At 41.8% G+C, this 72,089-nt stretch overlaps 1 protein-coding gene and 1 pseudogene across 1 annotated transcript; one reads left to right on the top strand and one right to left on the bottom strand.

Annotated features, from left to right (window-relative positions):
- The first annotated feature begins 34,442 nt into the window (after positions 1–34,442).
- Positions 34,443–43,783, top strand: LOC125339378 (annotated as a pseudogene).
- A 324-nt stretch (positions 43,784–44,107) lies between these two features.
- On the bottom strand, positions 44,108–70,565 carry Cenpu (centromere protein U). Its single transcript, XM_048330403.1, has 13 exons — positions 70,514–70,565; positions 68,910–68,958; positions 67,500–67,599; positions 63,228–63,309; positions 61,049–61,109; positions 60,356–60,634; positions 57,161–57,230; positions 55,789–55,897; positions 52,984–53,062; positions 52,721–52,768; positions 52,087–52,148; positions 49,025–49,181; positions 44,108–44,533 (listed from the first exon to the last, which is right to left on the bottom strand). Exons 1-13 carry the CDS (start codon positions 70,552–70,554, stop codon positions 44,405–44,407), a joined length of 1,266 nt encoding a protein of 421 aa, XP_048186360.1. The 5' UTR covers positions 70,555–70,565; the 3' UTR covers positions 44,108–44,404.
- Positions 70,566–72,089: the final 1,524 nt, after the last annotated feature.

The raw sequence follows: 72,089 nt of genomic DNA, 5'->3' as shown, positions 1-72,089 counted from the left end.
TAAGTCAGTTTGTCAGAGGCAGATTGAGCTAGTTATAATTATACCTCATAGGGATCAGAGAATAAATGGATAAAGAAGATTTTTAGTTAAGGGCTCAATGAAAATGGATGCTAGCATTATTCCAAAACCCCAAGAAGCCAGGATCCAAGGATATTCACAGCCTTGTGAATATACTGAAAATCCTTAATTTGTATAGTTTCTAAAAGGGTGAGTTTTATGATATATGTTATAGTCCAATAAAAAGAAATCTAACAAAACTTGGACCCTACAAAGTATAAGTAAAAAGAAAACATCACTGCATGAGACTCAAGAAATAAAAAGCTATCCTAGCATGTTTGCATCTCATGCTGGTGAGAATGCTGCTGACATACACACATGTCCAAAGCAACTAGTAAAAAGCTGGGCTAAAGGTATGGTTCAAGTGGTACAACACTAGCCATAGGGTTGGCTTCTTGGCCAACTGAAAGCAACACCAAATTCATATCCTAAAATATTTCCCTTATGGACTGAAAGCATTCTAGAATACAACTACTTGTTTAAGTGGTTTTTCTTTCTTCAGCTACTTTCTTGCAGCAGAAAAAATTGTAGACCTTGATGATAAATTGATAATTACACACTGAACCTCAGTGAGCCCCTCACATTTTTTGTGTATCCATAAAATATGAAAAAATCTATTTTATACCTGGGCCAGAAACTTCTAAATACCAAAAATCATGAATTGCACTGTCACGAGAAAATAGAACCTATGCAATTTCAAATTATTATAATCCAATTTTAAACACTCTGATTCATAATTACCTAGTCAAACAACAAATCAAATACCCAGAGGTAAACTCATAACCTTAAATAGTTCCAAGAACACGTGTTATTGAAAAACTTTACAAAACATTCAAGTGTAATTATAGATTTAGTCAGTGCTGGTTCTTGGGTTGAGAATGAGTGACAGAAAGACTTCCGCTAACCTTGTTTATTACTGCAGGTAGTAGATGAGTGGGTTCATGATGGGATTTGAGTCAGGAGACCAGGCCATTAACGTTCATTTGGCATTGAACAAACGGTGTCTCTCCTGCTCTCTCACTTTAAGCTTACCATCTTTAAGCAAAAGTAAAACGGAAAGAAAAGGGGACAGCAGAAAGGGCCTAGTTACATAGATGGCTAGGAAAAAGGAACACTTGTTACTGCCTTGATTCCTAGTGCACCAGTGTGTCTGAGGTCCTGCATGACAAGAGGCTAGTGCAACTAAGCAAGGAACCTCTTAGCATGGACCCCTTCCCCAAGGATGATGGAGATGGGTGTTCATGGGCAGTTCTGTCTTAAGCAGGGGATCCAGCCATGTCACCTAGGCCTTTTGTCTAGGGAGTCTTATTCAGAGCACTGTCTTCAGTCAAACGCCTCTTTGGATTTCATTCTAAGCACGGATATACTCTCACTTAGGGAATTTCCCTCTTCCCCAAACACTGGCAACACATAGTAAAGAATAATGGAAGCTAGGAGCCATGGTTCATATCTGTAATCTCTTCAGGAGACAAACCAGGAAGATCTCAGTTTGAGGCCAACCTAGGAATAAGGACCCTATCTCTACCAATAGTTGCCTGCAGTGTCATACACTTGTCATCTCAGCTATCTGGAAATCTGAGATCAAAGCCAGCTAGCTTCAAGCCAGCCTGGGCTTGTGTATGGTATGGTAGTCACCGGCCATCAACCTAGAGCAGGAAACAAAAAATGGGATGGTAATCCAAACCAATATATTCAAAAAGAACCCCCATTTCCCCTCCCCCACCATAATCTCAAATAAACTGAGCAAAAAGAACCAGAGACAGAGCTCAGAGTTCCCACCTGGCAAGCACAAAGCTTTGAGTTTAAACCCCACTTTAAGCCCTGAGTTTAAACAAAAAAAAAAAGAATTTTTTGAGTACATGTTCAGTTAACAATTTGATCCTGCATCTAATGGTGACCACAAGTAGTTTTCTCTCACATTAGCATTTGCTTCTCTTTACTTGATTTACAATGGAAAAAATAACAATAGCAGTAATGACTTCCTAAGTAAGTTAGATGCTTGACATAACTCACCATTAAATGTGATTGATTTTTTAAGCCGCTGGAAGAATCACTGTATCAAATTCTCAAAGTTCCCTTTCATTCTTAGCCTGACAAAATTTATAATTAAATGCTTGCAAATGCTTTTTATGGTAAGAGATAATGTGAGTCTTTGTCTTACACATGTTAATGTAATGAGTTATTGATGGATGGCCAAAACCCAACTACTGATCAGTTCTTGCACTTCTAGAGACAAATCATACTCTGTCCCTATACTAGATGCCTTTGACACTTTGCTGTATTTGATTTTTCCCAATATTTTTAGACTCCTGGCATCTGCTAACTAATGACATTGACATAGCTTGATCTTTTCTCTCATATCAAGACTCTGCTACTTGCATAAAATAGGATGTGTTTGCTTTCATTTGGGCATTTTCTTTACACATTATATCTTTTGATCAGTCAGAATCCAAATCAGGAGAACAAAGTACTTCAGCTATAAAGGGAAATGGATTCTGGGTGACCAGCTATTCTAAGGAGGGGGATTCTGGGAGTCCAGCAGGGTGTCGACATAAACTGAGAAAGGTCACCTGTGACCTCTGGTACAGTGTTAGGAAGTGCAGAAGTGGAAACCGAGGAAGTACAGATGTGGAGACTGAGGGAGCCAGTCTATTCAAATTACTGACAGGACAAAGAATTCCCTGGCCTCTCCCATCTTACTTCCCAACCACCCTACCATCAGGCCTTTCATTGACCAAACCCAGGAGGACCAGTTGAAGCAAGAGGAGTCTGGAAGAGACAGGCCTGCAAGTATGAGGGTCAGCAGCATGGAAACCTTAAGAATAGACAGGTGAAGGGGAAAACAAGGAGCAGATGCCTACATCTGTGTGCTCCCAGGATTTCAAGTTACACATACTTGACTGTGTCAAGAATGTGGCACTTGTACTTGGTTATTCATGATGAACATCCAGGTATTTGCTGAACAAGGGGACCTACGGCTGACTAGAAACTACCCAGCCACGTTATCAGACATGTGTGCAATATACACTCCCACCAGTGGTGTCTGAAACCTCTTACAGCCCATCCTTCCTGAAGGATCTTCTGTTTACATCTGCAGACATTCTTCCTTTCTTCCATTTTGTTTGTTACCCTGCAGCTGACATGGGCTCTGGTTTGTTCTGATCTATGTGGGATGCTAGCAAGAGATGAGAGATCCGAAGGAGCGTAGTTAGGCTATTCTTCTCTAGTCTCTATAGTACATACCACAGTTTCTCACTCTGGATCACTGCACTGTCCGATGTGTTTTTCCTTCACATGGCCAACATTGTGAGGGAGCTCTTTCCACATTAGCCTTTTCTATAGAGACTTAGACCAACAGAGTCAACCAATCTGTGGCTTTTAAATTAAGATGCTTTCCATGACTCACCATTAAATGTGATTGATTTGATCACACAAGAGATAACCTTAAGTTCCATACCTAGATCATTAGTTCTTGTTCACTGGTTGCCTGTATAAAAGTCTACTTATAACTTGCCTATTAGTTATTTCTTAGAGTGGTTCAGTATGTAGTCTGAATAAGTGTACTAATACAGTGCAGAGATGGGGATGTAGCTCAGCGGCAGTGTTCCCACTCAGCAGGCACAAAACTCTGAGCTCTATACCTCAAAAAGATTTTTTTGCCCCTTTTATTCTGATAAAAATAAGGAATTTTACAGACAAGTGCAAAGAGTAAATCCACTTTTGCAACCCAGAACTCACTGCTGAGCATGAGATTTTGGTACATGTTATTTCTACAACAGTTGGCAATGTGGGGTTTCTTACTCATACATGTTGGCTCTATGAAAAAGGTGATATAAAATTAAAAAAAATTAAGAATTTATCTAATGGTGTGCTCCTCTACACACCAAAGGATTGTTTTCTATCTCACCCTAAACATTTTAACTTCACAGAACAGGAGCTACTTTATTCTCATTCCCGTGTCTTGAATGTGGAATTGACACCACTTATATGAAGTAGTATCTGTATTGGAATCCCCTTCTGTATATGAATAATCTGTTAGTGATTCATATACCATCGCTCAGCAGAGCAGGGCAGGAGCAGGGACGTGTGTAAGATCAGACTTATTTGAATGTCTTCAGGGTTCTTCTGTGCCATTTCATCCACCATTTTGATGGTACATGCATTGCTTGATTTCAGCTGATCTTAATCCTTTTTATCCCATATAACTTCTAGAACAAATTGAATTACTAGGGGACACAAAGCCTCGGGAGACTGGGATTGTGTTGATTCTCTACGACCCTGTGCTTGACATTCTGCATGTGTTCTTGGAGGTTTGAAAATCGGTAGCTTTCATTTTTTTGAAAGTCCTCAGCCTTCCTATTGCCTTCTTTTAATATAGTCCCTGACTTAAAACAGCTGACTTTTTTTCTATTTTTATCATGGTGTGCAAGTGATAACCACAGTTTTCTACTATATGTCAAGTTTTGGTCTTTTCCAAGACTGATAGGTAGCACTGTATTCTCCTGTTTCTGGAGGGATGCTGAGCTATATCTCCCAGACATTTGATTGATGGTTTCCTCTTTACACTAGGTTATCCTGTCTGTTAACTTCTGAGCACCAGCTCCTAGGAGCAATAAAGACTGAGAAGCATTACTTACCCTCAGAAAACATTACCTGTGGGAAGTGAGCCATTGAGGCAGAGCTGAATTGGGTCTTGAGTTTTGTTGGTCCTGTACCTACATTGCTTTCCATCTCTCCCAAGGCATTTGGATTTTATGTTGTGCCTGACTCTTGTGGATCTAACATCTTGTTGTTGTTATTTTCACAGAAACTCAGCCACCATGATATTAATAAGGAATTCTTCATGTCTGCTCATTATTTATGGGTGCCAGGGTCAGAATACAGGTAAGCAAAAAGGGCAGGTAGGGGGAATGGAGAGAAGGGAAGAATTGCCTGCTAGAGGAATGCAGAGAAAATAGGGGTGGAGTCTTTGTGTCTGGCCTCCAGCTGCATTGCCCTCAAGCCTGATATTTCCCTTGTCATTCATCTATCTCAGGCCCAGCTAATGAAAGGCCTTTACCAAGAACCTGAGTGCAAAGTCCACTTATGCCTTAGTAAGGAGGGGACAGTGATTGCAAGCTTGAGCTACTTGCCAATCTTTAAGAATTTCTTCACATTTTTCCAGATTTTTTTCTAAGCCACCTAAATGGCTACCTGAATGTGCTCGGCTAAGGGTAAACTATGCCCTCTACCCTTTTCCTTTGAGGGGCTCAGTGTTATTAGGAATTTGATTTACCTCACATGATCCAACTCCTTGGACAGCAGCTCAGAAACCTCAAGGAAAACACCTTACTTGTGCTTGTGCATTTACTATAAAGAGCATTGTGAAGAGTACAGACAAAGAGCCAGATAGGAGAGATGCACAGGGTGAGGCACATGGGAAGATGGATGGAGCTTCCATGCCCCATCTCATATGGCAATTCTGGCAAAGCAGAGATCTGTTTGGCTATCTGGAGGCTAGCTAATCCAGTCATGTTTCCATCACTCTTGTCTCTTATCAGCATGAGTGATTACACCATTGCCCATCAGTGACCCACTTGACCTTCAACCTCCATTTCCCACATTGAGATTGGGGCACGGGGATGGAGACAGAACTAACAGGCCTCTAACTGTGCCTTGGTCTTTCTAGTGTCCAGTCCCTATCCACGAGATATTTATTACTATACAAAAGATACTGATCATTCTGCCATCTGTGTGTACAGAGCTGCATGCCAGGGATAAGTGAAGAGGAAATATACTAGAGAATAACACAGGCATGCACTGTTGTTTCTCTAGGACTTCTTCCAGTGAGGATCAGTGAATTCATTGAGATTCTGCTATGTCATCTAAATGTCATCAGGATGAATGGTTTCTGGTGCACCAATGCACAACGTCCACAGGTTTATTTCTCACATTTCAAGCCCTCAATGAGTTGACTGGCGATTTCCTTTCTTCATCTTCCAGGGGGCCCGGACTGGAGAAGTAGCCACTGCTTTCAACTTGGAAAGTGATAATGGCGGGAAGAAAGCATCCTTGTATTATCATCTTTAAGTAATTGTACAAAGGGATTTCCAGGCAACCTGGTGGTTGGAGAGTGTAATGCCTCTTGATCAAGGTCACCCCTCCTCACAATTCTCCCCCTTATCTTCCAGCAAAACTAAGTGCTCAGCCTTGCCAAGAAATACTCTCTTTCCAGCCATTTTCATTCATTGTGTGCTCACGGAAGTGGTTATTTGACCCACCAACCACAAGAAGCCAAGGAAGACAGTCTTTTGCTGTGTCTAGAGTGGGAAAGGTGGGGGAGTATTAGTAAATAGCATTATTAATGGCCACAATAGGCATCTCCATGAAACTCACACCCAGGTTTTTCTTTGAGTTTCCTGTGTACGTTGATATCCATGGGTAGCAATTCATCTGTATTAGCAGCAGCAGCTGGGAGCAGCAGTGTGGATCTAGAAATTGTAACACATGGTATGTTCTAGGAACATCACTCTTCTTTAGGAAATGCTATCACTGTATTAGACAACATGGACCTAGGGGCATGGTATCCACAGGTCTTCTGGAATGATGCCATTCAACAGAGTAGAAAAGATGAGACTCAAAGTGGGGAGTAAATACACAGGGGCTAGAAGAAGCCACTCCCTCTCAGTGTAAAACATGACAGACAACAACCAATGCAGGGGACTTCCGGGAAGACAGTGGAGGAGCTGCAGTGCACAAGCTGAACTCCCTCCGACATCGCAGTTTTCTCACCCCATAGAAACTTTTACTACTAGAAAGACAACCAGAGTAAGTTGTAACAGTACAGGGATTCTGGCCAGGAAGGAAAAATCAACTTTGCTGCCCTGAAAACACAGATTTGAGCTCCGGGCGGCATCCCACTGCCACACCAGTGCTGGCACTGGCACAGCGCCCGGCACAGCAACCCGCACTCCATGCAGCTAAAGCACACAGCGGAGACCAGGGAGAAATACTCCAGACAGCGGCTGAGCACAGACGACCTGAAATCACAGAGAAAGCATGAATACCCAACTAAAGATATTCTCACTCGTGCCCACAGAGCAGCTTCGGAAGGCAGCCCTTCCCCCACCGCCAGAGCAAAGCGCCATCTTTGCCACTGGCATAGGTCAGACCAGATTGGAACTAAAGTGGGCCTGGGGAAAGTGAGGTCAAAGTAGCCATCTTTGAAAAGGGCAAGAGGGACCAAACAATGAGAGCCAGCTCCGCCCAGGAGAACAGTCCCTGCCCAGGCGGGACTCGTGTCCTGGGCCACAGCTTAGCCAGAGGTGCCCCGCCCTGCCCGCCAGAACTTCTAAATTTAAAGCCAAAGCAGTGAGCAGCTCCCGGTGGCAGAGAAACACCAGACAGAGGATCAAATAGTTCCTGAGACAGTTAAACGGTCCCGTCACAGAGGAAGCCCAATTCCCAGCCCTAAACAGAGCTGCTTTCCATAGCCACCTCCGACAAGGAGGCCGCCCTGCCCAGGAGGGAGAAGTCTCACCCAGGCAAGCAACTCTCAGCCGGGTAAAACAGGCCAGAGGCACCCCGCCCTGCTGTTAAAGGTTGCAGCCCCACAGCAGACAGAGGAGCAAACTGAAATCAAGCCAAAGCCAGCCAATCAGGAATATAGACTGCAGACCTTCACAAGGAAACCAGAGACTGGGAAAAGACCACCCAAACAAGGAGGACTCCATTTTTTTTCTCTTTTCAACACTTTTTAAACTTAAAAAAAAAAATTTATTTTCACTTCGGAAACATCGTCGGGTTTTTGTTTTTTCATGGTTTCTATTTTTACCTGTTTGTTTTATCAAGTTTTTGTCTTTTCTGTTTGTTTGGGTTGTTCCTTTTCTGATTTTTTTCCTTTTTATTTTTTTTCTTTTTGAAATAATTTTTCTCTGTTTTGTGCATCTGTCTTCCACTATTTTTACTTTATTTCTGTCTTTGCGTTCTCTTTCTTTAAAAATTACTTTCCTATGAAGAACACCTCCACTCTTTTCTGCTAACTCTCCATTATCTATCATTTCAACCATGTTCTTTCTACTGATTCTACTCTTCTCCACATTTCCACATCACTGAAACTAAACCAAAATCACCACCTCCTCTCCCCAATAGATTTTACTCTATTCTCTTTACTACCTCCAACTTACCCTCCTGACTTACTGCCTGGACCTCCAGCCTCCATTGACTCCCGGTTATTGGATAGAGGGTATCCCAGCTTAATCCGAGTGAATCAAAGGGGCTCATAGTAAAAGCCAGTCCTAAAAGAACTTAATATAAAAACAAGAATTGCTTATAGGGTTGTAACAGTAAATAAGTAACTACTGAATACAGGGCCCAGGATCGGTTGTTATATTGAATTTGTATTCTTTAGGAACACCAAATCTAATTTTATAGACAGGTATACAGGGTATCTGTATATAATTGTGAACTTGTAATATTTACACAACAGTGCTTGGTAAGGGCTGCTTTGGGTCTTAAACGGTGCTTACAGGTGCTAGTTGACTGGCATTCCCAATTCAAATGGGCAGAAGGAACACAAGAAAGATGGCAAACAATGAAGTCTTATCCCCCACTCAAAACAAGCAGGAAGCAGAGCAGTCAATCATAGACATAGAAGAGAATCCCCAAAAGGCTCTACAAAATCTACTAATAAACATGATAAATGAAAAGTTTGAATCTCTTCAGTCAATTATTCTAGAGCGTGAGGAGGCAAAGCAAAAATTAATGGAGAATTTCATGGCATCCACAAATAGAAAGATAAATGAACTTCAAGAGTCAAATGAAAAGATAGCTAACCAGCTTAACGATTTAAGAGACAAGACTCAAAACCAAAGTAATGAAGTTAATGAAGTAAAAAAGTCCATACAAGACTTAAGAAATGACATGGAAATCATCAAGAAAGACCAGTCAGAAGGAAAAGAGATTCGAAATCAAGTAGTTAGCTTACAGTCCCGACTAACTGAAGCAGAGGAACGAATTTCAGGAGCTGAAGATTCCTTAGATTCTATGGAGAAAGATCGAAATAAATACAAATCCAGTCCAATCAACAAAACAGATCGCTACGGGAGATTCAAGACATGATCAGGAAGCCCAATTTAAGGATAACAGGTATTGAGGAAAACTTGGAGAAAGAGGTTAATGGGATAGGCAACCTATTTAACAGAATATTAGCTGAGAACTTCCCAAATAGCCAGAAGGAAAGGCCTATACAGATAAAAGAAGCATTTAGAACCCCAAACCGACCAGACCAGAATAGGACATCCCACTGACACATTTTGATCAAAACAGGTTCAGTAGAGTGCAAGGAAAAAATACTCAAAGCTGTTAGGGCGAAGAAAACAATCACATATAAAGTAAAAGCAATCAGAATTACCCCAGACTTCTCAGCAGAGACCATGAAAGCAAGGAGAGCATGGAATGAAGTATACCAAACACTAAATAAAAATAACTACCAACCAAGAATTCTGTACCCAGCCAAACTCTCATTCATAGCCCAAGGTCAAATAAAAGTCTTCCACAGTAAGGAAAAACTGAAACAATATATCTCCGCCAAACCAGCTTTACAGAAAATCTTCAAAGATGTACTATACAGGGAAAATAATCAAGATCCCAATACAGACAGAGAAATGAACCCTAAATAGTAAATATCAGATCAAGAAATGGGAAGACACAGCTTTAAGCAAAATAGTGATAATGAAAGGAACAAACGATCATCTCTCAATCCTAGCTCTCAACATTAATGGACTTAATTCTCCAATCAAACAACATAGACTCATAAGTTGAATCAAAAATCAAGATCCATCTTTCTGCTGCCTCCAAGAGACACATCTATCCAGCAAAAGTAAACAACTTCTAAAAATGAAAGGCTGGAATCAAATCTTTCAAACAAATGGCCCCCATAAGCAGGCTGGAGTTGCAATCCTAGTATCAGACAAAATTGACTTCAAATTAAACAAGGTAAGAAGAAACAAAGAAGGTTACTACATACTAGTAAAGGGATCTCTCCTACAGGAAGATATAACCATTCTAAATATCTATACACCAAATGCAGGAGCACCCAACTTCATCAAACAAACACTACTGACTCTAAAAACACTCATAGACCCAAACACATTGATAGTTGGGGACTTTAACACCCCACTATCACCTCTGGACAGATCAACACGCCAAAAACTGAACAAAGAAATCACAGAACTAAATAATTGCATAGACCAACTAGACTAAACCGACATCTACAGAATACTCCACCCAGCAAGGACAGAATACACATTCTTTTCGGCAGCACATGGAATATTCTCCAAAATAGATCACATCTTAGGGCACAAAGAAAATCTGTACAAATTCAGAAGTATCAAAACCATTCCCTGCGGGCTGGGGATATAGCCTAGTGGCAAGAGTGCCTGCCTCGGATACACGAGGCCCTAGGTTCGATTCCCCAGCACCACATATACAGAAAACGGCCAGATGTGGCGCTGTGGCTCAAGTGGCAGAGTGCTAGCCTTGAGGGGGAAGAAGCCAGGGACAGTGCTCAGGCCCTGAGTCCAAGGCCCAGGACTGGCCAAAAAAAAAAAAAAAAAAAAAAAAAAAAACATTCCCTGCATTCTCTCCGACCACAATGGAATAAAATTAGAGCTCAACTCAATCAGCCACCACAGAAAATCCTACAATTCATGGAGACTAAACAACACACTGCTGAACCATCAGAGGGTCATTGAAGAAATTAAAACGGAAATTCAAATGTTAATGGAACTCAACCAAGTTGAAGACACAAAGTTCCAGCTCCTTTGGGACACAGCAAAGGCAGTACTCAGAGGAAAATTTATGTCTCTGAGTGCATACCTCAACAAACTGGAGAAAAAGCAACCCAGTAATTTGAAGAAGGACCTTAATTTCCTTGAGAGAGAACAACAAGCCAACCCCACGTCAATAGATGGAAGCAAATAATTAAAATCAAATCAGAATTAAATCAATTAGAGACCAAAAAAGCCATCGAAAAAGTCAACAAAACAAAGACTTGGTTCTTTGAAAAAAATCAACAAGATAGACAGACCCCTGGCAAACCTGACCAAGAAACAAAGGCAGCACACTCAAATAAACAAGATAAGAGATGAAACAGGTAACATCACCACAGAAATAACTGAAATTCAGAAAATAATAAGGGACTATTTTGCAAACCTTTATGCCAACAAATTCGAGAACTTGGAAGAAATGGATGATTTCCTAGAAAAAAATTCATATCCCCAAACTCAAACATGAAGATTTAAACCTTCTAAACCAACCCATATCCAGTATTGAAATAGAAACGGCAATAAATGATCTCCCATCCAAGAAAAGCCCAGGTCCAGACGGATTCACTGCAGAATTCTGCAAGGCCTTCAAGACAGAACTCACACCAATATTTCTCAAACTCTTCAATGAAATTGAAAGAGAACGTTCCCTACCAGATTCATTCTATGAGGCCAGTATAACCCTCATCCCAAAACCAGGCAGAGACTCATCATGGAAAGAGGACGACAGACCGATTTCCCTGATGAACATAGATGCAAAAATTCTCAACAAAATTCTGGCCAATTGACTTCAACAGGTTATCATAAAAATCATACACCACGATCAAACTGGATTCATTCCAGGGAAGCAATGTTGGTTTAATATACGCAAGTCAATTAATGTAATCCACCACATCAACCGGAGCAAGGTAAAGGACCACATGGTTTTATCTCTGGATGCGGAAAAAGCATTCGATAAAATCCAGCACCCATTTATGCTGGAAGCCCTGGAAAAACTGGGATTCCAGGGAACATTCCTGAATATAATCAAGGCAGTTTATGACAACCGAAGAGCAAGCATAACTCTAAATGGGGAAAAACTAAAGCCATTCCCTTTAAAATCAGGAACAAGGCAGGGATGTCCACTCTCTCCCCTGCTCTTCAGCATAGTACTAGTATTCCTAGCCAGAGCAATTAGGCAAGAAGAAAATATAAAGGGGATCCAAATAGGAAAAGATGAAGTTAAAGTTTCTCTCTTCGCAGATGACATGATCCTATACCTAAAGAATCCAATAGACTCTACCCCCAAGCTACTAGAGTTGATCCAAAAATTTTGGCAAAGTTGCAGGATATAAAATAAACCTTCGGGGGCTGGGGATATGGCCTAGTGGCAAGAGTGCCTGCCTCATATACATGAGGCCCTGGGTTCCATTCCCCAGCACCACATATACAGAAAATGGCCAGAAGTGGCGCTGTGGTTCAAGTGGCAGAGTGCTAGCCTTGAGCAAAAAAAGAAGCCAGGGACAGTGCTCAGGCCATGAGTCCAAGCCCCAGGACTGGCCAAAAATAAATAAATAAATAGATAGATAAATAAATAAATAAACCTTCAAAAATCAACGGCCTTTCTCTATGCTAATGACCCGAAGACAGAGGCTGAAATCAGGAAAGCAACTCCTTTTGCAATAGCCCCCCAAAACATAAAATACCTAGGAATAACCTTAACCAAAGAAGTGAAAGACCTCTTTGATGAAAACTTTAAAAGCTTGAAAAACGAAATTAAGTCAGAACTAAGGAAATGGAAAAACCTCCCATGCTCCTGGATTGGGAGGATTAATATAATCAAAATGGCGATATTGCCAAAGGCTATCTACAAATTCAATGCAATACCCATTAATATCCCAACACCATATTTTAATGAAATAGAGGAACCAATCCAGAAATTCATATGGAACAATAAAAGACCTAGAACAGCAAAAACAATTATAAGCAGAAAAAAACAGTGCTGGAGGAATTACAATACCCAATTTCAAGCGGTATTATAAATCTATAGTAATAAAAACAGCTTGGTATTGGCACCGGAACAGACCTGAAGACCAATGGAACAGAATTGAAGACCCAGAAATGAACCCACAGAACTACGCCTACTTAATCTTTGATAAAGGAGGTAAAACAATAGTATGGAAGAAAGAGAGCCTCTTTAACAAATGGTGCTGGCAAAACTGAATCAACACATGCAACAAACTAAAACTAGATCCTTATATATCACCCTGCACCAAAATCAATTCCAAATGGATTAAAGACCTCGAAATCAAAACAGTCACCCTGAAAACACTAAAGGAAGGAGTAGGAGAAACACTTGGGCTCCTTGGCACAGGACGGAACTTCCTTGACAAAGACCCAGAAAGGCTACAAATCAAAGAAAGGATGGACAAATGAGACTGCATCAAACTGCAGAGCTTCTGCAGGGCAAAGCACATAGCTGGCAAGATAAACAGAAAGCCCACAGACTGGGAGAAGATCTTTACCAGCCATTCAACGGACAAAGGCCTCATATCTAAAATATATGCAGAACTAAAAAAATTACCGTCTTCTTCGGGATCTGAACGAACCCTTTCTCCCCGATCTCCTGGGGAAAAATACCTGAACCCTAAAATCTATGAAAGAGCACTCGGCCTTGCCTCCCACCGGCAGAAGGTCAAGGCGTACTCTCATGGACTTGCGCTAAGTTGAGGAAAGGTTGCTGAAGCCTCCCCTCCCCCCAGTCCCCTCACATGTTACCAGGAGCGGGGGCGGAAAGAAGGCATCAGGGACACGCTGCGATGGTGGGATGCGTCTCAGCCCTCCGAGGGCGTGCCAGAGAAATTTATTATGTTGACAAAGGCGGAAGGGGAAGGACTTGGGGTGACTGACTGATTGGCTGACTGTGCTGTCACTCAAGTGATCCTGGAACTTCCTTTCTGGGCTGGGCAACTATCATGGTGGCATGCATATGTTCGCCTCCCAAGGGGTGGGGGGGCTTCTTTTCCGGTTGAAGCTGAAAGGTGGGAGGGGCTCCCTCCCCCATTGTCCCAGGGCTGGGGGAAGGGCAGCATCTCGCTCTTGGTGCCCTTCTTCCACCAAGGCCAAAACAGTCCCCAACATCTCCCCCTCTTTGTTTTTTCAATGAGCAGGGGATACTGTAAATACATGGCATGTGTGGGCATAGGGCAAATGCTGACATAAGATCTGTGGGGCCCCTTCCACAAAAAGGGGTCAAGGGTAGGTAAGGGTCCATCTGTCTGGCTTTGTCCAGAAGTCGGAATCCTCAGCTGGTTTCTGCCAAGTGCAGGAAGGTGCAGACATCAGCCCTCTTTTGATGGTGAAGTAGATGTAGGCTGAAACTCTGGCATTCCTGGCAGTTCACAGTAGCTGATAACTCAAACATAAGTGATTAGTAAAACATTCTTTTACATAAACATTGAAGCCAAGGTGATAAAACTTTGCGTTTACTTTTTTAAACATTTCTATCATAAAACATTGGGGTTGAGTGTCTCTACCCTCAGCTCCTATTTTCTTTCCAACGGCACTCCCCAAGTCTAGCAGCAGGGAGAGAGGAAAGGAAGAAGCACGGTGCAAAATTCCTTTAGTTTCTTTGTGTGACGTTGTAGGCAGTATTGCCATGGCAAAACATTGAGCCATGAGACGCTCAAGAAAAAATCTAGAAAGCAAACAAGGAAAGGAAGCTTGGTTGCCTCCTACCGTATGCAGTCTTACTTTCCATATTTCCAACATGGTCCTCCTTTTTCTGGAGAGAACAAGAAAACATTTCTCCAGAGCGGGTGCTCTGGGTTTAATGTTCCAATCTGGAAAAACACATATACAGTACTCCATCCCACACTGATTCGGGATGATTTAAAATTTCTTGAGAATTAACATAAGCATAACTATCCTTAATTAATCCTGGGGAATACCCCCCCTTTTGTTTTTTAAAATTATGACACCGGCGGCCACCAGGCAGGGAGTATGGGTGGAGGTCTCTTTTTTTATGTAGCTACTTCTTGCTGTCACGGGTCAGCCTGGCACCGTCCAGTGTGGCTGGCAAAAGTTCCCATCATTACCATGAGAATGGTCACTGGGGCCAGAGAGCGCTATGGTTTCCTCTAGCCCCTCCTGCATCTTGGGCATACTCAGAAGTTTCCAAGGCTGGTGCCTCCAGGGTTCAGGTCTGTGTTAGGGTGACGGCTATGAATGGCAAATTCCCAATTGGTGATCTCAGCAAGAGATGTTATTCTGTCAAAAGACACTTTTGAAAAGGTCAGGCAAAGTATTGACAAGTTCTCAGAGCTGGTTGGCATGAATGACGTATAACACACCCTGGGCATAAGCCAGAAAAGTTCCACTTGGAGTACAAACCCAATTGTAAAATGAACAGGTAAGGAGAAATGACTGAAAGAAGTGTTTGGTGATAGAAAACCAATTTGGTGTAGCCAGTCAGAGGCAGAAGAATAAATATATATATACATATATACAACTGGCAGAAAAAGGAAAATGGACAGGTATTACCTCTCTCTATTTCCCGGCTCTGATTCGTTTTGAAAGGGTGAAACAAGGCAGCTCCCTTTACGATAATATGACACCATTCTCCTCTCGCTCCACTCCACCTTCCCGTCTCCTGGACTGGCTAAGTCCCAGGAATTTCAACGTTTGTTGCTGGACTTGCATTTTTCCCATCCATATTCGAACTCGGGGCCTGAGCACTGTCCCTGAGCACTTTTGTTCAAGGCTAGTGCTCTACCACTTGAGTCGCAATGCTGCTTCAGCCTTTTGCTGGTTCTCTGTGGTTAAGCTCTCAATCTTGCTCATTGCCGTTTAACTGGGAGGTGGGATTTTAGAGAGATTTTTCTTTCACCCTGTCTGGCTTTGAACTGTATCCAGGGAGTCTTAGTCATACAAGCCCTTTTTTATCTCCAATTGAGCAACAAGGAAAAACAACAGAGATAATCCATTTGTAACTTGTTGAGAACTGACCAAAAACTGCTTGTTAAGGTTTTGCTATAACACTTAGAGAACATGAGATTCATATGCCATCAACTTGAATCACGCCATTTAATCCCACTGGCAAGTGAAAGAGAACACAGATAAAAGCAGTGTGGAATCCTCAGTCCCAGCAGTGGCTGTGTCCCTCATCCCAATTTGGCAAGTTCCATGCCATGCGATGGAGAAATCTAGGCAAGGCTGCAGTGGCATCTCTGGATAGACTGTCACATCTCACTCTGGGTTGCCTGCAAAATTTCTATATAGATTGGTTAGGGTGTTTAAAATTTCCCAGCATTTCTGGCTCTGGTATACTGATTCCCTTCTGGTTTAAGCAGGGTGAAAAGACTTTCTTAATCACAAAATTTACCTGGCTAGCTCTGTGGCCACTAACATAACTATGGTGATTTAACCTGGAGTAACTGTTAGGGGAGGACTATTTATGAACCCATCTCTAATCTTGGGAGAAGATAGTAGTGAAATCAGGCAGTTTGGGAACAGACTGTGGTGGCATCTTCCTGTATCCAGGGGCTGCCACCGTCCATGCAGCTAGCACATACATCGACCTGCATCCTATAAAGCAATATATTAATCCTGGGTCAGGAAAGTGGAGGTTAATAGTCACATTTGTATGAAGCAATCCCAATTCCTTGATCATGAGAATTTATGAGAACACAGGAGAGAAAAATGGGAAGGTAAAATCTTAATTTATGCCAAAGAGTTGTTAAGACTAGATGCACACTTAACTTTTAACACACTGAATATAAAATAACACACTGGTTTTATACCATTGTACTTTTACCACATGTTGCATATTTGAACCTTAGGGAAGTTTTCATAGACACCTTTGTTTGCATTGAACATTGGGCTGAAAACCTATTTGTCTTGCTTTTAAATCTTACCAACAACCACACACGCGCACACACACACACACACACACACACACACAGACACACACACACACACAAAATACCTGAGCACTCTTAAAATTGCTTTGATTGGCCATTTAAGTTTTCTGGAATTCCAGTAGCAAATGGTACTAATTTGCCCATAATAGAACCACGTGGTTGAATAAAAAACAAAAAGGAAACCTCTGTTAATCACACACTCCCAACATGACAATTTTTTAAATCACAGCGGACAAGCAAACCCTTTTATCCATTCAGAAAAACTCCAGTTGTTTTTGTATCTTTGAACTGGTAAATATGGAAGTCCAATTGCAGTATTAAAACTTTGTTTTTCCCTTTAATATTTTGTTTTAGTTCACAATTTGAAGCTTTCCCATGGCTTTAACCCCGCCTGCAGCCATAAATCTGACTTGGAGAGGCAACGTGCAGGCAAGCACAGCGGGGCGCTAGCCCCTCCCATCGGTAGCGCAATCCCTGGAGGCTTGTTAAGTCTGAGTCCCCGCCCAGCCCAGGGGAGTCTGGCACGCCCCTCACCTGGGGGAATGGGTGGGACTCCGCCTTCAAGATGGAGGACTCCATTGCGCACCACGTGCGTTGAGTCAGAAAAAACAGGATTCAACCAACTACAGGCAGAACTCAACCAAATTTCTGAGCTTAACGACCATCAACTCTTTTGTTCCCTTAGAGGCGGGAGGAGGGAGCCAGGCACAAAGCAGTTTCCGCCCAAAACCACGGTCAACAGGCTGCAGCAGGTAGAGCTACCCCGGGCCGCTGCCACCGTTGCTGCCACCCGTGCACCCCAACAGGGGCGCCGGCCCATGGCCCCGCGGAGCCTAAACTGCACTCCGTGCCCGGCCCGCAACACGACTCTTCTCAGCGCTGCTTCCCAGGGATGAAGCCCCGCTCAATGCTGCCCACAACTGGTGGTGCAGGCCGCTCGCTTTATCCCCGCGTGAGCCTCCACCACACCCGGCACCGCCTGAGGCTGCTCGGGCCCCAGTGCATGCCGCCGCCTGTGAACCCCAACGGGGGCGCTGGCCCAGGTGGCCATATGCGCCTGGAGCACTGCCGCTACCCGAGGCCATGTGGGCCCCAGCGCACACAGCTCGCAAACCCGGGGCCGTGCGGAGCCTAGACTGTACTTCACGCCCGGCCCGCAACCTGACTCCCTCCAGCGCTGGCTCCTGGGACTCGCGAAGCCCCGCTTAGCGCTGCCCACAGATGGCGCAGGCGCCAAACCGCTCCAGCGCTCGCACCACTGCCGCTCTCGGGCACTAGGCTGCACGTTGTTTCTCAAGCACCACTGCAGGGCAGAGCCGTCTGGCCCGGGGTGCGCAGAGCAGGACCGACCCCAGCCCGAGGCCACCGTCCTCGTGCTCCCGCCCCACTGCTCCACTGACACGTTTCCCCGGGAGGCATGCCCTGCTCCCTCCCCCGCCTGGCGCCAAATCGCTACAGCGGGGCAACTCTCTCTGGTGCCGCGTCCCGCTAGCCCATGCCATGCCTGCCTTCTCTCCATGCTTCTGCCCCATCCAGATGGGCAGGACTCTCCTCTAAAAACCTACTTAGCACAATCTGTGGGGATATTGTACCCCGAAATTCCCGGCCGTGCGATCTGCCCCGCGTGGGCGCCAGAATGTCGGGATCTGAACGATCCCTTTCTCCCCGATCTCCCGGGGAAAAATACCTGAACCCTAAAATCTATGAAAGAGCACTCGGCCTTGCCTCCCGCCCGCAGAAGGACAAGGCATACTCTCGTGGACTTGCGCTAAGTTGAGGAAAGGTTGCTGAAGCCTCGCCTCCCCCCAGTCCCCTCACATGTTACCAGGAGCGGGGGTGGAAAGAAGGCATCAGGGACACACTGCGATGGTGGGATGCATCTCAGCCCTCCAAGGGCAGGCCAGAGAAATTTATTATGATGACAAAGGCGGAAGGGGAAGGACTTGGGGTGACTGACTGATTGGCTGACTGTGCTGCCACTCAAGTGATCCTGGAACTTCCTTTCTGGGCTGGGCAATTATCATGGTGGCATGCACATGTTCGCCTCCCAAGGGGCGGGGGGGCTTCTTTTCCCATTGAGGCTGAAAGGTGGGAGGGGCTCCCTCCCCCATTGTCCCAGGGCTGGGGGAAGGGCAGCGTCTCGCTCTTGGCGCCCTTCTTCCACCAAGGCCAAAACAGTCCCCAACACTCTTCCAAAACAAAACCACAGAGAACCAATAGCCCCCTCATCAAGTGGGCTAAAGACTTACAAAGAGACTTCTCTGATGAGGAAATGAGAATGGCCAGGAGACATATGAAAAAATGCTCTACATCACTGGCCATAAAAGAAATGCAAATCAAAACAACATTGAGATTCCATCTCACCCCAGTAAGAATGTCCTATATCAAGAAAACTAACAATAACAATTGTTGGAGGGGATGTGGTCAAAAGGGAACCCTACTTCATTGTTGGTGGGAATGTAAACTGGTTCAGCCACTCTGGCAAGCAGTATGGAGATTCCTCAGAAGGCTCAATATAGAACTCCCCTATGACCCAGCAGCCCCACTTTTGGGTATCTATCCAAAAGCCCACAAACAAAATCACAGTAATGCCACCAGCACAACAATGTTCATCGCAGCACAATTTGTCATAGCTAGAATCTGGAACCAACCCAGATGCCCCTCAGTAGATGAATGGATCAGGAAAATGTGGTACATATACACAATGGAATTTTATGCCTCTATCAGAAAGAATGACATTGTCTCATTTGTAAGGAAATGGAAGGAGTTGGAAAAAATTATACTAAGTGAAGTGAGCCAGACCCAAAGAAACATGGACTCTATGGTCTCCCTTATTGGGAATAATTAGTACAGGTTTAGGCAAGTCATAGCAGAGCATCACAAGGCCCAATAGCTATACCCTTATGAACACCTAAGATGATGCTAAGTGAAATGAACTCCATGTTATAGAGACAATTGTTATATCACAGTTGTAACTACTTTCAAAGTCCCATGTGTATCTGTAGCTTCTATTATTGATGATGTTCTTGTATCACCTTCTTGTGGTTGTACCTACACTATCTCTGTAATCTTATCTGAATATATTGGAAACCACGTATACTGGTATTGGAACTAGGAAATTGAAAGGGAATACCAAAATTTAGAGACACACAACTACAAAAAAAAAGACAAACAACTACAAAAGCAATACTTGCAAAACTGTTTGGTATAAGTGAACTGAACACCTCAGGGGGGAAAAGGGTAAGGGAGAAGGGGGAGGGGGCATGAGGGACAAGGTAACAAACAGTACAAGAAATGTATCCAATGCCTAACGTATGAAACTGTAACCTCTCTGTACATCAGTTTGATAATAAAAATTTGAAAAAAAAAGCAAAAAAAAGAAACTGTAACATCTCTGTACAGCAGTTTGATAATAAAAATTTGAAAAAAACAACAACAACCAATGCAAAGGAAGTCACTCTCCCCATTCTGCCTGTTTGCTGGGTAGTGTGAAGTCAGGCAGTCAAGATTGTTATCTTGAAAAGATGGTGCAACTCAAAACTCTTCAAATACTAATGACATGACGGGAGGGCTTTTGAAGGTATGGACAGAATTGAGAAAAGGCTAAGTTGTGAGCCACCCAAAGTTAGCATGAGCAATAATCTGGTAATATCCTTCAATACACAGAAGAGTTAGAAGAGCTTCTTTCCCCCATCTTCCAAGCCTTGGACTAAGTCAGGACATATACACCAATCACTGCCAGAAATACTGAAAACACTGGAAAAGTATTCCAGCTTCTCTTCTCACGTGCCACCTTCCTGGTGGTAGCTCTTGGCCTGATGTGCCTGATGAGAAATCACTGAGGATGGAAGCCCTGGTGATGTAGCTGTCAGATGACCCCACCCCAGGATGGAGGTGGGTGGGGACATGGGAAGAGCACTGGACAGAGAACACAATGCAGTGAGACTGTGAGGGGGGTGAGGGAATAGAAGAAAATGATGGCCTTTACTTGGCCTTCTCTTGGCAACAAAGTAGAAAAGTGTTGGTTACTGGAACTTAGAGTAGTGAGGGGAAATTAGAGGAGGGGTGACTCAGGAGGTCCCCATATGGAAAGCTTAATGGTGGGCACTGGTTTCCTCTAGTGTCTACTGCCTCTTGTGAGCCATGTCTTTCTAGAAGGCTGGGGATGATTTGAAAAAATAAGATGGAGGTGGGGATGATCATTTTATTCTATCCATTTCAGAAGTTTCTAAAGCCAACAGCAGAGCTACCCATTTCTCTAGTTTTAGGACTTTACATGTGTGTTTTTTAAATAAGTAGTAGGCCCAGGAAGAAACCTCTGGAGTTTCCCTTTGAACACTACTAGCCAGCTCTTTTTCCTGTTTAATCATAAACTCGAGGAAAGGCCATCATCTTGAAACTCACTGTGAAAGTCAAAGTGGGCAAATGGAGAGGAGGATGCAATATTTTCATCAACCCACCCCACTTCCCTAAGGTTACTCATCACCCAGGAAGCAGCTGTCATCTACCCAGAGGGAAGCCCGCCAGGCAGGTCTCTACCACTCTGAGCCACAGCATCACTTCCGTTTTCTGGTGGTTGATTGGAGATGAGTCTCACAGATTTTCCTGCCCAGGGTTGGCTTTGAACTCTGATCCTCAGATGGCAGCCTCCTAAGTAGCTAGGATTACAGATGTGAGCTACCGGCATCTGGATAATATGTGGCTTTGAGTAATGAATAATGTCTTTCAGGAACCTAAGGAGCACAGAAATAGATATTCTTCATTGCTGGGCAATGATCCCCTTCTAACCCCCAATTATAATCTTCTATTGCTAAAACTTTTTTTTCTTTTGAAAGATTATCTTCTAATCCTGCAATTTGAGTAGGAAAATGTCCATCACAGGCTCTAAGGTGGGTGTATGACCCAACATAGACCCATCAGACAGTAAGGGCTAACCTGAGAACCTGAGTGACTAAATATGTTTTAGTGTTAAAATTATAACAGCTTCTAAACCCTGGTGATGACTCCATGCAAGAGGGCTGCACCCCCACCCATAAGACTAGTTTTTTGTAATCTGACATTTAAAAATATAGGAAGCCCTTGTTCCCCTCTGTACCTAGGTAGCAACCATGGTAACTGGCAGTAAAAAAAAAAAATGATCATAGTTATAGACTGTAGAAATAACCATAATACCATTAGAAATGCCATGGTAACTATTAGGTTGGTTTACTTATGATTGAGCCAGAAACCCTATTCTTCATCAGAGGAAGAGAGTCAATCTCTCATGAGAAACAGAATTCTCCATGCAAGCAACTGAGAAATACACCAGAATATTCCAGAATATGTCACATGATCTTCACTCACCCAAATGGCACCAGCTGTGCCCACAGTCTCCATAAAGCCTGAGGCATTTCCTGTTTGATTTAATTGACTTCCGGTCACAAGCAAGAGCATCCTGATTGATTTAGTAGGGGATGAGAGAGGCTATGGGGACATTTCTGCATCCTAGGCCAGCACACCATCACCCACCTAAATTCTTAACCATAGAGGTTAGGTTAAAAAACAAAGGCCCCAAAGTCAAAAGTGATCAATCCTCCCTACCTGAGTCAGAAGATGCTTCTCAATGAATTAAGGCCTGCTAAAGTCATGGGTTTGCAGATAGCAAAAGCACCATGACAAGGAATAACATAAGAACTAGGAAAAAGTATGGGAGCTCTCTGCAGCATGAGTGATTCCATACCACCCAAAGCCTAAGGCAGCATTTCTACTCAGTCTCATGGCCCAGAGGGAGCTATGGTGTCTACCATCCATGGTCTTTCACCTCTTCCTACAATCAGAGCCACTGATCCACCTCACACCGGCATCTCTTGTTTTTAGGTAGATGGGAGAGATGTTACACATAACTCCAAGAGTACTGGAAGCAGAACCCTTGCTCGTTGCATCATCCCTAAAGGTGTAAGACCAGGAAGAATGGGGCAATGCCTGTCATTGGTGATCTTAGACCCAGTTGCTTTCCCTCTCACAGCCCCCATCTTCTCATCTATAAAATAACATTTCCAACTCCACCCAAGGGAAGATTCTCTGGGAAGTCGGTGCTGACACATGCACTGACCAACATCGCCATCTAGTGGCAGCCATTTGGAATGAAGGCACACACACACACACACACACACACACACACACACACACACACACTTCTGTACTTCAGCAACACACACTCCTCTCTACCTAATCACCCAGTAATTCTTTTCTGAATTCAGACTCTTGGCCCCAGGTCTTCTGACTTCTGTGCACAGGGGCACAATTGCCTGCTTGAGACACCTTCTACAACCTGCAGTCTGTGCTCACTTGCCAGCCTCAGTAGTCCTCGTGAGAAACAGTACATGCCCCCATGCTGCTTCTTGAAATCCATCCACCCACCCATGTCCCCATTTGGTATAAAGACAGAGTGGCAAAGTTGTTCAAACATGTCATCTTCTCCATCTCTCAACATCTTTGTAAAAAAAGTTTTTTAAAAGTTTTAGAAATACCAAACAAATCCTCACATTGCCCATTTTACCATCAGGATTCCAACGTCCATCAGCAAGGAAAAGACAAAGATAGGCCTCCATTTGCCTGTCCTAAAGAATGGGCATATGCCCATCTGACTCTTTAGGACTTCATGAACTGCTTTGTGCCAGCTTACTCTCCACCATGCCTGAACTCCCCAGGGGGCCTATCTCACCATGCATGGACCAGTTCCTTGGCTCCTTGGCTCCATGGCTCCTTTGTTAGGATTAGGGTTAGGGTTAGGATTAGTGTTAGGGCTAGGGCAGTGTTAGAGTTCACGTAGGGTTAGGGTTAGCATAGGGCTGGGGTTAGACATAGAGTTAGTGATAGGGTTAGGGTTAGGGTGAGGCTTAGGGCTAGGCCTGGGTATGGGTTAGATTTAGGGCTAGATTTAGGTATAGGGTTATGGTTAGTGCTAGGGTTCAGGCTAGCATTAGGACTCTGTTTAAGGTTAGAGTTAGGGCTAGGGTTTGGGTTAGGGCTAGTGTTGGGTTATGGTTAGATCTTGGGCTAGGCTAAGGCTAGAATTATGGTGGGACTAGGGTTAGATTTATGATTGTCGCTAGGGTAAGCATTCGGGCTAGGGTTAGGTTTAGGGTTAGGGATAGGAATAGGGTTAAGGCTAGGATTACTGTTATGTCTAAGGCTAAGTTAAGGTCTAGGGCTATGTTTAGGGCTAGGAATAGGGTTAAGGCTAGGCTTCGGGCTCGGGTTTATGTTAGTTTAGGATTAGAACTAGAGTTATGTTTAGTGGTGGACTAGTATTAGGGCTAGGCTTAGGTTTAGCATTAGTGTTAGGGTTAGGGTTAGGGCTAGGGCTATGGCTAGATTTAGGGTTAGGACTATGGTTAGGGTTAAGGTTAGGATTAGTAAAGAGGTGTGGCTGGTGTTAGGGGTGTGTTTATGTTTAGGGTGATGGTTGTGGCTCTCATTATGGCTCGGATTAGCGCTAGGGATAGGAAAAGTGTTAGGGTTAGCACTAGGGTTAAGGCTAGGACTAGGGTTAGTGTTAGGACTAGGGTTAAGAGTAGCATTAGTAATAGAGCTAAGGTTCATCCTATGTTTAGGGTTAGGGTTAGAGCTAGGGTTAGGGCTAGGGCTAGAATTACTGTTGAGGCTAGGGTTTGTGTTAGGGTTGGGTTATTGTTAAGGTTAGGGCTTTGGTTTTGGCAATATTTCCGTTTATTTTTAGGGTTAGCGCCCCCCTTTAGCTTTAGTGTTATGGCTAGGGTTATAGCTATGTTTAGTGTTACAACTAGTGCTAGGGTTATTGCTAGGGCTTTTGTTCTTGCTTGGCATAACGGTTTTGGCTAGTCCTAAGTTTCAGCATTTGTTTAGTTGTAGTATTTGGTCTAGTGTTAGGGTTAGTGGAGGTCTAGCATCAGGATTATGGTTAGGCTTAGTGTTAGGGCTAGGGCTATGGTTAGAATTTAGGTTTTGGAATAAGGTTAGGGCCATTGATATGTGGTTGTGCCTGGTTGGGGTTAGGGCTAGGGCTATGATTTTGGTTATTGTTATGGTTACAGCTGGGTTCAGGACAATGTTTATGATTAGCCTATGGTTAGGTCTAGGGTTATGGCTCAGATTATAGCTAGGGTTAGGTTTTGGTCTAGTCATAGGTCTAGGGATGGGTTTACATACTTGCCAAGGCTGGAGATGGGTCTAGGTTTAGGGTTAGGGCTAAGGTTAGGGCCAGGGATAGGGTAAAGCTTAGTGCTAGTGTTATGGTTAGGGTTAGTGTAAGGTTTAAAGCTTGGTTGGGGTTAGGGAAATACCTAGGGCTTGGGTTAGGTTTAAGGTTAGTCTAGGGTTAGGACTAGGTCTAGGTCTAGGATTATGTTTAGGTCCAGGGTTAGTTTCAGCGTTAACTTTAGGTTAAAGTTAGGCTTAGTGTTAGGGCTAGAGTTAGGGCTAGGGTTTGGGTATGGGCTTGGGTTATGGGTAGGTCTAGGGTTAGAGTTAGTTTTAGGGCTTGTTTTAGGGCTAGAGTTAGGCTAAGGTCCAATGTTAAAGATTGTTAGAGCTAGCGTTAGGTTTAGGGTTAGAGTAACCTCTAGGTTTAGGGTAAGGGCTAGAGCTAGGTTTAGTGCTAGTGTTAGGGGTAGGGCTAGGTCTAGGGTAAGACTAATTTTAATGTTAGGGTTATGGCTGGTGTAAGGGTCAGGGCTACAGTTTTAGGGCTAGTGTGAGGTCTAGGGCCAATGCTAGGTTTAGGGTTACAGTCCAAGTCAGGGTTAGGGCTAGAGATAGGTTTAGAGCCCAGGTTAGGGTTAGGGTTAGTTTGGGGCCGGATTAGGGCTAGGGTTAGGGCTATGGTTAGGGTTCTTGTTATGGGTACTCTTCGGTCTAGTGTTAGGGTTATTTTCTGGGTTTAGCGTTAGGGCTATGTTTCTGGTTAGGCTGAGGACTAGGGTTAGGGTTGGTGTTAGTGTTAGGGCTCAGGTTAGGATTATTGTCCGGCCTGGGGTTAAGGTTATCCTTAGGGCCAGGATTAGGGCTTGGATTCATGCCAAGATTAGTCTTTTGTTTAAGGTTATGTGTATTTTTAGGGTTAGGATTTTTGTTAGGGCTAGGCTACAGTTAGGTTTATATCCAGGGTTTGCGCTAGGGCTAGGGTCAGGGTTATGGCTAGTTTTAAGCCTAGGGCTAGAGTTTTGGTTAAGGTTGGGGCTAGGGGTAGTGCTAGGGCTAGGCGTATGGATCGAGTTAGTGTTACGCTTAGGTCTAGGGCTAGGTTTATGTTTGGGCTTGTACTAGCGTTGTTGCTTCGGCTATAGAAAGGTTTAAGGTTAGGTTTTTGATTTGGCCTGCCGCTATGTTAAGGGTTCCTTTGTGGTTGACAATTAGGGGTCGAGATATGGCTGGGATTAAGGGTAGATCTGGGTGAAGTTTAGGGCTAGGGATCAGTTTAGGACTACAGTTGCTGTTTGGTTTAGGGTTATGGCTAGGGCTCGGCCAGTGCTAGGGTAATTTTAGAGTTAGGTCTAGGGTTAGGGCTTGATCTATGGTTAGAGTTAGGTTAGGGATAGGTCTAGGGCTATAGGGAAGGGTATGGGTGCATTTAGGGCTTGGCTAGGTTTAGCGTTAGGTTTAAAGCTAGGGTAACGTTTAGGGCTAGGGATATAAAAAGGTTTAGGGGTAGGGGTAGGGTTAAGCTTAGGGCTAGTGTTAGTGCTCATGTTAGGGTTAGGTTACGGCTAGGGTTAGGCTATGGCCAAGTTTAGGGTTAGGTTTATGGTTTAACTTAGGTCTTGGTTAGTGCTTGGGTTAGGTTTAGAGCTTGTGTTAGGGCTTTGGGTAGTGTTAGGGTAAGGGTTAGTGTTTGGGTTAGGGTTAGGATTTGGGCTAGAGTTAGGGCTAGGGTTAATGGTATGGCTGTGGTTACTGTTAGGGATTGGGAGAGGGTTAGGCTTAGGGCTAGGGTTAAAACTAATGCTAAGGTTAGGACTAGGGTTATGGATTTGGCTAGGGTTAGGTTTATGATTAGGCTCAGTGTTAGAGTAAGGGTTAGGGTTTGGGCTAGGGTTAGGGCTAGGGTTAAGGTTGGGTTACAACTAAGTATAGGGAGAGTGTTAGGTTTAATGCTACAGGTAAATTTAGGACTAGATTTAGGGCTAGGGTTAGTTTTAGATCTTGAGTTAACGGCTTCATTAAGTGTTATGTTTAGGATTAGATTCAGTGTTTGGGTTAGAGTTAGGGTTAGGCTTAGGATTGTGTCTAGTGTTAGGGCTAGTTTTGTAAGTATTTGTTGGGTTTTGGCTAGGGATAAGTATAGGGTTAGATTTAAGCCTAGGCTTAAGTTTAGTGCTAGAATTAGGGCTTGTGTAAAGGTTACTGTTAATGTTAGGGCTTGGCTTTGGGCCAGTGTTAGTGTTAAGGCTAGTGTTAGCGTTATTGTTCAGTTTAGGTTTCATGTTGGATTTTGGGTTTGGGTTAGAATTCGGGTTATGGTTAGTGTTATGGTCTGGTTTAGGAGTTACCACTTGGGTTATTGCTAGGGTATGGGTTTGGTGTAAGGCTAAGTTTAATGCTAGGTTTATGGCTGGGTTATTGTTATGCTTCGAGCTACAGCTAATGTTAGGTTTAGGGATAGGTTTAAGGCTAGTGTTAGGGTCAGGGTTACTGTTCAGGTTAGGGTTAGGTCTGGAGTTAGGGCTAGAACTCGGGTTAGGTTTAGGATGGGAGGAGGTTTAGGGTTAGGACTAGGGTTAGGGTTCAGGTTATGACTAGTCTTCCAGCTAGTGTTAGGTTTAAGTTTAGGGCTAGGTTTAGGGTTAGGGCTAGGGTTCGTGTTTGGGTTAGATTTAGGTTCTTGATTATGGTTAGGGTAGTGTTAGGGCTCAGATTAGTATTAGTGTTATACTTATGGTTATGTTTAATCTATGGCTAGGGTTAGGACTAGGTTTAAGGTTATATTAGGGCTAGGGTTAGGGCTAGTTTTAGCCTTAGTGTTAGGATTAGCCCTGGGGTGATGGCTAGGGCTACGGTTATGTCTATTGCTCTGGTTAGGGTTAGGTTTCAGTCTATGGTTAGGTCTAGGCCTAGGAGTCGGATTAGGGTTAGGATTCAGGCTAAGGTCTGGCCTAGGCTTAGGTTAATCGGGACAGTGATAGAGATAGGGCTATGGTTAGAGGTAGAGTTATTCTTTGGTCTGGGGTTTGGGCTAGTTTTGGGGTTCGGGTTTGGTGTTAGGGTTATCTTTAGTGCTAGATCTATATTTAGGTTTTTTGTAGGATTAGGTCTATGGCTAAGGTAGGTAGGCTTTGGGCTAGGGTTAGGGTTAGTCCTAGATATCAGTTTTGGGCTAATGTTTACGTGTTTTTTAGGGTTCAGGGTTTGTTCAGGGTTTGTTTTAGGGTTCGTGGTTTGGATTAGGTTTATGTGTAGGGTTCAGGTCACTGTTTGTTTAGGGTTAAGGTTTTGGTTAGGATTAGGGCTAGGGTTTGGTTTCAGGCTTGGACTAAGGCTTGGGTTAGGTTTCAGTTTATGGTTATCCTTAGGGATAGATGTAGGTTTTAATTTATGTCTATGGTTAGGTCTACAGCCAAGGTAGGGTTAAAGTTAAGGGTACGTTTAGAATAGGGCTAGTGTTAGGGATAGGGTTAGGCCTAGGTCTAGTACTAAGTCTCAGGTTAGGGTTAAGTGTTCGGTTAAGTTTAGTGCTTGGGTTAGTTCTCTGGTTAGGGTTATGTTTAGTGCTTGGGTTAGGGCCAGGGTAACTATTAGGGTTAAGGCTAGGGTTAGGGTTAGAGCTAGATTTGTGGTTAGTTTTAGGGCTACAGTTAGCCTAGGTTTAGGGTTAGAGTTATGGTTATGGATAGGGTTAAGTTTAGGGCTAGGGTTAGGTTTAAGTTTAGGACTAGGTTAAGATTAGGGTTAGGTTTATGGTTAGTTTTAGGGTTAGGTTTATTGTTAGAGCTAGGGCTAGGGTTGTCATTAAGGTTATGGTTAGGGCTAGAGTTCGGGTTCTGGCTAGGGTACGCGTTCGGGCTATTTTTAGACCTAAGGGTTAGGGTTATGGCTAGGGCTAGGGCTAGGCATTAGGGCTATGGTTAGGTCTAGGTCTATGCTTAGCATTAATGTTTTGGCTCCTATTGGGATAGGACTAGGCTAGCCGTACTGTTAGTTCTAGGGTTGTTGTTTAGGGATAGGGTTAGGAGTTTGTTTATGTTTATTGTTATGACTATGATTAGGCCTAGTAGTAGGCTTGGGTTTATGGTAGGTGTGTGAATAGTGTTAGGGCTTGAGTTATAACTAGCATTAGGATTAGGTTTACGGTTAGGCCCGGGCTAGTTTTATTGTTAGATTTTGGGCTAGGGTTAAGCCTAGGGCTAGGATTAGTATTATTGTTAGGGTTAGTTATATGGCCAGTCTTAGAGTTAGCTTTAGCGTTAGGGGTTTGGGAAGGGTTAGGTTTGCTTTTAGGGCTAGGATTAAGGTGAAGGCTATGGTTTGTGCTAAGGCTAATCTTTGGATTTGGGCTAGGGCTAATCTTAGGGCTAGGACTTGGTTAGTGTTTGGCTCGGGTGAACTTTTGGGTTAGTGTTACGGTTAGGGCTAGGCTGAGGGTTACTCTTAGTACTAGCATTAGGGCTAGGGTCATGGTCTGTGTTAGTTTTATGGCTATGGTTAGTGCTAGGGCTACAGTTAGATTCAGAGTCATGGCTGGGGTTAAGATTAGGGTTAGTGTTAGGGTTAGGGATGAGGTTTTGGCATGGTTTATGGTTAGGGTTTGGGCTAGGTTTAATTCTAGCTTTAGGGCTATCGTTTGGGGTATGATGTGCGTTAAGGCTATGATTTTGGTTTAGTGTAAGGGTTAGGTCCAGGGGTAGGGTTAGCTATAGCCCTAGGGCTAGAGATAGTGTTGTGGTTAGATTTGGTTAGGCTTAGGGATAAGGCTAGGATTGTGGTTAGGGCTATCATTAGCATTAGGGTTAGGTCTAAGATTAGTGTTAGGGTTTGAGTTAGGGCTAGAGTTATTTTAGGGTTAATTTTAGGGCTATGGTTAGGACTAGGGCTATGCTTAGATTTAGGTTTAGGGCTTGGTTTAGGGTTAGGTTAGTGTTAGGGTTAGGGCTGTTGTATGGGCATGGTTTATGTTTAGGGTTCGGGCTAAGGTTAGGGTTAGGTTTAGGGTTATGCTTAGTTTAAGGCTTAGGTTCAGCATTAGGGTTTGGGCTAGCCATATGGTTAGGGCTTGGGTTAGGGTCAGGCCCAGCTAGGGTTTGGGCTAGGGTTACAGTTAGGTCTAGACATTTTGTTAGTGTTAGGATTATGGTAGGGTTCTGCGTAGGGCTAGCCTTAGAATTATGGTTATGACTATGGTTAGGTTTAGCTTGAGGGTTAGTTTTAGGGTTATGGCTAGGTTTAGGGTAAGATTTATGCTTAGGGTTAATGTTGTGGCTAGGTTTAGTTCTAGGATTAGGGCTAGTGTTAATTTTAAGGTTTCGGTTAAGGCTAGGGTTAAGCTTTGGGTTAGTGTAAGGGTTTGTTCTAGGGTTACGGTTAGGCCTAGGGCCAGGGCTTGGTTTAGGAGTAGAAGTGGGGTTAATGCTAAGGGTAAGGTTAGGTCGGCTTAGCGTTAGGGCTAGGATATGGTTAATGTTAGAGTTAGTGCTAGGGTTAGGGTTAGTGTTATTATTAGGAATACTCTTAGGGCTTGTTTTAGGGGTGGGTTAGGGCTAGAATTCGAGGTAGAACTTGGTTTAGGTTTAGGCTTTTTGCTAGTGTTAGAGTTATGGTTAGGTCTAGGGTTAAGGGTAGGGCTAGGGATGTTGATATGGCTAGTGTTAGGCTTAGGGCAGATTTAGGTTAGGGTTAGAATTAGGACTTGGGTTTGGGTTTGGGCTAGGTCTAGGGTTAGGGTAAAGTCTATGTCTAATGTTAAGGCTACGGTTAGGTTTTCTTTATTGTTTGAGTTAGGCGTAGGAATAGGCTTAGGTGTAAGTTTAGGGCTAGTGTTATTGTTAGGGTCTCAGTAGGGTTACTGGTAGGCTAGGGTTTCTTAGTGCTATGGTAATTCTAGGGTTAGGATTAAAGTTATGGTTTGGTTTTGGGTTCCAGTTTGGTTTTTGTGAGGTTTCGGTGTGTGGTTTCATTTAGGGTTCGAAGTTTGCATGAGGATTATGTTTAGTGTTCAGTTTTGGCTTTTTGTTTGGGTTAGGGCTATGGTTAGGGCCAGGGTTCTGGTTTGGGCTAGGAGTAGTGCAAGTGGTAGGGTTAGATTTTGGATTAGAGTTCGGGTTCTGGTTAAGCTTAGTAGTAGAACTAGGGTTAGGGTTGGGGTTAGGGTTAGGGCTATGGCTAGTGTATGGTTAGGCTTTGCCTAGGGTTAGAGTTAGGGCTAGGGTTTGGGATCAGGTTAGGGCTAGGATTAGGGATAGCATTTGAGGCATGGTTATGGTTCAGGGTGGGATTAGCTCTTAGGTTAGTGTTTAGGCTAGGGTTAAGCTTAGGTCTAGTGTTAGTGTTAGGGCTATGTTCAGGTTTAGGGGTATGTTTAAGTCTTGTTTAGGTTTAAGCTAGTGTCAGGCTTAGGGTTCCGGTTTCACTTAGGGCTAGATTTAGTTTTCAGGTTCATGTTAGTTTTGGGGTAAGGGTATAGTAAGGCTAGGATTAGGTTTAGGGCTATGGTTAGGTTTAGGCTTTGGGCTAGGGTTGTTAGGACTAGGTTTTGGTTAGGCTTAGGGCTAGAACAAGGTTTTTGGATGGGCTTAGGTTTAGGTTTAGGGCTAGTGTTAGTGGTAAGGCTACTGTTAGGGATAGGCCTGGGGTTAAACTTAAGGCTAGGCTTAAGTATTGGGTTAGGGTGACGGTAGGTTTAGGACTATGGTTAGGGCTAGTGCTAGTGTTACCATTAGGACTAGCACTAGGGTTATACTTAGGGCTAGGCTTAAGTTTTGGTTTAGGAATAGGGCTAGGATTAGGCTTTTGTTTATGGCTACTGTTAGGGTGATGTTAGTGATAGGGTTAACTCTAGGGTTAGGAATAGAGCTGGTTAGTTTCATGGTAATGTCTAGTATTACGGTATGCGCTAGTGGTACAATTCCATTTAGTGTTTCAGCTCAGTTTAGGACTAGTGCTATTGTTAGGGTTAGGGTTCGGTCTGAGGTTAAACTTAGGGCTATGTTTAGAGATAGTGTTAGAGTGAGGTTAGGTTTAAGGCTAGTGTTAGGTGTATTGCTAGGATTGTGGCTAGGACTAGAGTTAGGCCTAGATTTAGGCCTTAGTTATTGTTAGGTTTATGTTTAGGGTTAGGGTAGTGCTAGGTTTCTGGTTTGGTTTAGTCCTAGGTTTAGAGTTAGAGCTAGAGCTATGGTCAGGTTTAGGGCTAGGGTTATGGTTAGGGCTTGGCTTAGGTCTACGTCCATGCTCAGGCTTAGGGCTAGAGTTAAGTTTATTGGTAGATTAGGGTTGGGGTTGGGGGTAGGACAAGAGTTAGAGTTAAGTTTATGGCTAGGGTTAGGTTCGGTTAAGGTCTAGGATAAGGGTAAAGGCCTTGGTTAGGTCTAGGGATGGGATTTGTTAGGATTAGAGGTAAGGTTAGGGTTAGGGCTTGTGCTAGGGTTAGTGTTAGGACTGGGGTTAAACTTTCATCTAGGGGTAGGGATAGGGTTATGGTGATGGTAGGATTAGGGCTAGCGTTAGGGTTAGGGTTGAGTTAGGCTAGGATTAGGGTTAGGGCTAGGGTAATTGTTTGCATTAGGGTTAGGTGAGGCTAGAATTAGGGTTAGAATTATGATTAAGCTTAGGGTTAGGTTTGGGCTATTGTTAGAGTAATGGCTAGGGTTAGGCCTGGGGATGGTCTTAGGCTTAGGGCTAGGCCAGGGCTTAGGTTAGGGCTTCGGTTATGCTTAGGGATAGGGTCAACCATTGGGTTTAGGGTGAGTTTATGTTTTGGGTTATGTCTAAGGTTCTGCTTAGGTATTTTGCTAGGGCTACGTTTCTGCCTATGTTTAGGTTGATTGTTAGGGCTAGGTCTCAGGGTTCTGTTTTGTTTTTTGTTTAGGGTTTTGGCTATTGCTAGGGTCTGGTTTATTTCTCATGTTAGTTTTAGGGCTAGGGTTTAGTTTAGGGCTAGGTTTATGTCCGGTGTTCGGGCTAGGGTAAGGTTTAGGGTTAGGGCTATGTTTGAATTTAGGCTAGGATCACGGTTAGGTATAGGGTAATGGTTTGCATTAGGATTAGGGTGAAGCTTAGGTGTAGGACTAGAATTTTGGTGAGAATTAGGACTAGGGTTAGGTGTACGTTAGGTCTATTGTTAGAGTAATGGCTAGGGTTAGGCCATTTGATGGGGTTAGGCTTTAGGCTAGGACAGAACTTGGGTTAGGGCTATGGTTAAGCTTTGGGATAAGTTTAGTCATTTGGTGTAGGGTGAGGGTAGGGTTAGGGCTAGGTCTATGGTTTCACTTAGGCTAGTTAGTGCTAGGCTAGTTAGTGCTAGGTTTCCACCTATGGTTATGTTTAATGTTAGGACTAGGGATAGGGCTAGGTCTAGGGTTCTGTTTTGGGCTTGGGTTAGGGTTATGGCTAGAGTTAGGGTCTGGTTTATTTCTAGGGTTAGTCTTATGGCTAGCATTAAATTTAGGGCTGGGGTTATGGCTGGGGTTTTGGCTGGTGTTCGGGCTAAGGGAAGGTTTATGGTTAGGGCTAGGGTTAGGGTTAGGACTAGTTTTAGAGTTTGGGTAAGGGCTAGTGTTATGGTAAGTGCTAGGTTAATGACTAGGAATGGGGTTAGAGTTAGGTCTAGGGTTATGGCTAGGGCTGGGGTTAGGACTGGGGTTAAGCAGAAGATATTTTGCATGGTAGGAATAATGCTCATACTTTATTCAAAGCTCTTTGCCCATAGACTCATCATGGGCAGTAAGAAGAGACATTTACAGTAATTGTTGTTCTGTATAGCTAAAATTTGAAATGTATAAATCATCTTTTCCATTAACTGAAAAATAATACTAAGAGCTATTTTATTTATGTTTTTGCCAGTCCTGGGGTTTGAACTCGTGGCCTGGGTACTGTCTCTGGTCTTATTTTACTGAACACTAGCACTCTACCACTTGAACCACAGCGCCACTTCTGGCGTTTTCTGTTTATGTGGTAATGAGGATTTGAATCCTGGGCTTCATGCATACAGGCAAGCACTCTACCACTAAGCCACATTCCCAGCCCAGGAGCCATTTTTAAGTTATATACTTTCCATGGTTTCTAAAATCATTACCACTTCTATAAAAAAATAATAATACAGCATTCAATCCCTAGCACTGGACCTCCAAACCAAAAAATTTTTTTTTCATTAGCTCATATGGTTCTTATATGATTCTTCTTTTATCATGAATATTTGCCAAGCTAATCATTTTCTAGCATTTAAATGTAAATAAAACTTTCAGTGCCTTATACTTCTGTATTATAGAGACATACTTAATTATCAGATCTGTTGTTGAACATCTCGATTCCTATGTTTTAGTCAGATTTAAAAAGTATGAAAGTCTTCCTTTATTCCTTTTTTCTGGGATTGCAGTTTTGTCAGCTCAAAACAGACTAAGTTGTCTTTAACTTGCTATGATACTTTTTCCCTTTTCCTTCCTCAAATACTCAAGGGAAAGAATACCATAAAAATCAATTTTAAGGATAAACATTATACTAAATTGATGTGAGAATGTCGTATGTGAGTAGACTTTTTTCATGTATCTCTAGTTTTTGTGTTCCTTTAATAACATAACTCAAATGCAAGGTTAAAGCTTTGGTTTCATCTTTTTTTGTTGTTATTGTTTTGGTACACACACACACACACACACACACAACTTTTTTGAGAAAGGCTTTTACAGTGTAGATCAGGTTGTTCTTGAATTTGGAATCCTCCTGTATGCTGGAATTACAGGTGTGCATCTCCACATCCATTTAGTTTCCTTTCTTCTAAAGGAAAAATAATGACACTATCCTACAGAACTGTTCAGGGTATTAAGTTAAAATGTTCACATCAAGCATTTACAGAAGTAGCCAGAACATGGTATCTGCCCAGAAATGTTAGAAGGGGGTGCTGCAGCGCCTGCAATCCAGGCAGGAGTAGGTAGTTGTATGAGGGGTCTTTGGCTCCTGGTGAAGCCAGGTGGTGAAGAATTAATTTTCCAGCAGTGGAGGAGTCTTCCACTGAGTAAAAATGTCTTCACTTGTGTTTCTTGTATCCAAGTAAATGCCAGATATTCAGTTAACTGTAATCACTTTTCCCTGGTTCTTTTCTTCCTCTTCTTCATGTCTCCCTATGAACCATATTTGTAAAGTTATTACAATAGACATTTCAAAGGTTCTATGCTTTGAGAACTAGAATTATACTTCCCATTGTTTCCACCATCCTATAGTCCTTCGATTCTTTTTGTAGGTGAGGAAAGTATTTGAAACAATCATCAACCTTATTTTTAAAAGTTTATTTTCTCTATTTGAAATGTCATACTCTTTCTTCTGTTTGTTTCTTAAATACAGTAGGGTAAATCCTTTTGTGGGTCACTAAGTATAAAAATGGAACTACTAGGAATTCAGTTTCTTCTCTATTCACATGTCATTTTAATTCTAATGTTACTTTGTGTCTTTTACATACTTTCTTCAGATTCTCAGATACTTTAAGAATTCTTACATGTGATACATCCCAGAACAAAGAAAAGAGAAGTGGATATTTTAATAGTACCAACACTTCAGGTAATTTTAAGAAAATAATTTCCTATTAAACTTTAAGGATATAAAATCTGTTTTGCATTTAAACTCTAAACTTCAAATACCCCTATATGATTCTCATTTAAAACTGCTTCTAGGTTTCTACCCAAAATGGGAACTGTAAGAAAAAAATGATGTTTATTAAATTATTCATTAATTTTCAATTTATGGTATTTAAACTTACAAAAATAGATGCAGCAGTTACTCTCTAGACACTATGTTGAAAATGAACTTTAAAAGTTGTGCAGACAAGTTTAGGCTAGTCACAGCAGACGATCACAAGAGCCCAATAGCTATACCCTTATGAACACATAAGATGATGCTAAGTGAAATGAACTCCATGTTATGGGAACAACTCTTATGCTGTAATTACTTATATCACTGTTGTAATTACTTTCAACATGTGATGTGAAACCGTAGCTTCTATTATTGATGATCCTCTTGTAACCCCTTCCTGTGGCTGTACCTGCACTTTCTCTGTATCTTATCTGAGTACATTGGAAACCGTGTATACTGGTATTAGAACTAGGAAACTGAAAGGGAATGCCAAAATCGAGAGACACAGGGTAAAAAGACAAATGACTACAAAAACAATACTTGCAAAACTGTTTGGTGTAAATCAACTGAACAAATCATGGGGGGAGAGGGAAAAGGGGAGGGGGAAGGGGGGAATGAGGGAGAAGGTAACAAACAGTACAAGAAATGCATCCAATGCCTAACGTATGAAACTGTAACCTCTCTGTACATAAGTTTGATAATAAAAATTTGAAAAAAAATTAAAAATAAATAAATAAATAAATAAAAGTTGTGCAGAGTGAAGAAGGCACTGTCCAAAAAAAAAAAGTACTCATTACCTGACATGTAACTGTAACCCCTCTGTACATCACCTTTATGATAACAATTTAAAAAGACAAAAGTAATTCACTTTGTTTATATAAAATTGTATCTAAAACTACACATTCTTTCACCTTTCTTTCTAGTCAGAAACAGGTAACCACTCCAGTAGTTTCCTATTTAGTCCACTGACCTTTTCCTGAATTCTAATGTACAGAGAGCTCATTTATTTAATGGTTTGCAGATCATGGAAGGCTTCATTGTAATTTACTCATTACTATACATAAAAATTAAGATTTCTTACATAATTTTCCTTTAAACATTTTCATTCATATATTTTGGTATGTCATTATAATACTGAAAAATTGAATGCAAACCTGTATATACAACACCAATTAGTTTCATACTGTGAAAATATTCTGGAGCCAGAATTGTTAATTTAGATTAGTAAAGCCTATATAATGTGGATGACATCCATATGGTATTAAGACAAAACTAGGATTTAAAATTATATAGGGCTGGGGATATAGTGCAGAAGTAGAGTACTTGCCCAGCCTGTGTGAGACCAGCAGATAGATCTGTAGCATGGCCAACAACACATAGGGATCACAGATTTACTAAAATATGACTAGCATTTTTTTTTTTTTTTTGGCCAGTCCTGGGCCTTGGACTCAGGGCCTGAGCACTGTCCCTGGCTTCTTCTCGCTCAAGGCTAGCACTCTGCCACGTGAGCCACAGTGCCGCTTCTGGCCGTTTTTTCTGTATATGTGGTGCTGGGGAATCGAACCTAGGGCCTCGTGTATCCGAGGCAGGCACTCTTGCCACTAGGCTATATCCCCAGCCCGCATTTTTTAATATTATTATCTTTAAGAGGTCATACAAAGAGATTCATTTCAACATGTCAGTTTATGTCTTCCTTTCCACTATCTCATCTACCAACTCCACTCATCCTCTCAAGTTACCTGGTTCAATTTTCTTACATTTGCATTGAATATCTGACTATATTCACTCACCATTCTTCTCTCCATTTGTCTTGGCTGACATATTCTTACATAATTTCTTTTTCTGGTGGCTTAAGATTATTTCTAGAAAATGCTTTGTAATATTAAGATTTCATATTCTCAGAATTTCACCAGTGTGTCTATGTCTGTATGTGTGGCTTTTTATAAGAGAGACAGACTTATAAGAAAAGCAGATTTTTCTGTATAAAAAGGTTAAATGAGATTATAAATGGATTATTGTAGATTATGACAGTAGACTCTTACAAAATAAAATGGAAATGTGAATGCCCTCTAGCTAATGGCCACAAGAGACACAGCAATAATGGGTAAACTGAGTGGATTATTTTTGGTGTGATGGAGAACACTGGGTGTCTTATAAAGAGAGTATTAGAAAGGACTTAGAGGCTTTGAGCCTGAATTAGGTTAAAGAGGAATATACAGGAAGTATGGGTTTGTTCTGAATTGAGTGTTGCCAGGGAAAACTCTGCAGTTCATGGTCTTAGTGAATCTTATGTGGAAGGAAGATAGACTAGCGGGACACTAACACCATAATTAGTAAAGTAGGAACAGTCATGTTAGCCAGGATGGGAAGTAGTGACTGGCTATTTTCTGTGGTTTGGAAAATGTTCTGTTTTGTCTGTGTTCAGACATAACAGAGAGGTCTTGTTTGTTTTTATCTTAACTCCTCAGTACTAATAGTGACCTGATCTGCTGTTGATGTTCTGGGGAGGGAATTTATTTTCAACAAGAGAATCCCAAGGCTGAGGTTGAAAGCCAGAGCAGCTTGAGACAAGAGCCAGGTTTCAGATAGAACCAGCTGTTTTCTCTGACTGGGTGAAGAAGAGTTTCTCAAAGGCTTTTCATCTGATTTTTAAACACCTGACTTGAGGACTGAATTTTACCTGCTTGCTTGTAAGGTATCAAGAACCTAAAACTGACAGAAAGGCAAGTTGCAAGAAAAAAAAGAAAGAAATGGAAAAACTGTGTGGATTAAAAAACTCCCAACTGTACTAAATAACAATTTAATAAAAACTTAACCTCTTAACTTTTACATGTTTTCATTTATAAGCAATTCTCTCTGTTGCAGTGGAAACACTTGAAGGTTTTCAGTGTTCACCTTACCCTGAAGTTGATCGGTTTGTTCTCTCTTTGGTGAATAGAAGTGATGTTAAAGGAGGTGAAGCTAATCTATTCTTTATTCACTGTTACCAGTAGAGTAATGGTCCATTTAGAAACATTCTTTGCATTTTAGGAATTCGGTGTTGGAACTACTTTTTCCCTGAAGAATTACTGGTTTATGATATTTGCAAGTATCACTGGTATGAAAACATTGGGAGAGCCCACAGGAGAAATAATATCATGTAGGTACAATGGAGTACTATCGTGTTTATTGATGAGTTGTATGTATTTAGCTAATACTATATTTTAAATGTTTGTAACTTTGTGTGTGTTAGTACTGGGGCTTGAACTCAGGGCTTGGGTGCCGTCCTTGAATTTCTTTTGCTCAAGGCTAGCACTCTACCACTTTTACCACAGCTTCATTTCTGGATTTTTGCTGGTTAATTGGAGATAAAGAATCTCACTGACTTTCCTGCCTAGACTGGCTTTGAACTATGATCCTCAGATCTCGGCCTCCTAAGTAGCTAGGATTACAGGTCAGAAACTGATGCAATGTTTGTAACTTTTAAATGAAGTTGAGAGTATAAAATATCCTTTGTTTTTCTAATAAGTTGAATTCAATTATGTGTATTTTCCATGGCTGTTTTATAATATGTGATTTGATATTGTTCTTATATTGCTCCTAGCACATAGAAGCTGTTTTCCCTTCATAAAGAAAACAATAAGCAGGAAAGGACTGCCCCTCCTTTTCTCTGCAGAGAATTAAAATTGAGATTTGGGCAAGAAGGAAAGTCTTCAGTTAACATCATGTAGGAGGGCATGGTGATGCTTGCATAGTGTTGATGTGAACCATTGTCTGTTGGATGCTTGCTTTATATGCCAGGCCTTGTTTTAGAAATTCCCCTTAAAATACAAATAAAAGCCAGAGAAAATGTTAAATAGTAGGAGGATATGGTAGAATAAGGATAAAATAGAAATCTGAGCCTCTGGAGTACCTAGGATTACAGGCATGAACCACGGTAGCAGGCTTGCAATATAAGCTTTTAAAACTACAAACTTCCCTCTCAAGAACTCATTTAAGGATTTAGCATGGTGGCTCACACCCATAAGAGCAAGTACTTGGGTGATAGGAAGAATGAGGTTCCAAGCCAGTCTCACAAAGCTCATATCTCACACCTGTACTCAATGCCAACAGCTTGGAAGACCCAGTAAAGAGGATTGTTGCTATAAGCCTGGCCCAGGGAAATACAAGATCCTATTAGAAAAATAAAATGAAAGGGCTGGATGGCTGAAGTGGTAGAGGGTTTACCCAGCTATCACAAAGCCCTAAATTCAAACTCCCAGTGCTGTCAAAAACAAACAAAAACCAAAATGTCACTTTGGCTGTATTTCACAGAACTTAGTATGTAGTTATTTTCATTTTTATTCAGGTCTAAATATCCATTATTTTTACATGGGGCAACTTTGGCTGTATTTCACAGAACTTAGTATGTAGTTATTTTCATTTTTATTCAGGTCTAAATATCCATTATTTTTACATGGGGCATTGGTTATTTAGAAATGGTATTAATTTCTACCAGCTGAGCTACCGAAGGGGCCATAGAAATGGTATTAATTTCTAAACGATAGGTTTCTTTATATTTATTTTCAAAATCTGTCCTGTCGTCAGAGAACTGTGTTTGCTTAGGTGCAGATACTATTAAATTTCTTAAGATTCACATAGCCTGCATGGAGTCAATTTTAGTGGCTTCTGATCACAGAATGCTGCTTCATGTATGCAAGCCGACCCAATCTGCTAGTTGCTTTAGTATTATTCCTGTTTTCTGCATCATTACTGAACTTTTCTGGTGGACCTTTGATCTATAAATTATCAAGCATACTTTTTAAAAGCCTTGATTGGGATGGAAGACTGTGTTTGTGGGTAGATTTGTTGTCCTTACAATGCTGCCAAGTTTTCCCTCCCCTCTTTTCAGGTAGTGTTTGGTGGATGTGGTGAGAACTGCTGTATCTCCTGTGGGGATCCTCATCATTTTATCCATGTTGTTTGTTTTATTTATTTTGGGTGTTTTTTTTTTTGCCAGACCTGGGGCTTGAACTCAGGGCCTGAGCACTGTCCCTAGCTTCTTTTTGCTCAAGGCCAGCACTCTACCATTGAGCCACAGTGCCACTTCTGGCTTTTTCTATATATGTGGTGCTGAGCAATCAAACCCAGGGCTTCACGTATATGAGGCTAGCACTATGCCATATTCCCAGCCCTTTATCCATGTTGTGACATTTTTTTAGCAACCAGTTTATTTTGGTTGCTGTGTATCTACTGTGATCTTTTTACTCTTGGGTTTTCCTCCATCTTTAAGTCCTGGGCACATTCCTTACAGACAACAGGGAACTGGATTTTGTTTTTATCAGGCATGGACATTACTAACACGTTTCTTTACACAAACAAGATTCTGGTTGATCTGAAAAATGAAGTTTGGTATCAAAAATGTCATGACCCTGTATGTAAAGCAGTAAACTTCAAATCTGACTGTGGGTTAATTTTTACATTTAGCACAAAGTGAAAAATGAGATAATTAGATGTCTACATAAAATAGTTTGTTTCTCTCTGATTTAGATTTTCCATTGCCTGCTGATGTCAGTCTCCGGTTCCTTCTCAAAAAAGTGCCACTTTTTTACTTTCTCCAAATTCATTTCTGGCACAGTAGCATACATGAGCTATGAGCAAGATCCAGCTGTGTCTAGTTTACATAACATCTGACTACAAAGCTCAGGCTGGCATCTAATTAATGATGCACTTGCCTCAGCCTCCCCAATGCTGAGACTTCAGGCTTGCACTACCACACTTGACCAGGTAGCATCTAAACAGAGCAGTGACTGTTTTTACTTACGGGAGTGATGCGCCTGTCTCAGCTCATGTCTGACAATGGGCAGCTTGTTCTTTTTCACTGCTGCATGAGAAATTGCATCATCGATGGAACTGGTCCCAAAATTTAGGGCGTTTCTCCCTTTTTGCTTTACAAAGTAAAGTAAAACACCTATCTTTATCTTTTTTTTTTTTTTTTTGGCCAGTCCTGGGGTTTGGACTCAGGGCCTGAGCACTGTCCCTGGCTTCTTCCCGCTCAAGGCTAGCACTCTGCCACTTGAGCCACAGCGCCGCTTCTGGCCGTTTTCTGTATATGTGGTGCTGGGGAATCAAACCTAGGGCCTCATGTATACGAGGCAAGCGCTCTTGCCACTAGGCCATATCCCCAGCCCTATCTTTATCTTTCTGAACAACTATTTCTGAAGGATACATCCTTAAAAGTAGAACTGTGTCAAAGGGAAAATGTAACTTAAGTTCTGGCAGGTCTTACTCAACAGTTAACTTTTCTCCTAAACAGTTTTATGCATGTATATTAGAAAAAAAATATATATATATGTATGGCCTGTCCTGGGGCTTGGACTCAGGACCTAAGCACTGTCTCTGGCTTCATTTGAGCCACAGAGCCACTTCCGGCTTTTTCTATATATGTGGTGCTGAGGAATCGAACCCAGGGCTTCATGTATATTAGGCGAGCACTTTACCACTAGGCCATATTCCCAGCCCTTAAAGTGTTTTATTTACTCAACTTACTAACATTCTTTGCAGGAAAAAGAAAAGCAACAGAAAATACATGAGAAAATTGAAAAAAAATCTTGCTCTCATAATTTGGCCAAAATATCAAATTTTTAGCATATATTCTCCATAATTTATATGTATGTTTGTGTACTGTTAAAGTCATGATGCATATGCTATTTGCTTGATATTTTCCCTTAAAGTATGACAAATACTTTAGCAGTACCTGTTAACTGAATTGCTTTCTGTAGAAATGACAGGAAATGACCTTTTCATCTCTACTAAGCAAAAAGGCAAGTGACATTTCACTTGTTTTACTTTGCATTCTTTATTTATGAACTCTTTGTGGGTTTACCACCTATATTTCTATTATGACCTATCTGTGTCTATTTCTGTATGATCTCACTAACATTTTGCAAGATTTTAGTAATGTTCTATGTTATCCTATTTTCAGACTTAATTTTATACTCTATCTTTTATATATATATATATCTTTTATATATATATATATATATCAGCACTTTTTTTTAACATGTTATACTAAGAATAAGCTACAGGCTACAAGATGACCAAATTCAAGTTTATATTCTAGAAAACTCAATCTGGTATCTATTCAGTCTGATTTTTAAAATGTCTCTTGTAACTGGTAGCCAAATTCTTACTAGACTTCTAGGTTGAAAAATGCTTACAAGTAACAGAACTGCTCAACACTTGTCAATCATACCTGTAATCCTACCTACTTAGGAATTCAAGATTGGGAAGACTGTGGTTTGAGGCCAGCCTGGGCAGAAAAGTTTGCAAGGCTATCTCGGTGGTGAGCTGAATAGAGTGGTGCATCTGTTATTGTAGCTACTTTTTAAGTTAAAGAATTAAGCCTACTGTCAAGCTAGCTGGACTGTCTTCTTTTCAAAACCTCAGTCTATGTGTGCTCTAGCCCATGTAGTGATGCCTTCCTGGGACCACACCTCTTTGCCACCTTTCTGGGGCCTCTTCACTGTGTGATACCCACAGTGCACATCAATAAGTGGGGTCTAGGCTGGAGAGAGATTCCCCAGGGAAGTTCATGTACCTAGCATCCACAGGCCTCTGGGGTTTGAGTTCTAGCACTATAAAAGTGAATGAATGAGTGAAATGAAAAAGAGAGTTGATTTCACCACCACCAAAAACAAAAGTTATTTTCCTGCCAAATAACAATTTCAAATGTGGAATTTCATGCTGCCTGCTTGGCAGACAGTATTCATCTAGAATATTCATTTCAGTGTAAACTGTTTTGGTTTGTACGGTAAACTCACTGACTACCCTTTATCTTCCTATCCTGCTGGCTCCCTCCCGTTTCCTCACTGAAATAAAGGAAAAAGAGGTAATAGCAGATGGCGTGAGTCCTCATAAAGCGCCACCCTGCAAGCCATCACCAGGTGCATCTTTGGGTGCTTACTGGGGCAGTGGCAATGACGATGCTTGCTTGTTACAAGCAGCTGAGGATGCTGAACTAGCTGACACTGCGGAGAACGGTCTTCTCAGTTACAACAGTACAGGGGACGAAATTTCTGATGAACTCATTATGGAAGTCTTACAAGAATAGCACACTACACATACTACTTCCATAATCAGACTGCCATTTGCCTGAAATATGTGCTTTGTAATAACACGATCAATTAGGGCTGGGGTTTGAGTTCAGTGGTACAGAACTTGCTGAGCATTTACAAGGCCCTGGGTTCAATCCCTAGAACTGAAAAAAAAAAATACATTAGCTCATTAGTAAATCTGATCATATCAATAAAGCTTTATTACTTTTTCAGTGTTTCCTACTTAAACCAGTTTACTTTAAAATTAGCTTCAGTATGCTTAAATTCTGCAGAAATCTCCAGATTAACTAAAATTAGTCTACATTTATATAGTTTTATTTTACACGTTTGTAAGTTAAAACTCATGTGGGGATAGTTAAGATTAGGTGTCAGCTGGGCAACCATGGCATCTGTAATCCTAGCTACTTAGGAAGCGCGCACGCACGCACACACATGCACACACACGCTGGAAGTAGAGCTCTGGCTCAAGTGGTAGAGCATTAGCCTTGAGTGAAAGAAACTCAGGAACAATGCCCAAGCCCTGAGTTCAAGTCCCACAACGGTACCAAATAAGAAAAAAAATAAAGATTAGGTATTAACAATATTAAAGTTTATTACTTAAGACACTAATCAGAAAAGATGACTACAGCTTCTACAATGTTTAGATATTTCAACTATTGTTACTTAGCTTGCATGAGAATAAAGCATGAATTCTTGTGATTAGACTATACATTATTTATAAAGCAGTTGAGTTTCAGAAGGTAGCAGGCAGTACCATGAGCCCTTGCTCCATAGGCATGTTTCAGTCACTGGCTGTCCCATTCTGGTCCAGGAGCGTCTCTAACTGCTGGTTGATATTTTTCAGATGGTTTTCTGCTGCCAAAATGGTTTTCGCTTTAAATAACAGAGCTGGAAGGCTGGACGAATCATACTGTTAATGAAAGAAAATGACACATTCTCAAGTATCAAAACTTTTTTTTTTTATTTTTGGCCAGTCCTGGGGCTTGGACTCAGGGCCTGAGCACTGTCCCTGGCTTCTTTTTGCTCAAGGCTAGCACTCTGCCACTTGAGCCACAGCGCCACCTCTGGCTGTTTTCTGTATATGTGATGCTGGGGAATCAAACCTAGGGCCTCATGTATACGAGGCAAGCGCTCTTGCCACTAGACCATATCCCCAGCCCTCAAGTATCAAAACTTTTATAGGCCTGTAATTTTATAACTCAAATCTTTGACTAGTGTAAATTTTGACAGAGCTTTCCATTAAGTATGCCATTCATTTTTAATAGATCATTATGAAAATTGATTTGAACTCATTTTCTTGTGTGATAATTGACAATATAAAGTTGCAAAGTTTCCAATACTCTCTTTACTCCCAAAGAACAATTGTTTGAAAAACTGTGGCATATGAATTATTTAAAACAGAAAACCATGTGTGTGACAGGTCAGGGGCCTGCATGATCTCACATCTATTTTAGCATGCAGAAACACTAAGGAAGGTGACTTAACTGCAAGAAGTGATGAAATGCGCAATAAATACCAGGCCTATAAAGGTTCTTAACAAGAAAACCCATCAACTAGAAAAGTTACTAGATCAATGAAATGTCCCAAGGTTGCCAAATCCTCAATTATTTTAAATCTTTTTGCCAGTCCTGGGATTTGAACTCTTGTCCAAGGCACTATCCCTGAGCTTTTGTGCTCAAAGCTAGCACTCTACCATTTGAGCCACAGCTTCACGTCTGGCATTTTTTCCCCCTGTAATTCAGTGGAAGTAAAGAGTCTCGCAGACTTTCCTGCCAGGCTGGCTTCAAACTGCTCAGTCTGTTGAGTACTTAGAATTACAGGCCTGAGCCATTAGCACCGGGGTCATCATGTTCTTAACCATTAAAGATAAAATTAGAACAGAAACCCAACAGACAAAGCAATTCATTTTTTTAAATAATGAACAAAAACAAAATCTCTTGTTGCAGACTATCTGAAAGATAGTTTAAATTTTCCTTACAGAGCATTTTTTGCTATTTTTTTTTAAATTTTTTTCCAGGGGCTGGGAATATGGCCTAGTGGCAAGAGTGCTTGCCTCATATACATGAAGCCCTGGGTTCGATTCCCCAGCACCACATATATAGAAAACGGCCAGAAGTGGCGCTGTGGCTGAAGGGGCAGAGCGCTAGCCTTGAGCGGGAAGAAGCCAGGGACAGTGCTCAGGCCCTGAGTCCAAGCCCAGGCCTGGCCAAAAAAATAAATTTCCAGTTCCAGGGCTTAAACTCAGGGCCTCAAGCTCTCACTTGGCTTTTTTTGTGCATGGCTGGCATTCTATTACTTGAACTATATATTCAATCTAGCATTTTGCTGCTGGTTAATTAGAAAGTCTCATGGACTTTTCTGTATAAGCCGGCTTTGAACTGTGATCCTCAGATCTTAGTTTTCTGAGTACCTAGGTTTAAAGGTGTGAACCACCAACACCCAGCTGTTTTTGTTTCTTTGGCAATACTAGGGTTTGAACTAGTCTTTTGTTCTTACTAGGTAGGCATTCCATTTAAAACTATAACCACAGACCTTCCTTACAGAATTGTATTATGCTTTTCATAGTTTGCTGTTAAATGTTTTTAATGCAGTTTCTTAAGTAATGAGAGTTGAGCAAAATGGCTATTGAAGTATGGCTACCACCCACATATTAAGGGAATTTTTCTGACATATACCTAACATGTTACTAGAAAAATTCAGTTTAAATGTTTTAAGATGCTATGATCCTCAAGGCAGAGTAGATGGGAAAAATTCCTATTTGGTGCTTTATGTTTCATTCAGGAAAAGGAATAGACATATACACAAATACCTACATTCTAAGGCAAAAAGGGTAATGCTACAATAGAAGTACAAAAGGCACTGAAAGCATGAAAAGAACTACATTTGGAAAAGTAGCCACTAAATTTAGATTTTATGGCTGAGGATTCAGCTCAGTGATAGAGCACTTTCTTAGCTTGTACCAGTCACAGCAAACTCGCACATGCACACAACATCTTGGCTTTTAACTGAAAAGATTTTTGTTCCCATTGAATCAATGCTATTATTAAATTCACCAAATTTAGTAACCAAGTCCCAGCTCCAAATATGCTTTTAACTAGTTAGGTACATAAATACCTTAAAAATATTCTGTCTGGAGGGCACCAGCTAAGCATAAACTGGAGAATATCCCTGTCAGATCAACAGAGAGGACCGCTTTATCACAATGGCAGCTTCCTTTCTTCCTATCAACTTTGAGTCTTAACAGACAAGCAAATTGCCTAAATGTTCCCTGTTATCACATATACTGACATGATTGATTTGAAGCGACTTTCATGTTGTGTAAATGGAAAGAAAATACTGGTAGAACATAAGCAATGGAGAGCATCTGCCCAGAGGACCTCTCAATGTCTTTGCAGGGCCCAGATGTCCCAGATGTCAGGTATCTCTGCATCCTCAAGAAAGCAGGATTTAGTCAATGGACTTTGCTAATGTTTTCTACTCTATTATAGGTAAGTTTTAGTAAGAGAAAACCACCATGATTTTTCATATAGATATGCACTGAATCTGTTTTAAACGTTTTTATAACTATATTTAATTAAATAAGGAGATTAGCAGTTGTCAAACTAGTTCACAGGTTAGTCTCAAGAAGAGGCAGATGCTTAAATCAAGACTAGTGAAATGAATGTGACAAATTGAGACACTGACTTCTTTCGCAGTAGGAAAAGAAATTCAAATGCACTTCTTAGGAAGCATGTTTTATAGTGTCCCTTGTAATAGTTCCCACTGAGTCAGAATCAAATGACTTGAAAGAGTCAGTTCTATGGACTGGAAAACTATCACTATGAAGAAGTTATTGAATTTTATAAATAAAGTTTAATCAATTTGTACTGACATATCAATTTGTTTACATATTGCTTTTCCTTTTTTGGGCCACTCTGGGGCTTGAATTCAGGGCCTCGGAACTGTCTCTGAGCTTTTCTGCTAAAGTCTTATGCTTGGCTACTTGAGCCACACTGTTGGGGACTGTTTTGGTCTTGGTGGAAGAAGGGCACCAAAAGCGAGTCGCTGCCCTTCCCCCAGCCCTGGGACAATGGGAGGGAGCCCCTCGCACCTTCCGGCCTCAACCAGAAGGGAAGCCCCCGCCCCCTCCCGCCCCTTGGGGGGCGAGCGCTTGCGTGCCACCATGATGGTTGCCCGGCCCAGAAAGGAAGTTCCAGGATCACTTGAGTGACAGCACAGTCAGCCAATCAGTCAGTCACCCCAAGTCCTTCCTCTTCCTCCTTTGTCATCGTAATAAATTTCTCTGTCCCGCCCTCTGGGGACTGAGACGCATCCCACCATCACAGCGTGTCCCTGGATGCCTTCTTTCCGCCCCCGCTCCTGGTAACATGTGAGGAGACTGGGGGGAGGGGAGGCTTCAGCAACCTTTCCTCAACTCATCGCAAGTCCATGAGAGTACGCCTGTCCTTCTGCCGGCGGAAGGCAAGGCCGAGTGCTCTTTCATAGATTTTAGGGTTCAAGCATTCTCCCTGGGAGATCACCTCCACTTTCAGCCTTTTGTTGGTTAATTGGTGATAAGAGTTTTTCAGACTTTTTTTGCCTGGGCTGATTTTGAACCTCAATCCTCAAATCTCATCCTCCTGAGCAGCTAGGATTACAGGGTCATCCGAGTCTGGTTTATATATTTCTTATCATACCAAATAGCAGAATTTTACTAGAGAACTTAATGATTTTAAAGGTTTAAATGCTTACTCCTGATCCCTGCAAGGGAGTTTGTTGGCTCCTCCAGTACATAATGAAGGTAGGTTTTCATTAAAGCACATTTTATGTTTCTCTAATGGTAATGATAAGAAAATAATTTGGGAAATAATCTAGATCCAAATTTTAACTCCATTACCTAATAAACTTGTCATTTGAGTAAAAAATATTTTTTCTGAATTTCTAATATACAAATAGATATTTGAGTCATAGAATCACTAAGATCAGTGTCAAAACTAAAACAGCTTATTAGTGAAGAACACAAGTCTGACCATGATATACGTAAACTAACATATTTTTCCCATTGTGTTATGTTTTGTTCTCAATCTCTAAAAAAAAAAAAACCTATGCATATGGGATAAGATTTTGCTTTTCAGATACAAAATATACTATGAATGAAAAGGTTGATCTTTAGAACATATGCAAGTATCTGTTGGTGTGGATGCAAAGTTCAAGACAAAAGCGTGGTGGGTCAGTGACTAGCACACAAAGCACACACTTGTGAGGAACTTCACTTCCCTGATTTTGAATTTAAAAATATGATGCGATAATACATTTTAATGATTTATAGTGACACTGTTCCTCTTTCAAAGCTACTGTCCTTTTAGTACACAAACTCACTCTCACCTTCTGAAGCACAGTAAGAAGAGCAAACCAGACTTACTGTTTCTTGTATGTTTGGTTCTTTCTCCTGGACATCTGAATAGTCTTGATAAAGCTGTTTTAAATTAGATATAAAGCACATCACTTTGCCAAGAGATGACTTTCTCTCCTTAAGTTCATCATGTTTTGTTTGTAGTTGTTTCAGCTGTGGCTGTAACCTAGAATGAAATCATTTTCCCTTAAAACAAATGGCATGTAACAGCCTATGAAGATGCGTGTGAAAGCAGAGGACCAACTAGAGGATCTCTTTGGCTATGACCTGAGGACTGTAGAAGTGTTGTAGGTTGAGCTCTGATGCGCAGTGAGTGATCACTTGGAACACTCCCTAAAGGACAAACTTTCCAACTGCCAACCTTCGCATCAGTCAAGCTTTGGGAATTACTGAATTACAATGTGAGGCTGGTTAAAAATTTTAATCTCAGCTAGGCACTGCAATTTAAACACAGACAAAAAGTCTTTCCCTTCTTATCAAAATCTCACCTAGTCCTGAGGTCTAACAAACCTGGTGGAAAAATTACTACAGTCTTGGGCTTAACTGCTTTATCTCCTGGTATCTTAACTCACTCAGCTATAAAATGAAAAAAGACAACTTGGATTTTATGGCCAATAAAAAAATAAGAAAGGCTGTCAATTTTTATTTTTCCAAATAAAGATATAAAAAACAACTATCTCTGAAAAAGAACTTTATGAAAGTCCTTTGAATAGTTCTGAACGCCTATAGCGTTAGTTCAGAGGACTCACTGGGAGCTGGCAGGACAGCAGGGTCGGAGTCAGTCGACTGAGGGCTGAGTCCCACCCACCCCCCACTCCTCTCCTAGGGGAGAATGAGCTACTCCCTGTACTTTAGGATCTTTCCATGCCAACTTGAAGTCATCATATACTACATTTTTTTCTTATTATATCTATTCAAAACACACTTCTCCAACTTCTAAAAATATATCTAGGAAAGAAATAAGCGTTTAGGCTTGTCTGCTGGCCTCACACTAATGACAAGTCTAACAAAGCTGTAACAACCCATCCCACAGGACGATTATGATGACTGGTGTGCTCATGGATGGAGTACTGAGGGAAGTGGTCTGCATCAAAAGAAGCTCTTCCATGTAACAGCCATTATTTAGATACCTTTAATATTCTCATACTGACTTGAACCAATGAAAACTTTATCATGGACCAGGCCATAGACTAAATTTGAGGACCAGTGAACTAAACAATGTCTACCTCTTAAATTCTTGTGTCAGTTTTAACATTTAATACTTAATTACATTCTTGACATATACCAGATTTTCTCAAGCTTTCCTCTCCAATCTCCCCACGCTAAGTAGTGAGTCCAGAAGGCAGGGCCTCACTCGTGCTCATCACTGAGCCTCATCCCTACCAATATGGAGTTTGTGAAGCTCCATAAGAGGGAGAAATCTAACTCCAGATCACAAAGCAGCCGTGTCCTCAGGAGAGCACCAAAAAGTTCACATGGGTTTCTGGGCTCCTGTGTGCTCCAGTCTTTCTAACCAGCCCATGGGGGTCACCCTGGCCTGGAAAAGCCAGTTAGGCTTTCCTGGCACAACCCTTGGAAATAAAGACTAATGTGTGTGTCACTTTAGGGTGTACATCTGCCCAATAAACATAGAAGTCGGGTATGATGGTTCACACATGTAATCCCAGCACTCAGGAGGTCAAGGCTAGCCCAAGCTACATAACCAAACAAACAACATAAATAGTGGCAATTTCTGTACACCAGCCACCATGAAGCACCTGCCTATCAATTCCTACAATGCCTGCTCAGGTGTAGGTATTATGCCACATACAAAAGAAGCACTGGAAGAAGTAACTTGCCAAAGGCTTTCCAGCCAGAAAGTAGCAAGCAGAGGCCTTTTCAAACCCAGGCAGTATAATTGCAGAGTTTATGCATTAAGTCATTAATCAGGCTGAGGCCAGCGAGAAGGTGAACTGGCATATATCAGTTCTGATTTCTCTTGAGCTGATGGATTCTGACAACCCTGCTGTCACCAGGTGCCCAAATGCAAAGACAGCAAAAAGCACTCCTTCATTGGACAAACTGTTCTGTCCTTTTAGGTGAGCTCTCCAACAGGATTTTCTTTTTAAAAAATTATCTTTAGTTGTATGAGGGAGGTGTCATTCAACAAAGCAGTACAATGCATCTTGATATGTGTCACCCCCACCCCATCCCTTCCCCATTCAATCCACCCCTTCCATTTCTTTTTTTTTTTTTTTTTGCCAGTCCTGGGCCTTGGACTCAGGGCCTGAGCACTGTCCCTGGCTTCTTCTTTGCTCAAGGATAGCACTCTGCCACTTGAGTCACAGCGCCACTTCTGGCCATTTTCTGTATATGTGGTGCTGGGGAATCGAACCCAGGGCTTCATGTATATGAGGCAAGCGCTCTTGCCACTAGGCTATATCCCCAGCCCCTCTTCCATTTCTTAATTTGGTGGTATTTACAGTTGATTGCATCCTCCCCTCCTTCCCCCTTTCATTGTCCAACTCCTCTCCTGTCCCTCCCCTTGCAAGTATCCATTTCTTGGTACTTACTTTGTTGGGCTTTTGACTTAATCTTCCTAAAAAATTGTATTATTTGAGCTTTCCATAGCGTCTGTTATAATTTAGTTAATTCATTTGGAACTGCTTGCATACTACCCCAGTGTTTACTTACAGATTGTAACTACCACTAATGAGAGAAACTGTGCAAACTTTGTTTTTCTGGGTCTGGCTAACTTCACTTAATACAATCCTTTCCAAGTCTTTCCATTTCCTTACAAATGGTACAGTATCATTCTTTTCTAATAGATGAGTAAAATTCCACTGTGTATATATACACCATATTTTCTTTTGTCCATTAAGGGGCATCTGAGCTGATTCCACATCTTAGCTAAACAGTGCTGAAATGAACAGGGGTTGTACTGTAGCCTTGTTTATGTTCTACTGGATAGATGCCCAGGAGTGGAATAGTTGGATCATAGGGTAGTTGTATGTTTGGTTTTTTGAGGAACTTCCACACTGCTTTCCAGAGTGACTGAACACGCATACATTCACACGATTTTTATATCTTACCGAAGCAATTCATCCTGGACTTCAATCAAACGTTGTCTTTTCCTTTCAATGTCGGTGATCACCTAAGTAATACAATTTCTGGGTTAAATTCATAATACACTGCTAGGTACTGGAAGTGCAGAGGGAAATAAAACCGACTAGGTAGGAATTAGAAGGCATTTTGTAGCATTGTGGGGGTATGCCTTTGAAGGCAACTGTGGGACCCTAGCCCCCACCTAGTTCTCTTTTACTCCCTGGTACATGATGTTGGGTGTTTTTTGTTTGTTGGTTTGTTGTTGTTTTTTAAACACACTGCCCTCATGATGTGCTGCTTTGCAGTAGCATGAAAACAATGGGGCCAACTACTCATGGACTGGGACCATCCAAGCTCTGAACCAAAACAAATGATTTTTCTCATATGTTGATTACCTCAAGTATTTTGTTATAGTGATTGGAAGGCTAGCAAACAGATCCTCATTCATTAGCTTGCATTAATGTTACACACCTGAAGAACCACAAGGGCAGTAAAAGTCCAACTAAAAAGATAAGAATATTTAATACAAACTCTAAAGGCTACAAACCCCGAAGTTGAGTCTTTTACTTAACTTCACATGTTAGTATTGCAAATCACCAAATGATTCTCTAAGTGACTTACCTTAGCATTCTTCCTTTTCAGGGTTTTCAACATCTGGACTTCTTTGAGCTGCACAAAACATAAATAGACGTTATTTTCCAAAATTAAATGCTAATTCAATTCATATATTCACACCTAGCTTAAAAATAACATGTGAAATATGGGTAGTTCTCGCGAGTTTATTTTCTTATTTCTAGCAAATGCAAGTTGTTATATTAACAACTGTGCCATTCTAGAACAGGTAAAAAAAACTTTGAGCAATAAATTTATGTCCATGAACTTACCATTCTGATCAGTTCTTCTTTAATATTAAGGTAAAATTTGGTGACAGCTTCTTTATAAACTGTAGATTCAATTCTTTGTCTGCAAAGCAATAAAAAAGGCAAAAAAATCATCATAGGTATTAAAATGGGTTTTGAAATGTGGATTTCATTTGCTTAGTACATAAACACACCATTTGGCACAAATCATTTTAAACCTATGATGGTAGCAATGTTTGACCTGTATGTAGCCCTTTCACGTCCTTTAGGCTTAAAATATAAAGTGCTGGCTAGGCACTGGTGGCTCAAACCTCTAATTCTAGTTACTCAGGAGGTTAGGATCTGAGAGTCACAGTTCAAAGCTAGCTCCAGGCAGGAAAGTCTGGGACTTTCCAGTTAACCACCAAAAGGCCAGGAGTAGAGCTGTGGCTCAAATGGTAAAAGTGCCAGCTTAGAGCAAAAAAGCTAATAGTGCCCAGGCCCGAGTTCAAGCCCTGGTCCTGGCGAACATAGCTGTAGTGGTAGAGTACTTACCTAGTAAGTCCAAAAAGACAAGGCCTCAAACTCAAGCCCCAGTACACACACACATACACACGCACACACACACTATCTCACACAGAGTAAGACCTTTTGGTAAAGATGGCTGAAAGAAAAAATAACACTGGAAACATGTCTCAGCCAAAAATACACAACAAAAAAGAAATATACTTTTCCCAAGGCCTTTGAGGAGCCATGTCCCTGACACTGGCTAGTTCCACAGGTCAACATGTTTACAGTCAGCCCTTATCCTTCCTTACCACCTGCCCTAATGACCCCTGATCTCACTCCCTCCTTCTCTAGCAGCTGGGGGAATGATGGGATGACACATTCTAACAACCAGGAAGCAGCTGTAACTATTTTTCCTATCCATAAACATGGAATTTCTGTCCCTGTATGTAGTTTTTCCTTAGTTTCTTTCATCACTTTTGTGGTTTTCATTCTAAAAATCTTGTATCCATTTTGTTGGATATATACGTAAGTATTATGTCTTATTCTGGAGGTTGCTACTTTAAAATTTTTGTCTTTTTAATTTCAAATCTCTTTGTTCCTGAGATACACAAAAGCAATTGACTTTCATATCTTGCAAAACCTGTCATAATCAAATATTAATTACATAAGTTTGATTTTTTAAAATTTTGGTCTCTGAGATTTTCTACATAAATAATGATGTCACCTGAGGACAATGTGGTGTTTTATTTCTTCTTCCCAATCTACCTTTTTCTTGTCTTATTACATTATCTAAGACTTCCAGTATGATGTTGAACAGGAAGGAGACATCTTTGCCTTTTTCCTGGTCTTGGCTAGAAACCTTCTAGTTTGTCATCATTAAGTATTGTGTTCGCTCTTTGTAAATATTCTTTATCAAGTTAAAGATGCTCTCTCTGATTTTACTGAGACTTAATTATAAATAGGTTCTGGGCTTTTGGCCAGTGTTTTTCTTGTACTTGTTAACATCATATTGATAGACACAGGGCATTAACCTCAGTCATCTCCTTCCTTGTCCCCTGTCCCATCTCCTTGCTCTCAGATATTTGCTACAGCCCCCCTCGAAGACCTTTGGCCCAGGATGTTATCCATCCAGGCAAGAGTCCCCCATCTTTCTGTCACCAGTGAAATCACCCTTGGAATACTACTTTGTACATTCTGATAGGTGTGAAGTATGGGAATATTTTATTATCCATTCTGGTAAAAATACAGTACAAATTATACCATTACTAGCTGGGCACCGGTGGCTCAAACCTGTAATCCTACCTGCTCAGGAGGCTGGGATCTGAGGATTCCATTAAAACTAAAAAAGCTGAAAGTAGAACTGTGGCTCAATTGGTTGAGCAAAATAAGCTCCCAGGCGCTGAGTTCAAGCACAGAACTGGCACGCGCGCACGCACACACACACACACTCCCAAACCAAAATACGCCATTAGTCATGTTTAAGCATATACAGTACTGTTAAATAGTTGTGTTGTACAACACATCTCTAGGTTAGCGGGATATAGATGTCTCCAAGGCCCAGCCGTGTCTTCGAGAGCACTGATAAAAATGTATTCCCTCTAATCGAGCTGGAGAGAGCAGTCCACTAAACCTTTCATGGTTCTTCCCCAAAGCTCCATACATAAGATCTGCCAAACCAAATCCAAGAGGTGGGCCTTGGCTCACTGAGGGCATCCTTCTGAGATGCAAGTCTAACAATCTTAGACATTCTCACAATGCCCCTCACCCTGGTGGCAACATTAGTTCTAGAGGCAGGTGGTGAGCAAATCCCTCCCAGGAGTATGAGAGGAACTAGATTTGGTCTTGGAAAAGAACTGACGAATATCACTGATATGACTGATAGGAATTCCTCAGTTCTCACCATTTTCCGCTTCCCTCCCATCCCTGTCCCTTCGCAGCACTGTGGTGTATGGAGCCTCTTACTCCTGAAGTAACATGCCAGGAACAGATCTACTCTTGATGCTATTCTGTGCCCACCTCCATGCCTTTTGCTCATGGGAGCTAAGAATACCAGCTGTGGCCTTTCTCTACACCTACTAGAAGGCCAACAGCTGGGAGAGGCAGGGCAATACACCACCATTTCAAAAGGAAAACACATCCGATCAGAGAGTCTATCAGAAAAATTTTAGAATAGATGACACAACAATTTTTAATTAGTCTAATAAATGAATACTGGGGTGCCATGGAATGTTCAAATATAATGATAATGAAAACACACATCCAAGTCTGTGGGATGAGCAAAAGCAGTACTTCTTCAAGGCCCATTGATCAGCCCAGGCCTCACAGTAGCCAATGACTTACTGATATTGCAGGAAGATTTTCTCAAATTCAGACAAAACAATATCCAACTCCATGATGTCACTGGATTTCCTTCCTTCTAGACACCAAATATGCATACTCTCAGAAACATCTAGAATATTAAGATAAGTCAATTTAATCAACTGATTATTCATTGTTTGGTTCTAGATCTCAGCAAACTGCTACAGAGCACCCCAGAAGAGCTGTATGCACTCCTTCCTTCCTGTCTAAATCCTGTTGTCAGCCTGCTGTGCCTTTATTTATGAGTTTGCTGTTACCCAACATCTATGGGTAATATGGTTCTTTGCTTATTTCCCAAATTTTATTCTGATAGGCCATGTGTTGAGAACATCATGATTACTCAGTATATTTATGTGATAATAAGCTGGATGAGCTGTCTAGAGATTTAAATCCTACTCTGAGCTTCATTCTCACTCATCTTGAGATCTGAGGGAAGCCACTTAACCATGCACAATTTCCTGAATGAGAAATAATGAAATAATAGAATGGAATAATTTCCTCCTCAATGGAATAAAACATGTCCTGCAAGTGAAACATATCTGTGAATGCATTTATGAAGACTATAAATAACTATATACCTGTAAGGTATATAGTATCAGGCTATTTCTAACAAATACCCACATTTTCTATATAAAGTTAAATGTCGGGCAGATTAACCACCTCTTTTTCCTTAGTTAATTCCTTATTGCTAATGAGCTTCCAGATTCACACAAATCCAAGGCCACTGCTTGGGTATAGTACATCCATGACAGCTAAAGTTCCTTGCTTTGTCATTCTTCCCCTTTCCCCTTCCCTTCCAGTCTGGCTTGATCAATAACTAGGACCTGAAGGAGCAATGCTGTGCAGCTCCAAGGCCATCGTAAATGAGCTGTGGCTTCTACCATTCACCTCCTTCAGTGCTCCCTGTCGTGTCAACCATCATGTAAAAGAAACTGACTACCAAACCACAGGTGAGCCAAAGCTACAGTCACAGCACAGACATGTGACTAGAACGCTCTCAGACCCGCCACCCCAGCCCAGTCACCCACTGAAGGAAGCTAAATGTGCAGAATTGCCCAAAGCAAGATCCTGGGGAGATTGAATGGTGGTGGTTCTAAGTCTGCATTAGCAGATTCTTCTGTCCATTGCGAGGTAGTAAATGCTGTTGCCTTTGTGGTGCATGCCCATCATCCCAGCTATGGCAAGAAATATGAACAGGAAGCCAAAAGCAAGACCCTAGCTCAAAAATAACCAAAGCATACAGAGATGGGGGCATGCTCCAGCAGTAGAGTGGAAATTTTATGAGCTTTCAATTTACGGATGTTTTTCCTGAATACCCTGTATGAGAGACTACATATAAACATTCATCTGGTACCAGAGTCTGTGGCTTCGTTTCTTGGTTTCTTTCTTTTGCCTGGAACCACGGTCCTTTTTCTCGGAGTTTTCTGCCAAAATATAAAACAAAAAAAAAAAGCTTTTCTTAAAACATGATTAAAAAGAAAACACTATCAAACTCAAAATGTTTTAGCTATAATTCTTTAGTCCTAAATTACCACATAAGTCAAATAAATGAAATACATAAAACATTGAAAAATAATAAAACTTTCAGTTGAGGAATATAACTGGAAGAGAAAAAGTGGGGCTTTGTTAATTATGTTGATTAAGAAAACAATGTAACAGATGGGCAAGGAGTCAATAATAGTAATAATAAGAGCAGTGGTAATAGTAATAATAATACCAGCAGTGGGAAGGAAGGCTGAGTGCTCTAGCTCTGCCTGCACTATATAGCAAGATACTGTCCTAAAGCAAAAACACAAACAAACAAAAAAAGCCAACAAACAAAAAACTTTCCAAATTTCCGTATGACATGGTGAAGTGCAAGCTCTTATGGCTCTGTGAAAGAAGGAAAATGGCTCTCCTTCAACCTTTGCCCAAAGTTCTTTGGCTGGCTATCAAAGAAACTGACATAAAGCAAATCAATAGAAGAGAAGCAGTATTTAATGACTTGCACACGCATGGCGGTCTTTCAAAGCAGGAGATAGGAAGCAGGGTCAGATGACTGAAGCTACATCCTGAGCTACAAAAAGGAATGGGAAGCTGAGAGGCTTCTGAGGGCTGGAGACACAAAAGTTACAAAGAAGGGAGAAGAGTAGGGCGAGGTAACATGCCCTTGTGGTAGACTGTCCCCTAGCTGCCCACTTCCTGCTACAGATACTATTACTCCACAGATTCCCATTACCGCTGTCTATTTCCTGTACAAAGGCACAGCTTTTAGAGCCACTCTCATGCCTGCAGTTCCTCAGAATAACCAGCTGGAAATGTGCCAATGATGCACACTTGGAGTGAAATATTCTGGTCCATTTTAGAAGAATGTCATGAACAACCATAAAATAAGACATTACAAGAGACAACATGAGTTTTCTGCAAAGGGAGAAATGAGATCCCAGCAAGCCCAGTGGACACCATGTCCCCACATTTATGGGCAACCTGAAGCTGAAGCCCAAGAGCAGCATGGGAATCCCAGGCAGCTGGAGGGGTAGACACGGAGCACAGGGAGGCTGAGGCTCTTGGAAGGAGCTGCTCAGAGAATTAGGACTTTGCCCAGGGATCCCTGGGAGGCCTTGAGGGAGTCCTGTCCTGCAGGATGAGTACAAGTTTCCAGAAAAAGTGCTATATGCAATCAAAGAACAGTCTAAGACAGGTGGGGGAAAACAGATGTAGAACTGGTTAGCTCCTGTGCATCAGGCAGCAAGACCACACTTAGGAGTAAAAAGCATAAACCAAAGCTTTCATTCTCAGACAGGGTTATACTGCTCCCAATAGGATAAGCTGGGGTCTAGGAGTAAGATACAAAAAGAATTATCTTTTGCCAGAGGGTTCCAATATAGAAAGTGATGACAATGTAATGCCACAGTATTTGTAGGCAAGAGATTGGAGGAAATGCCTACCTAAAAAGGCTCCACGAGGACAATTAACAAACAGGTTAAGAAATTATATTGTTCTAGAGTAAGGTGGACCCAGACCCACCCTAACAAAGCCTAAAAGCAAGCTCTGACCATAGCCACCAGATATAGAGGAAGTGGCTATAAGCATATCAGATGACCTGAATAATTCTTCCCCCTTGAGTATACATGGCACCTTTGATAGGATGGCCACTTCCTTGATTACACACAGGGTAGTATTCTGGACAGTCTTCAGCTGGCTTTGAAGATCCTGGCCACAAAATTTTCCCAGCTCACAATATTCTGACTGCTCTGTGGTCTGTAAGAGTAGAGAGATCCCAGGCTCCAACTAGAGAGGAAACAGCAACCTCATTTTTATCTGTAAGGAACTGAATTCTACCTGCAACTTGAAAACGCTTTGATGAGAATGTTGAGTCTCAGATGAGATTTCAGTCCTGGGTAGACCTTGATTCCATCCTTAAGTGGACCTGAGCTGAGAAGTTGGCTACCTTGAGCCCAGTCTTCTGACCTATAAGAACTGCAAGGTAATAAATGAAGGTTGTTTTAAGCCACTATGTTTGTGGCAATTTGTTATGGAGCAAATGAAATCTGATACAGACATTGAGTCCCATTAAGTAAGAGATGCTTAGTAAACACTTTAGACTTTCTCCAAGTTGATCCTAACAAAGGATAAGAGCAACTTCAAGACAATTAGCTAATAATGAAGTTGGAATAAAAGTTAACTGTACTCACAAAAGGAGGGAGAATGCAGAGCTTAACAACTAATCAAAACAATGGGAAGTGGAGCTGTGGCTCAAGTGGTAGAGCACTAGCCATGAGCAAAAAGGCTCAGGAACAACACTCAGGCTGAGTTCAAGCCACACCAACAAAAAACAAAAACAAACAATACAATATCTACAATATCTATTACATAATTTAAATGCCACATGAGAAAGTGTGACCCACAGTGAAGACAAGAAAGCACTCAACAGGAACTAATGCAAAGAAGGTATATGCTCAGAGATGATCATCAACTCTGACATTTACAGAACAGCACACTCCAAAGTCCAGCACACACAGGATATTTATCAGGAGAAACCTACAAAAAGTGGGGCATGTATACTGTGCTTCTGGTTTATGTAAAAAGAGAAATGAGAAAATATGTTCATATTCGCAAATACAGAAGGAAACACTTTAGGAATACATAAGAAAGTAATTATAAGGAACTCTGTTTTCTGGCTGGGAGGGTAGAAAGTGGAAGACAGAGGAAGAGACATTATACACTAAATTTTTTTCAAACCGGACAATTATTCATCAAAGGACTAAACTAACTGAATTAATAAAATAACATATTCAGAACCTGACCAAAATATAGCATTTGTCAAATATCTTAGAACAAATGCAACCCTGTAACCTTAGATTGTAGAGTACAAACAGAAAAATGGTGTTTGTTTAGTGTTATGGAATTATAGGTGAACTTATCTTCTGTCCTACATTTACATTTTATAATTAAAATAGAACCCCAAATTGTCAGAAAAAACTGAAGAAATAAAAGGTTTTATTTCTTCCTAAACATCCTTCAATAAGCTTTTTCTTTCTGTCTTAAGAGATTGCTGATACTGTCTTACCAGTTGCCTTTGTGTCTTTGCCGGAGTCTTTTTGTTGATTGAGGCCTGGGTGCTGAGGGGTTTGGTACTCTCAGGAGTGACTGCCTTGGCCTGGGTGCTGAGGGGCTCAGTTCTCTTAGGAATGACTGCTTCAGCTGAATTCTCTGAAGGTTCTGAAGACTGCACAGGTGGAGTAGTATCATGGTAATCGGGCCTTATTTTTTCTACTGACTTCACTTTTCTCCTTACGTCTTCTGTGCTCTCAGAGTCATCACTAATGGGCGCCAGTTTTCTTGTGGACTGGGAGGAAATCAGCACACTGGGTTAGGCATGCTGCTGACTAATCACAGGCAAAGTAGAAAACCATAGAATTCCCATCTCTAAACTTTGAAACTGAACATAGATGGTTGCAAAAGTAGTAAATAGACATGAGACCTACATCTAAGAGTTCTGTATAACTATCACAGTTCTGACTTTGTGACTCACAAACTAAACACACAACTGGACTGCTATGAACAATGACTAGGTACATGGTGATCCAATACAAACTGCTTCATATAAACACATTAGATACAAAAGTAATCTATGTTGATTACGGAAGTACCTTCTACAACATTGTCTGAAGAGTATTACTGCAGCAGAGTTTCATCTGCACCAATCAAAATACAATGAAATGTTACAAATTAAGATAGAAGAGAGAATATCCACACATACCTTTCTTACACTAACTCTTACAGATTTGCTTCCACTTGCTTCATTTTCAGTAGTGCTCGAACTGTGCCAAAGAATAAGCATCATTATCTTGCAGATTCCAGTTTTATTTCCCTATGTGTCTGTGAGACTCATATCTCCAATTAACTACCACAAAGCCAGAGAAGGTGTGACATACCAAGCACCAGCTAGGAGTGAAAAAGTCTAGTGAGAGCACAAGGCCTGAAGCTCAAGCTCCAGTCCTAGCAATGAGAAAGACAGACAAACAGAGAAAAGACAGGGGAAAGAGGAAAGACACATACAAAGAACTTTCCTTAAAGTTTTAAGGATTCCATGCAGAGTGAGGCTGAAGACAGTAGAGTGTAATTTAACAGGCATGGGGAAGAGAAGAGGGATTCATGGCTACAGATGAAAATATATGTCTAGGCATCTAAAGATACTTCTCCAGGCACAGAATAATGGAAAGAGGAGTGAAGGTAAAAGAACCTGTAAATGAAAAAGTCTGGAATGTTCAAGAGATGGACTGTATTGATAAGAGAAGAAAACAGTAGCAGAAGTCAAAGAATTAGAAGAGGCTGAAATCCAAAAGGAGGTAGAGGCAAGCTACAGATCCAGGGAGGAAAAGCAACCCCCACACTAGAAGTACACATGCAAAGGGCCCAAGGTTATACGTGTTTAGGAATTTGATGATCAGTAGAGACCAAACTGAATAGGGTGTTTTTTGACTCCAGGAATGCAAAAATGAAATCTACTAACTCCTATAATAGATGAGTAGTGATGAAATTCATCATTCTTTTTAAAGTATCATCAAGAGTGTACCCCTAAGTAGGAAATTGAAAGGGAATACCAAAATTGAGAGACACAGGGTAAAAAAAGACAAACAACTACAAAAGCAATACTTGCAAAACGGTTGGTGAAAGTGAACTGAACACCTCAGGGGGGGAAAGGGAAAGGGGGAGGAGAGAGGGGGGTATGAGGGACAGGGTAACGAACAGTACAAGAAATGTATCCAATGCCTAACGTATGAAACTGCAACCTCTCTGTATATCAGTTTGATAATAAAAATTTGAAAACAAAAAAAGAGTGTACCCCTAGGAACGAGTATTCTTCATCTTTGTTTGTTTGTTGTTTTTGGTGTTACTGGGACCTTGAGCTTGCAAGGCAGGTGCTCTGCTACTTGAGGCATGTCCAATCTTGTTATGTTTTCAATAGCTTCTCATCTTTTTTGCCCTGGAGTTGGTTTTTGAATATAGTATAGTAGAGATTTGAGAACTCATCACCATTCCCAGCTTGTGTGCTGAGATAAAAGTTGGATTACTTTTTGCCTGGGCTGGCCTGGACCCAAGAGCTCCCAATCTCTACCTCCTGAGTAGCCAGGATTACTGGTATGTGTCGCTATGCCCAGCTATCCTTAGATTTTTCTAATATCTGGATGTATTTGGCAGACAGTGGATGTTTAACAACTTGTAAAACTGAATTAATTTTAAAAAGAAAAAGCTTCACATAAGAAACTTACAGAATTTACACGTACAATTAACCACAACAAAGAAGAAAAAAAATGGAAGACTCCATTTATAGTAATTTCATAACCCAAACAAAAATAGACCATCTTGGAATAAACATAAGAAATGCATAAAATATATGTGAATAAAAGAGCTTCATTTGCTCATCACTGTACAAACTCCCACACTCTCTGGTACACTTAGAAATTAACCCAATAAAGAGATCCTAGTGTCAATTATTTTAGTTATGTGAATAATAATCAACTATCGAAAATTTAAGTTTTGGTGTTGCAGTTCTCTTGAGGTAAAACCTAGTAAGTTATTTCAAAAGATCTTAAGAGCTTCTATCTTAAAGAATTTCTCCCACGGCTGCTGGTGGCTCACGCCTATAATCCTAGCTACTAAGGGGGCTGAGATCTGAGGACTGCAGTTCGAAGCAAGCCCAGACAGGAAAGTTTATGAAACACTTATCTACAATTAACTATCAAAAAGTTGGAAATGTTATCTGTAGCTCAAGTGGTAGATCATTAGCACTGCGCAAAAGTAGCTCAGAGACAGCGCCCAGGCCAGGAGTTCAAGACCCAGGACTGGTACCTTCCATCCCCTCCCCCGCTTCCCCCAAAATTTTGCACCGAAGTCTTGGTAAGCATGAAGCAACAATTCCTTGGGATAAATCATACCTTTGAGGAGTCAAAGGCACCGAAGATGCACAGTGTCCAAACTCATCATCAGTGTAGATGGCAGTGCTGTGCAAGGGAGGGTCTGCAGGAGAGACACAGTGTCATCCAGAACCATTCAAGCTACCATCCTGCACAGTGAAGGGCAGAGATGAGCAGAATCTGTCACATGGGCCACTTTGAGTAAGTTTATGACCTCCTAACTCAGGAGCTTTGTGATGGAGTTCAAGGGAGGGGATTCCCTGTCCCTCCAAGAGTCCACCACTCAGAGACAGTCTCAAGCACAAAGGTGGATTTACTGGGGAAGTAAAAAGTAAAATGACCAGCCAGGGTCGAAGCCCAGACTCGGGAGCTGGGACCACACACTCGTTGGTGTTTCCAGATGGACCAGTCCCAGGTTTCAGAAAAACATGTAACAAGAAACAGGACAGAGACACAGACACTCATGTCCAGAAGATTTCTAAGTAGCTCCTGCAGCCCACACATAGCCTTAACACTATTAGGAAACAGGCCAGAGAGGGAAGAAAGAACAAAAACCACACCAACAAACCAATTCAGCTCCAATGGAAAGATGACTTGGGATGCCATGGGGACAAGAGATAAGTGAGGAGACAGGACACAGGACACGAACATGAAGACTTGTGGGCTGGCATAATGGCGCCTGAGCTGGCCTGACCCTAAATAGGGTCAGGTCAGGGGGCAGGGTCACAGGAAGCTCCCAGTTCCAAGCACTTGACAGACAGGCTCAGTAACCTATAGGCTATGTGCCTGCCCCTGTCTCTTGGGATTCAGGAACACCCATTACCTGGGGATGGGACTTCCCTTCCTCTAGGAATCCAGGCACATCCATCAAGACAAGAGGCCAGGTAGTACCACTTGCCATGTGGCCAAAGATGGTGCTGGCCAGATGTGACCTCCATATTACAACTTGACATTTAAATCATATTGCCAATACACACATATTCATAAGTTATAAGGCTGTGCTCCTGTACTTACCTATTAATGAATATATTTTAATGAAATGAAAAGTTTAAGTCCATGTAAAAATTATGACAATTTTACTTTATCTAACTTTAATTTTAATGGTTTTAGGTTTCATTGGAATAAGATATCAAACCTGTTTTCCTCTGCATGGTAAGCCAATGACGGACGTTGTGAGAGGATAACCCATCCAACAGAGAGTGGGCTCTTTATATTTGTGAATGGATGCCCTTTGGGGAAAGCTCCCAGGCCTGCTCATTTGCCCCTCTCTGCTCTGGATTGTAGCATGTGAATGAGGCAGAAGAGACAGGAGGGGACGTGATGGTCTTGGCGGGGAGGCACAGGAGATGCTGAGTGGGCAGGTCAGGAAAGAGGAATGGCAGCAACAGAGCCTGGGGGAGTGGGGGTGGGACTTATAGCAGGGCTGGAGCAAGAGCACTGGAGAGGCAAGGGAGACAGACCTGGAGGGCTCTCAGGGGCTCCCAAGACCCAAGCAATCATTTATTCATGCTCAAAGGTTAACATGATAGCAACAATTTAAAGCTTTTTTCAATAGCTGCTTTAAAAAAAAATGAACCTATCAATCTCACCGTTTTTAAATCAGTAATATATTCTGTATTGTTCTCAACTAGGCAAAGGGATATAGGTACCCTACAGTGGTGAATAAGAAGAGCAAAAATCCAAATAGACCAATTGTGAATTTCTGCTAATCTAACCAATCATGCAAGTTGATCCTTACAATTCAACACAATAAAGACCACAACCCAATGTGAAAATGGGCAAGGGACATAACTAGATAGACACTTCTTGAGGAAAGATATGAAGAAAGAACACTATGGAATTATGACTGCCCTTTTCTTCTTTTCTCCCACCAATCTTTCCTTCCTTTTTCTTTTTTTCTTTGGTTTGGTCCAGCTAATTAGCCCAGACTGGCTTTAAACTATGTGGCATAGGCTGGCTTTGAATTTTTGATTGTCCCACCTTGTTCTCCTGAGCACGGAATTATGTGCAATCACCACAATCTGTGCAAAATTTCTTAAGACATATCGAGTATACCGAAAACCAATGAATTTTACATTTTCAAAGGGTTAATTCTGAACTAAATTACATCTCAAATTTTGTGGGTGAGTGTATGTGTGGGTACCAGGACTTAAAATCAGGGTCTTGCACTCCACTTTGCTTTTTGATGTCATAGCTGGTACTCTACCATGTAAACCAGGCCTCTAGTCCATCTTTTTGCTGTTTAATTGGAGATACAATCTTTCATACTTCTCTGCCAGGCTACCTTTGAACTGAGATCTTCCAGGTAACAGCCTCCTGAGTAGTTAAGATTATAGGCATGAGCTACCAGTGCCTGGATAAATATCAATTTTTTGAATTGTAGAATTCCTTTTTAGATTTAGATAAATCTGATAAGTGATTCAAACATATTTATTTTTTACCAAATGATCATAAAAGATGTACTGTAGTAATTACTTCTCATTTTACTTCATCTTACAAGTTTATATACATTTTTTAAAACCTGTATTTTCATTATTAGAAAAAAAGAGCCAGGGGGCTGGGAATGTGGCTTAGTGGTAGAGTACTTGCCTAGCATGCATGAAGCCCTGGGTTCAATTCCTCAGCACCACATAAACAGAAAAAGCTAGAAGTGGAGCTGTGGCTCAAAGTGGTAGATTGCTAGCCTTGAGCAAAAAGAGGCCAGGGACAGTGCTCAGGCCCTGGGTCCCAAGCCCTGAACTGGCAAAAAAAACCAAAAAAAAACAAAAAACACCCAAAAGTAGAGCTGTGGCTCAAAGTGGTAGAGTGCTAGCCTTGAGCAAAAATAGCTCAGGGTCAGCACCCAGGCCCTGAGTTCAAGCCCCATGATCGAAAAAGACTGAAAATTAGACAGGTAGAAAAGTTTCCAAATTTTTCTCTATTGTGTTCAAGCAAAATGCCTGACTACACTGCCAATGCAAAGGCTGGGGCCCTTGGCACTTCATTCTCTTTGGCCTTGGGAGTGGTCAGTATCATAGGACGCAGCTGTCACATCTGGACAGCTGGGCGTCAGCTCACAACCAAGGAACTCAAGAACACTGTCCCTCAGTGCCTGGAACAATTTGTAAGGGAAAATCCACCCCTCCCCCCACTTCTCCCTAAGTTAATGCCCCTTTCTCAATGCACTGCCAAATCCAAGTAAGGACACTAGGAAAGGTAAGAAATACGTCTTGTAGTCCTCCTATTCTGGAGCCCTACAGAAACTATCCTGATATGAATGGAATGTCAATCCATGCTGGTAATAGAGACCCATTTTGATAATATTCTTGGTGCCAGTGTACCTAGGAGAATAATGAATTCAAACCAAGTACTTCCACAAACATTGATAAATGCAGACAACTGATTTTTTTCTTTCCTTTGGCTTGAACTCTGGACATGGGAGCTGTCCCTGAGCTTCTTTGGCTCAAGGCTAGCACTCTACCACTTGAGCCACAGTGCCTTTTCCATTTTTTTTTTTTCTGAGTGGTTCATTGAAGATAAAAGTTTCATGGGCTGGGAATATGGCCTAGTGGTAAGAGAGCTTGCCTTGTATACATGAAGCCCTGGGTTCAATTCCCCAGCACCACATATATAGAAAATGGCCAGAAGTGGCGCTGTAGCTCAAGTGGCAGAGTGCTAGCCTTGAGCAAAAAGAAGCCAGGGACAGTGCTCAGGCCCTAGGTCCAAGCCCCAGGAATGGCAAAAAAAGAAAGAAAGAAAAAAGTTTCATGAATTTTCCTGCCCTGCCTGGCTCAGATCTCAGCCTCCTGTGTAACTAAGGTTACAGGTGTGAGCCACTGGTGTCTGGCTTACTATTGATTTTTTGTGTCCATTGGTCATGGGGCTTCAACTCTGGGCCTGGGCACTGTTCCTAAACTCTTCAGGTCAAGGCTAGCACTCCACCACTTGAGCCACAGCGCCATTTCTGGTTTTCTGACGGTTAATTGCAGAGAAGAGTCTCAGGGGCTTTTCCTGCCTGGGCTGGCTTTGAACCGTGATCAGCCTCCTGAGTAGCTAGGATTATAGGTGACCAGACACTGGTGCCCAGCTCCCTTCCTATTTTTCTTTTAAATTTAATTTTTATTGTCAAGATGATGTACAGAGGGATTAGTTACATATATAAGGTAGTGAGTACATTTCTTGTCATACTTGTTACCCCCTCCCTCATTGTTCTCCCACCTTTCCTCCCCCAACTCCCCCCATTCCTTCCTACTTTTCTATCTATCTAAATGCCATGACTTAAGTCATCTGAGGAGGAGGATTTGAAACACTAACCGAAGTTTTCATAGGCTTCTTCATCTTTGTCATTTCTGGAGATCACAGAATTCTCAGGGAAGTCAAAGATGTCAATAGGCCTGTGCTCTTGAGTGGCTTTCTAAATGTGAACAGAGTCAAAGTCACTGAAACAAGGAACACTGCAGCCATGATTTACTAAGCAAGGATACTCTTGCTAGCACTGCTGTCTGGAGAAATACTTGACACTTTTGGGAAGTACATAGACTACTCTGATAATCTAAGGCAGGGATTAACAAACTTTTTCTGCACAGGACTGAAGAGTCGGCCAATAGGTTTCTGCTGCAACCACTCAATGTAACCAGTAGAGTGTGAAAATAGACAACAACCATGAAGGGAGGAATGGGCAAGGCTGTGTTCCAGCCAAACTTTGTGTCTGGGCACCAAAACGGGAATTTCATACCAAGCTGAATAAAAGAAAGAGACAGGCTAGATATGCACACAGTCTACTACTACTATGAGTTCCCTCAGAAATATGCCATCTACCTGAATGTTCATAAACAGTTTTGGGAGTACATGGAATAGAAACTGCCTATAGGAAAGAAAGTAGCATTCACAATATTATTCTTTTGTAGAACCTAGGATTGAACTTGGGGCCTTGCACTTGCTAAAAAGTGCTCAATCACTTGAGCCAAGTCTCTAGCTCTACCAATGCTTTTAGCATTGGTTATTTATTTATTTATTTTAGTGCTGGGCTCCAGGCTTAAAGTCAGGGCCTGGGCACTGTCCTTGAGTCTCTCTCTGTGCTCAAGCTAACACTTTATCACTTGAGCCACAGCACCACTTCTGGCTTTTTTTTGAGTAGTTTACTGGAGATGAGTCTCACGGACTTCCCTGCTCACGCTGGCTTTGAATCGTAATCCTCATAGCTCAGCCTCCTAAGTAGCTAGGATTGCAGGCATAAGCCACTGGTGCCCAGGGCAATGGTTATTCTTTGAGGCAGGATTTCACTTTGCGCTTGCGTTGGTCTCGTCTGGTATTTTCTCATATCACTAGGAGTGACAGGCATGTGCCACTATGCCCAGCTATTCTCTTTGTAGCTGGGATAAAAGGTGTGTCCACTGATTAAGATGAAGCTCCACAAACTTTCTTATGCCTAAATTGACCTTGAACCATAATCTTGCCAAGTAGCTAGGATTACAGGCCTTAGCGACCATGACACAATTTTTATATAATGTCAGTTATCTGAATATAAGTTAAAATCAAGATGAGTCAGACAGAAAGTTCTAAATGTTAACAAAGGCTGTTTTCTCCACTATATTGGAAGAACTCTTTTCCCAATTAAAAAGATTGATCATACCGAAAGAGACTTACAAAATTGAAGTTTCTACAAAATGTTATCTCATGGTCAACAGTACAAAAATTATGTTAAAAAATCAACAGCTTACTTACATCTTTCAGGAAATGTGTTCTTCCTGCAGTGTTCTTTGGGTTTTCTGTACTATTACACAACAAACAACAAAGAAACATAAAATAAGACGTTAGAAAAAAGCTAAATAACTGTCTCATAACTTCTAAGCATTTTCTTTCCAAAGTACACTCTGCAGTAGTTGTACAAATAGTACACATCCAATGGATTATGGCATATCATCTTTTAGAAAACAGAAGCTGTATTCTGTAAGTTCAACAACATAGAAAACAAGTCTTCAAATAATCTTCATTCCCTAGGTTGGGAAAACTCCCTCTCCTGCTGTGATCCGCATCCTTCAGCATACTTCATAGATTGATTCTGGGATTCAGGAAAGTTTAGTGACTTCTGAATGTTGTAAATAACCTAAGACCAGAAACCAGATTGCATAAACTTCCTAACCTAAATTCTTTCACTTGTGTCTTGGTGGAGCTGAAAAACTTCTGGAGGTTTCCTCGTTTCTCGGCAGGCCTACAGGTGGAGCTCCCAAGACAAGGAAGTTTCTGTCATAACCATAAATAATAGGGTGTTGTAGGTGCACCAGTGTGTTTTAGGAGAGAGAAGGGTGAACTGACTTCCTGCGTCTGAACAACCCCACCCACCTCCCAAAAATCTTTAAAATAATAAAACTCAATGGCCAGTCAGATAAGCTTTAACTCTTTTCAGCTGGTTGGCTGATGTATGTGCTGCTATATTCCTTTATACTTCTCTTCCCCGCTGGCCACGGAGTGTGGTCTGGGTTTTACTCTTCTGTCCAGTCGGCTACTCCAACATCTACAAACACCCCCAGACTTTCCACGGAAGAACTCCTAAAAAGTCCATTTAACAAACCAGAAGTTCCAACCAGATCCATGCCTAGGATGCCATTCAGACACGGCCAGTCACTAGCCAACAAACCCTTCTGGACTAACCTTTTTAGATGCAGTTTTAAACTTATCCTTCCATTCACCATGCGTTTTAATAAAATTAACATGCCTGCTCCACCCTGGGATTCCCTTTAAGCATTTGAGGCATTCTAAAGCAATAAACAAGCAGCAACTTGGTTCCCAGAGATCTGGGTCAGCTTCCTGGTCTGTAGTGGCTTTTCGTTCTGTCTTTGTTTTGTTTGTCTAGCCCTGGGCTTGAACTCAGGGCCTGGCACTGGCCCTGGGCCACTCTGTGCTCAAGGCTAGCACTTGAGCCACAGCGCCACTTCCGGTTTTTATGTTTATGTGGTGCTGAGGAATCGAACCCAGAGCTTCATGCGCGGGAGGAAAGCACTCTAGGCTAGGCCACATTCCCCGCCTGTTTTGTCTTTAACTGAAGACAACGGAGTTTAAAAACCAAGTTGCTGTCCTCTACCCGACCTGGGAACTTCTTAGGGCTCCAGGACCGGGCCGAGGGTTCGTTCCAAGTTATTTTGGGCCCAGGGCACCGGGACTGTAGGACACCCCCACCCCCACGTCCCGCTCCGCCCCGCCCCGCCCCGCCCCGGGTTGTTCAGATCCACAAATTTCCCACTGGCGGCACGTAGAGCTCCTGAATGTACGGACTGCGTCAGAACTACAAAACGGGTACTCGGGGCGTTCTGAGAGTCAGCCCCACTCACCCAGCTCGCCCCAAGGAACGCCGACGCCGCCGCGGAGCCATCCCGCCGCTCGCCGCGCCGCGCAGCGCGGGTCCCACGAAATTCCCGCCCAGCCCTGCGCTGCGCGGAGCAGCCAATCAGAGACGAGTACGCTCCGTCTACACCGCCCTCTTCTGGGCGGGCCCAGGGCTCCTCCTCCCCTGCCCCTACAGGAGCGAGCAAAAACTCGGCCAGAATCAAGTTCACGGCAGAGGTGGAATCCACTTTTCAACCAACTGCCGATGGCGACGGCTAACTATAATCCAGTGCCAGGTTTTCAGAGTTTTAGATCTCCGGGGCCTCGTGAGCTGGAAAGGAGAAGAAACTAACTTGCTGGTAGGATGGTGGGCCGGGGCCCGCTGCAGCTCGGAACACAGCTGTCAAGCTAAGGCTTTGCCCAATAGGATTCGGTTTTCAGCTCCCCTGACATTAGCTTGGTAAATGTGACTTCTTATTCTTCCTCTAGTCCTGTATCTTCCATTGTAAACAGGGGAGGTCGCTCTTGAAACCATATTCTTTGGGTTTTTTTCTTCTTTAAAAATTTATTGCAGTGTAAAAAGAACAAAAAATTAACTCCAAATGGATCAAAGACCTAAACGTAAAAAGAAAGCATAGGGCAGAAACATCACGGCATTAGACATGATGGGTTTTTTTGACTGTGAAACCAAATGCACAGTTTGGAATGATGGGCAGCAGTGGTTGTGCAACAAAACCATACACTTAAACTGGTTCCAAAAAAAAAAAAAAAAAAAAAAGTCAGGCGCCAGAGGCTCATGACTACAATCCTAGCTCTTCAGGACGCTGAGATGTGAATAGCATGGGTTAAAACAAGCCCTGCCAGATAAGTTCTCAAGACTCCATCTTCAAGTAAACAGCAAAATGCCAGACTAGAGACATGAATCAAGTGGTAGAGCGTTAGTTGTGAACAGAAGAGAGCATGAGGCCCTGAGTTTATCTTTTGTATTGGCACATAAAACAAAAGTTGAAATACTAAGTTTTATATAATATGTAAATACATAACTATAAATATTGTTTGCATGTGTGAATCATTATGGAGCTTGAACTCAACACCTGGGTGCTGTCCCTTAGCTTTTTCCCCTCAAGGCTGGCACTCTACAACTTGAGCCACAATTCCACTTCCAGCTTTTGGTGGTTAATCAAAGATAAGAGTCTCAGGGATTTTGCTACACATTCTGGCTTTGAAATGTGATCCTCAGATTTCAGCCTCCTGAAGAGCTAGGATTACAAGCATGAGCCACAAGCTACTGGCTTATATCTTTCTATATCTATATCACAGTAATGATATTATAATGTGTTTTATATATGTCACAGTAAGAATATTATAATGTGTTTCAAGCATATAAAAATATAATATGTAAAGTTGAAAAACAAACATCCACGTAACCACCACTCGATTAGAACGTAAATAATTATAACTCCAGAGGATCCTTTATCCTTCTGAATAGTGTCTTCTTTTCCCCACGAGCCTATGTTTATCACTCCTATGCTTTTCTGTGTTTATATATCTCTAAGTGATGTATAATTATTGCATGTATCT

The sequence above is a fragment of the Perognathus longimembris genome, chromosome 21 (assembly GCF_023159225.1).
Source record: "Perognathus longimembris pacificus isolate PPM17 chromosome 21, ASM2315922v1, whole genome shotgun sequence".
Lineage (NCBI taxonomy): Eukaryota > Metazoa > Chordata > Mammalia > Rodentia > Heteromyidae > Perognathus > Perognathus longimembris.
This window is presented reverse-complemented; position numbering and strand designations above follow the sequence as displayed.

Excerpts from the sequence above, each read along its gene's own strand:
- Cenpu (XM_048330403.1), bottom strand. The coding sequence starts at position 70,554 with ATGGCTCCGCGGCGGCGTCGGCGTTCCTTGGGGCGAGCTGG. Across the intron at positions 67,600-68,909 it reads GAACACATTTCCTGAAAGAT|AAAGCCACTCAAGAGCACAG; the intron begins GTAAGTAAGCTG and ends GTTCACATTTAG. Across the intron at positions 52,149-52,720 it reads TGAAAAGGAAGAATGCTAAG|GTGATCACCGACATTGAAAG; the intron begins GTAAGTCACTTA and ends TGTATTACTTAG.